This window comes from Morus notabilis, unplaced genomic scaffold (genome assembly GCF_000414095.1).
Source record: "Morus notabilis unplaced genomic scaffold, ASM41409v2 Scaffold35, whole genome shotgun sequence".
In the NCBI taxonomy this organism is placed as follows: Eukaryota; Viridiplantae; Streptophyta; class Magnoliopsida; order Rosales; family Moraceae; genus Morus; species Morus notabilis.
The window spans coordinates 18,701-88,957 of record NW_010361505.1 but is presented as its reverse complement, the minus strand read 5'-3'; the positions used below and the strand labels follow the sequence as shown (position 1 = coordinate 88,957).

General features: G+C 36.5%; 2 protein-coding genes and 2 non-coding genes across 4 annotated transcripts; 2 read left to right on the top strand and 2 right to left on the bottom strand.

Moving 5' to 3' along the window:
* The first annotated feature begins 4,450 nt into the window (after positions 1-4,450).
* Positions 4,451-5,139, top strand: LOC112091895. Its single transcript, XM_024166634.1, has 2 exons — positions 4,451-5,006; positions 5,111-5,139. The coding sequence occupies exons 1-2, from the start codon at positions 4,451-4,453 to the stop codon at positions 5,137-5,139; spliced, it is 585 nt and encodes a 194-aa protein (XP_024022402.1).
* A 19,392-nt stretch (positions 5,140-24,531) lies between these two features.
* LOC112091925 lies at positions 24,532-24,637 on the bottom strand. Its single transcript, XR_002902356.1, has one exon. It is a non-coding gene; the product is annotated as a small nucleolar RNA R71 (small nucleolar RNA).
* A 623-nt stretch (positions 24,638-25,260) lies between these two features.
* Positions 25,261-25,866, top strand: LOC112091893. The gene has a single exon (XM_024166633.1). It carries the CDS (start codon positions 25,261-25,263, stop codon positions 25,864-25,866), a length of 606 nt encoding a protein of 201 aa, XP_024022401.1.
* Positions 25,867-40,117: 14,251 nt separating this feature from the next.
* Positions 40,118-40,224, bottom strand: LOC112091926. Its single transcript, XR_002902357.1, has one exon. It is a non-coding gene; the product is annotated as a small nucleolar RNA R71 (small nucleolar RNA).
* Positions 40,225-70,257: the final 30,033 nt, after the last annotated feature.

Sequence of the window (70,257 nt, the reverse complement as noted above, 5' to 3'; positions counted from 1 at the left end):
AAAGGGCGGGACTTCATTGGGCTAACTAATGGAAATGGGGAGTAATTTGGATGGGCCTTGTTAAACTGTCAACTAGGCCCAAATGTAAATACGCCAATCTTGAATAAGCATGTGTTTGGTTGGTAGATTCGTATCATGATTTGAATCATAATTCGTGATTCGCTATATTTTTTCTCATAAAATATATACATAAATTGAGAATGATTCTGAATCATGATTCTGAATCTATAAACCAAACGTCCACTAAATGTTTTGAAGAGTAAAGAGAAATTATATATATATTAAAGGAAAAGAAAGCCCCATTGGCACTGTTCATCCTCTCACAGAACATTATTCATTGTACAGTAACTTTTTTTCCCCCGTTTTGCCCTTTGCTTTTTTTCTTTCTTCTCTTTTCTGAATGTGGGCATTTTTGTCTCTTTGCCACGTTGTTTTCTCGGCTTTGCCTTTTTCCTTTCTTCTTCGTTTCTTCCTTAGTGCATGGGCGCTTTTGTAATTTCACCTATTTAGGGCTTCATTACTTTGCTTCCCTATTGTTCTGCTTCGTTTTCTTCTCTGCGGCCGCTTCTTTCATTTCGTCATTTGCTTTTACTTACTCATTGCTTCGGCTGCTTCTTATTTTCTGATCTTCCTCATTGTTACCGTTTCTTATTTGATCTTTCTTTTGTTGATGTTTGCGGTGTAGATATTTTTAATTGTCTTTTACTCCTTTTCTCTTTCAATTAAGGAAATTTGGGTGAGATTTTTACTGTTCCCGCTCATGTTTCTGTTATTTCCATCGGGAATTTTGGTTGGGTTTTCTATTTTGCTCTTTTGATTCATCCTCTTCTTCATCTTTTTTTCCGTTGTTTCCATCGGGGATTTTGGTTGGGTCTTCTATTTCGCTCTTTTGATTCATCCTCTTCTTCATCTTTTTTTTGTTTTCTCCATTCAATTATTGTTGCAGGTTTGGTGTAATCTTTTTTTTTTTTTGTTAGATAAATTAGTCTTCTTCGGCTATGTTTTTAAAATTTTATTTAGTCATTGATAATTTGGAAGTTTTGTTATAATTTTTTTTTTTAAATATGTATAGGTTTGCTAATGATTGTTTGTTTTGTTCGTGGCTAATTTTTAGAGGCGAAGTGCAGATATTTTCATTCCTTTGTAGATTTTCATGTTCCCGAATTTTGGATCTGAGTTTTGGTTAGATTAATGTGCTTTGTATTTCTTTATATGCTGATTTGTGGTGCTAATTTGTAAGGCTTACAATACTGGTTTGTACTGTTAGATGGATGATTTGTTTCCTTCTTATTGTAGAAGCATTAAATGAGTCTCTGATTTTGTTTTTCGTTGATTTTTATCCTTTGAAATATGCAGACAACTTGAGGAAAAAAAGGAGGAAATTTTTTTTTCATGTTAGATTGTTATTTTCTCAAAACATGCAAAAGATTTTTTTTAAAAAAAGGACTGATAGATATTGATTTATTGATAATAACTTATGATATTTAGGATGCTGATTTGTATTCTTAGGTTAATGATTTTCGTCCTTCTTACAGCAGAGGCATTAAATGCGTTGTGATTTTCTTGTTTTTTTTTTTTTTTTGCTTAGTCTAGAAGGAAAAAATCTAGCCTTAGTATTGTCCTTTCCTTTTTTTTCTTCTTTATTTTAGTGTCTTTTTTTGTAAATACTTTCTCAGTTTTTTCACCGACTTTGCATTACTAGGTGTCATCTTATTATTCATCATCTTCCTCTTTTTATATGCGTAGAACGTTCATGAGTTCTCAAGAGACCCCAACTATTTCTATTGCACTTGTCATCTTTATATTTCTACTCTATTGCCTCTCATTTACTCCTTTACTGTGCCTTTGCCTATTTACTGCCTTATTGTCTTTGCTCTACCTCTTTTACTTCTCTTTGGTTGGCTGAGATTCGTTGTTTAACACTCTGTTGATCATATTTCAGGTACTATTGCTAATTAATACCCATATGTTTCATTGATGCTGAGTATATTGGTTTATTACTGTGTTGTCACTTTCTGTAATTTTTTATAATGCTCAGAAAAGTATCTTATTATTGTTAATAAATGTTAGCGATTTATGGTTGTCTTTTTCTGATTTTCACGAGCATATAATGCTTATGTATTGGTTTGCTATTTATTTATGACATATATGTATTTGTATCCAACATATGTACATATGATATCTTTTAACATGTATATATTTTGTTGATGCTAAGTATATTGATCTATTGTTCTATTCATGCTTTGTGTCATTTTTTATAATACTTAGAAAAGTTTCTTCTTATTTTTACTAAATGTTTCTGATTCATGGTTGTCTTTTTCTGATTTTCACCGGTATATAATTCTTGTGTATTGGTTTGTTACTCATTTATGTCATATGCCTATTTGTATCCAATATATACATATATATGTCATATCTTTTAATACCTATATCTTTTATTGATGATGACTATATTCATTTATTATTGTATTGTTGCTTAGTACATTGATTTATTATTATATTACAGGTTTATCTTACTTTCTATAATGCTTAGAAAAGCTTATCGAGTGAAAAAGATCGAGGTCAACTTGTTCATGTCTTGAAGTTTTGAAGAACGAATCTAGATCGTTATCTTAACAAAGTAAGTTAAGGTTGAGAAAGTGGGATCTAGGGTTCATAGTGCTATACCGATCGCTTGGAACCTTACCACATGTGCCCACACACACTCTGAGACGTGGAACTCGAGAATAGTGGAGAAGATTCATTGGTTGACGCTCCAAACATTCCAAAGTCCAAGAAACAAGGTATGTTTGATCATGCTTTTAATTTATTATTATATACATCATGAGTCTTCTTTCCTTGTTCGGCATTAAAATTTTAAAACTTCCGCTGCGCCGTAACTCTGATAACCGGATCTATTTTTCCAACAATTGGTATCAGGGCCAGCTCATGATCATGTATATAACATAAATTATTTGATCAAATGAATTTCTCTCTATGCATTAATGAAATATTTTAGAGAGTTGGCACTCTAGGTTTAATTGTGTGTATGTTAAATATATTGTGAATGGATGTATGGATGAATGAATGCTTTATATTATTTTTTTAATATATGATGCTTGTTCAATTTTGCCGGTCATGATTCCATAGAGGTTAGAATTTGTATCTAGATTTTTCAAATGTAATAGATGCGGTCTATTATCATCGCTAGGTCGTTCTTTCAATTCCTAGAATTTTTGTAAGCCGGAAACGGCATAGGAATTTTTTATTTGTAAATTCAGGCTACAATGGATTCAAGGAGATTGAAGATGAACGAAGGACGTGACATTGAAGAAGGATACAAGGCATGGATCTACAAAAGAAGGCCGATATATGTTTCGGTTATTTTTTGTAAATTTTACAAATTTTCTTTTCTCTAGGATGGAATCATGATCCACGGCTATTTACTTATTTTGCAAATCATGGATGATGCGATGCTAGATAAATATGATATACTATTTCGCAATGTATTGATAACATGCCATATAGACTAGGGAGTGCCACTCAATAAATATTGTTTATGCATGAAAAACAAAAACCCTAATTCAAAAGATTGAGTGGGAGAAGGTTTTACACACTAAGACCTACGGCCTCCATCGTTGGTCCAATAGTTACGCATGGTAGTGCCTACTACTCGGTTTCGACCCGAGAATTCCCTTCAGATGGGTATCTTACCTAGAGCGCACACTGATTTGGATTTCCGAAAGGATAACAATTTTGTGCATATTTTATATTTAGATCACCCCTCGGTGGCGGATGTAAAATATGGATTCAAAATTGGAAACACGGTTATACACTCACGCTACTTTATTTATTATCCCTCCCTCGAGGCACTGTTATTTAAAGTGGTGGCCAAATAAGTGATAGTTAATATATATTTAATAGGGTTAAGCTTCATGGACGAATATATATTAATTGGAAGGGATCCGTGTTCTTGGCTAGTTCTTCCACGACTACCCGTCGGTAGCTTGGAAAGCAGTTGCTAGGAATTATCACTGTAAGGTATGTGTTTTTTTTAAGGGCTTTACACATAAACATTTAGATTGCATTTAGATCTTTTTGTTTCATTACGAAACCCAATTTTTTTTGAAAATTAAAAAGGGATGTTTGCTCATACTTATTACATATTTTCTTATTATTATAGATCAAAATGTCAAGCCCATTATCTGTGATACTTACGCAAAACAAATTAACCGGCGAAAATTTTAATGACTGGAAAAGGAACTTGCTCATTGTCCTTAATTTTGAGAAACACAATTTCGTCCTAACCCAACCTCGACCGCCCATGCCTGCGATCGATGCTCCTGCTAGGGAATTTGTAGCGCTTGAGCGCTGGGACAATTCCAAACTTAGTGTTATGTGCTATATTCAGGCGAGCATGTCTAACGTGCTCTAGAAACAACATGAAGAGCACAAAACTGCTAGGCAAATCATGGACAACCTGGAGGAGATGTTTGGTGAACAAACTATCCAGGCTAAGACCGAAGCTATCAAAGGTCTCATGAACTGCAAGCAAAAGGTTGGAACGCCCATCAAGGAGCACATGATGAAAATCATGGCTTATTTATCTGAAGCTCAGATGAATGGGGCTGAGATTGACGCTGCTGCCCAATTGGTCATGGTTTTCCAAACCTTGTTCAAAGATTTCAATCTGTTTCAGGCATCCTACAACCTTAACTGGAAGGAGATGTCTATAACAAAATTGATGAAGGAGTTACAAGCCTTTGAGAACATTTTCAAGGGTTCTGGAAATAAGGTTGAGGCAAATGTGGCTGAACCTGGTTCACCTGCGCCTAATCCCATAAGGAAGAAGGCAAAGGGGAAGAACAAGGGGAACAAGCCTGCGGCGAAGGCACCTACTCCTAAGAAGTCTACCAAGACTAAGAAGCAGAAGGTGGATCCTAAGAAGGCTACATGTTTTTTCTGTGGGAAGAAGGGACACTTCAAAAAGGATTGCAGAGACTACCTGACTATGCAAAAGCAAAGAGGTAATTTCGATATCTTGTATCTTGAGGCTTGTTTAGTGGAAGAATCTAAGGATACTTGGATTATAGATTCTGGAGCCACTAACCATGTTTGTATTTCTCTGCAGGGGTTCAAGGTAACGAGAAGTCTGCGTGAGGAGAACTTCACGTTAAGAACCGGTGATGCGACGTTGGTGCGAGCTGAAGTAATGGGAGATGTGCATCTTTACTTCGACGAATTTAGATTTATTGTCTTGAGACATTGTTTTTATGTTCCTAGTTTCAAAAGGAACCTAATTTCGGTAGCTTGTTTAATTAAAGACTCCTATTCAGTTTCTTTTAATGATAAAGTTGTTATTAGGAAAAACAATTCTCTTATTTGTAATGGATGCATGTAAATCTTTATTTTATCAAACCTAAGATGCACTCACTACTTGATACAGAATTGGAGAGGAACTCTAAAAGACATAAGCCTTCTCACTCTAACAAATCATATCTTTGGCATTTACGACTAGGTCACATAGGCCTTAACAGAATTCAAAGGATGGTAAAGGAGGAATGCCTTGACTTGTATGAGGTTGAACCTTGGCCACAATGCGAATCCTGTTTGGAGGGTAAGATAACCAAAAGCCACTTTGCTGCCAAGGGTAGTCGTACCGAGGAACTTTTAGAACTTGTGCATACGGATGTTTGTGGTCCCATGAACAAAGAAGCACGTGGTGGGTATGAGTATTACGTCACATTTATTGACGATTACTCGAGGCATGGATATGTCTATTTGATTACCCGCAAAAGTGAAACCTTTGACAAGTTCAAAGAATTTCAGGCTAAAGCGGAGAAACAATTAGGCAAATCTATTAAGTCACTTCGATCGGATCGAGGTGGGGAATACCTATCGGATGAGTTCTTAGGACATTTGATAGAGAATGGGACACAATCCCAGTTGACTGCACCTGGTACTCCTCAACAGAATGGTGTAGCTGAGAGAAGGAATAGGACCTTATTGGATATGGTTCAGTCTATGTTGAGTTACTCCACATTACCTTTGTCATTTTGGGGGCACGCCATACAAACTGCATGCTATCTTCTGAATAACGCTCCCTCTAAATCGATTCCTAAAACTCCTTTCGAGTTATGGATGAGTAGGAAACCTAATTTGAATCATATTCGAATTTGGGGTTGTCCGGCACACGTCCTGGATAAGGAAGCGAAGAAGTTGGAGTCACGATCAGAAGTGTGCTTATTTGTTGGCTATCCAAAAGGGACAAAAGGTGGCCTGTTTTATAATCCGGAACAAAATAAAGTCTTCGTCTCCACACATGTGATATTCCTCGAGGAAAGTTACATGGAAGACTTTAAACCTCATAGCAAAGTGGTGCTTGAGGAAATGACTTCGGGTTTGGATGTTCCTAAAGTCACTGGAAACCCTGTGGAAAAACCACTAGAGAATCAACAACCGTTGGAGCTTCATCATAGTGGGAGGATTGTTAGGGAACCTGATAGGTATATGTTCAATGGTGAAGTCTTTGAGGCAGAATCCATAGAACATGTTAACGATCCGGCTACGTACAAGGAAGCTATGGAGGATGTTGATTCTAGTCTTTGGCAAAAGGCTATGAACACCGAGATGGAATCTATGGATTCCAACGGGGTCTGGAATCTTGTAGACTTACCTCAAGGCATAAAACCGATTGGGTGTAAGTGGGTATACAAGAGGAAGAGAGGAGCGGATGGGAAAGTGGAAACTTTCAAGGCAAGACATGTAGCAAAGGGCTATACGCAAAAGGAAGGAATCGATTATGAAGAAACCTTCTCGTCTGTAGCAATGTTAAAGTCAATCCGCATTCTCTTATCCATTGCGGCTGCTCTCAATTATGAGATCTGACAAATGGATGTCAAGACAGCTTTCTTGAATGGCTCTCTTGAGGAGGACATCTATATGATACAACCAGACAGGTTCAAGGCTAAAGGCCAAGAAGACAAGGTATGCAAGTTGCTTAAATCCATCTATGGATTAAAGCAAGCATCTCGTTCTTGGAATATTAGGTTTGATCAAGTGATCAAAACCTATGGATTCGAACAAAACATTGATAAACCATGTGTTTATAAATGTATCAAGAACGAGAAGGTGGTTTTCCTTGTGCTTTATGTGGATGATATCTTGCTTATCGGAAATGATGTAGCAACACTATCATCTGTCAAAGTTTGGTTGGCCAAACAATTTGACATGAAGGACTTAGGAGATGTTAGTTATGTTCTTGGAATTCAACTCTTTAGAGATAGAAAGAACAAAACGATAGCACTCTCCCAAGCTTCATACATTGACAAGGTACTTGAGAGGTTTTCTATGAAAGATTCCAAGAAAGGTGCTCAACCCTTCAGGATGGGAATCAAACTTTCTAGAGATGACTGTCCTAAGACATCGGAGGAAAGGAAGCATATGAAAGACGTACCTTATGCATCTGTGGTAGGTAGTCTTATGTACGCCATGTTATGCACTAGGCCTGACATTTGTTTTGCGGTTGGTATGGTAAGTCGATATCAGTCGAATCCGAGACCGAACCATTGGGCTGCGGTCAAGCATATACTCAAGTATCTACGGAGAATGAGGGATTATATGTTAGTGTATTCCGGTCAGGAACTTGTTCCTATAGGGTACACATATTCTAATTTTCAATCAAATCAGGATTCTAGAAAATTGACTTCAGGATCTGTCTTTACCCTTGGAGGTGGTGTCGTTGTGTGGAGGAGTGTTAAGCAATCATGCATTGCTAACTCGACCATGGAAGCCGAGTATGTGGCTGCTAGTGAGGCATCTAAGGAAGCGGTATGGCTCCGCAGGTTCCTTAATGACCTTGAGGTCGTTCCTGGTATGGATAAAGCTATGGTGCTCTACTGTAACAACAGTGCAGCAGTAGCTAATACCACGGATCCTAGGCATCATAAGAAGAGTAAGCACATTGACAGAAAATATCACATTATCAGAGGCTTTGTAGAGAGTGGAGATGTGACGGTTTGCAAAATCACATTAGAGGACAATCTTGCTGACCCGTTCACGAAAACTTTGGCGGCCAGAAGATTCGAAGAACACGTCGAAGGGATGGGGTTGCGCAATATGTCACATTTACTCGCTTAGGGAAAGTGGGAGATTGTTGGGATCTATATGTTCTCTAAGGATAGAAAATCGATTCTAGGGATTTTCTATAAATTGAAATCTTGATATTAATAAAAAAAGGTTATTCATGTTTAATAAGTAGTGTCCTATTTACTTTCATTTGTTGAATATATGATTAATTGAGCAAATATAAATACTCCTAGGTTGTTGGTAACATATCGGATTACTATTGTATACGAGGTATACATAGAATACATGGTGATTCGATAACAGTCTAAATAAAAGGTCCACAATGGATGGAATAAGATTTGGGGATCTTATTCGTGTTAAGATTGTAAAGGTTGTCTACTTCCATGGAGGGATGGTTTGTGTAACACCCTGAAGAATTAATTGAGATTAATTAAGGTAATTGGGATTATTAGTGTGCCTAATCTGATGTAATTAATTGAGTTTTGATTAATAAATGTTTCTGACGTGTGAGTTTAAATAGTTCTAAGGTATTTAAATTATTCTCAGTAATTTATTTTAACCCAGAAGTGTGTATGGGCGCATTTCTGGACTGTTGTTTTAAAATATTGTACACATGTCCTTTTCTTTTCCTTTTCCTTTTCTTTTCTTTTTCCTTTTTCCTTTCCTTTTTCCTTTTCCTTTCCTTTTTCCTTTCCTTTCCCGTGCACCTCTCACTCTCTCCCACTCTCCCGTGCTCTCTCTCTCTCTCTCATTTTTGTCCCAAATCAAACGTATCTTGAACCAAAGAAAGATTTAAAGAAGTTTTCAGCGTCAAAAGAAGGATTCGAGGTAAGATTACTGAAAGAACCTCTCTTGAATCTCAAGTTTTTGAATTTCAAAACTTATTTTTGGTTCAAATCGGATTTTGATGGTTTTTGAGTAAAACTAGAGTAGAAATTAGAGATCTTAGGTTCTTTGGACTTGTTTTAGGACCTAGAACCCAGATCAAGTGGTTTTCCTTTGAAATATCTCGATTTGGGACTGAGATTTGCAGGTTTTGGACTGGTTTCCGCGAGCTTCTCTCGCGTAGTTGATTCCACCGGTCGACCTGTGCGGTCGACCGGATTGCATTGGCCTGACCGGACGACCTGTCCAGTCGACCGGAGTGCACACCACTAGTCGATCGGTGGTAATGTACTGCTCTGTCACCGGTCAACCGGTGCACACGGGTTTGATGCTTTTTGGCCTGAAATTGTTGTTTTGACCCCTGTTTTCGGGGAGAACACAAATTAGCTTCATTTGGGGACTTGAGATGAATGGATTAGCATCTTTAATCCTTGTTTTGAGATTGAAAACCCTTGAAATGATAATTTGAAACATGAAAATGGATTAGGGCACACTAATAGGAAATCTTGGTTGGAAATTGAGATTTGGATTGCTTCAGGAATGAGAATTAATCCTAAAGTGTTGTCTTGCATCAGTGATCACTGAGGATTCAGACTGAAGGGACTTGAGGAAGCGAAAGCCGGAAAAGGCAATGCTAGTCCCAGGTTTGAAAGTGCGAGGTAGGATTTCTATCCTTTTTCCTTGTGAGCCTATTTTTAAAAGAAGATTTGGCCTTGAAAATGTTTTAAAGAAAGGGATTGGTTTGTGAAAGAAAAACACTTTGAAAACCATGGCTTGATTAGTCATGGAACCTCATGGCTTGCCCAGTCATGGGGCCCGCGGCTTGAGTAGTTCGTGGGGGCATGTTAACGATTTCAGAATGTTAATGAATGATTTCTTAATAAAGAGATCTTGTGAACCGGTAAGAGAGTCTATTGCTGTAAGCCTAGATAGGATGCGGAGAGTGCATCCTCGGGGGCAGAACCCGAAACTCAGTCCGGGTAGGCGAGGCACTTGGTTAGGTAAGTAATTTGTACTAATTACTTGCTGAAGCCTATAATACGGTTATTTTCAGTTTTTTTTCTTTTGAGAAAAAGGATGTGAGGTTCCGGCTGTTCTGTCGGGACTGAATGTCTAATTTTATTTTCTTATTCATTCATATATTTATCTACTCAATTATTTTGAAGTCATTTCAAATTATATCCTACTGGGCCTTTCGCTCACGTTTTATGTTTCAATTGTATTAAACCCCTCCCAGGAGACTCTAGGAGCGGTGTGGGATAACGGAAGATTGCTACTGTTGGATCAAGTGAGGATTGAGTTCATCCTCTTAGACAAATGTAAGGAATTTGAAAATTTCTGTAAAGTTATGTAATATTTGGATTAACTAAACTGTGGTTGATGTCTGTTGTAATGATTATTTACATGAGCATGTATGTACGATATTGTATGTCCTATGAGGTGGAGCCCTGTGTGTCAGAGGCTCTGAAATTCTGTAAGTTATTTATATTTTAATGCAGTTGAGTGGGGCTCATCTGGGAATCTGCTTTATTAACCCCTAATCGAGCTCCACGTCACCCACCATGTTTGGGGGGCGTGACAAGAGTGGTATCAGAGACCTAGGTTAAGAAACCCCAGGATTGTACATACATTTGTGACATCTGTGATCCACTGAATAGTCTAGTTTTATTTCAGTTAAAGGAAATGGCACTTCGTCGTAGACCAACTAATCAATCGACACAACGAAATTAAGGATTTCTGGATGCCATGTATGTTGCCTTTCAAGGCATGGCCATTAGAGCTCAAAACGAGCGGCCGGTTGGGGATACCAAGCAATGGTACTTCCGGGAATTTAGGCGTGCGCCTATCCCCTCGTTTAATAGTGAGGGAGGACCCAGGAGGCAGAGTTATGGTTAGACTCCATAGTCAAGCATTTGAGTACTATGGGAGTTCCAGATGAATACTTGGTGGACTTTGCGGTATACAAGATGGAGGGCTTAGTGAATACTTGGTGGAAACAGGTCAAGAAAAGAATAGATGTTACAGGACTGACCTGGGAGTAATTTTAGACACTGTTCAATGAATAGTATTTCCCTCAGAGATTATAGGGATGAAAAAGCACTGGAATTCATGTCTCTACTGCAAGGTGACATGTCTGTAAGGAAGTATGAGGCCAAGTTTAATGACTTATCCCAGTTTGCGCCATCTTTGGTGGAATCTGAACACCTTAGATGTCTTAAATTTGAAAAGGGCCTCAAGAATTATGTGAGGAGGTCATTGGTGGCTTTAAGGATTCAGAATTTCCGGGATTTGGTAGCTGCTGCTACAAAGGTGTAGCAGGATAACTTGGCCTATCACCAAAGTAAAGAGGCAACTGGTCGGGTTTCTATCTCTGGTAGACCTTCTGATTCAGGTGGGCCACAACGGAGTGGTAGGAGAAATCACAACCAGGGGCAGACGGTTGGAGAAATGACAAGCGGTGGCAGTAGTTCGTCCGGAAGTGACAGAAATGCTCCATACGGGCCTAGGTGTCACCATTGTGGGCAGGTGGGTCATATTAGGAGGAATTGTCCTAATCGGCCGCCGGCTCAACAAGCCCAAAGTGACGCTTCCTACAGTCAAGAAGGGCCACCACAGTACATGCCACCATATCAGCCACAACGGATGTCATACCCTCCTGTGCCGACTTATCAACCACCTCCGTATACATAATTCTGGCCTCAAGCGCTGAGACTGGTACAACCACCTCCACCACAACAGTATAGGCCTCCGACCCAACGGCCTAATGTTGGTGACAGGGGAAAAGGGAAAGTACAGGGACAAGCTTATACCTTGACAGGAGGCAGCTCTGGAGGTCAGACCAGCAATGCAGTAGTTGAGGGTATGATTCTAATATCTCATTCTTTTGCTCACGTGTTGTTTGATACAGGTGCCACACACTCGTTTATATCAAGTTCTTTTGTACGAACATTGAAACTGAAATCTGAGAATTTAGAAGTCCCGATGACTTTGAACTCTCCACTGGGATGTGTAGAGGTAATGAGTGTGTGTAAATCGTGTGAAATCACGATTGGCGGTGAGCGATTGAGAGCAGATTTGATTATCCTTCCGATGAGCCTGTTTGACGTGGTACTCGGAATGGATTGGCTGTCAAGGTATGGTGTGATTGTTGATTGCTACCGTAGAAAAGTAACTTTGGTGACGAATTCCGGAACAGTGATTTCTTATCAGGCGGATATGAACCCAGTCCTGGGGGAACGACTGTTGAAGTACAGCGTTGGGGGACGGAGGAACTTGGCATGTTTTTCTTCTCTTCTTACTTTAGAAGGTGAACCCAAAATAACTGGAGATAGTACGGGAATCCCTGTAGTGTATGAGTTTACAGATGTATTTCCTGATGAGCTACCTGGTTTACCGCCAGATCGGGAGATTGAATTCTGTATTGATATGGTCCTAGGAACGACACCTATTTCCATTCCTCCATATCGGATGGCTCCGGCGGAGATGAAGGAATTAAGCACGCAGCTTGAGGAGCTGGCAGAAAAGGGGTATATCCAGAATAGTATTTCCTCTTGGGGTGCACCGGTGCTATTTGTAAAGAAGCATGACGGATCTCTTCGGTTGTGCATTGACTACCATCAATTGAACAGGGTGACTGTGAAGAACAAATACCCACTGCCGAGGATCGATGAGTTATTCGATCAGTTGGGTGGATCACTGTTCTACTCTAAGATTGACTTGAGGTCTGGGTAGCATCAACTGAAAATAAAGGAGGGAGACATTCTGAAGACTGCTTTCAGAACTCGATATGGACACTTCGAGTTTCTTGTAATGCCTTTTGGGTTGACGGATGCCCCGGCTGCATTCATGGATCTAATGAATCATGTTTTTCGGCCGTACTTGGATCGGTTCGTGATCGTCTTCATTGACGACATACTGGTGTACTTGAAGACTTGGGAAGAACATGAGCGACACTTGAGAATTGTTCTTCAGACTCTTCGAGAACACCAGTTGTATGCTAAAAAGGAGAAGTGTAACTTCTGGCTGACAGAAGTGAAGTTCCTTGGGCATGTGATTTCTGGATAGGAAATTTCTGTAAATCCTTCCAAGATCGAGACTGTGCTATAGTGGGAAAGGCCAAAGAATGTAGCGGAGATTCATAGTTTCCTCGGACTTGTAGGGTACTATCGGCGTTTCGTGAAAGACTTCTCGAGTATTGCTGCACCGCTGACTCGGTTAACCAAGAAAGAAGTCAGATTCCAGTGGGATGCTGAGTGTGAAAATGCTTTTTAGGAATTGAAGGTCAGACTGACAAGTGCACCAGTCTTGACTATTCCTGATAGTGAGGAACCATATGAGGTGTATTCTAATGCCTCGGGGAGTGGGCTTGGATGTGTCTTAATGCAAGAAGGATGCGTGGTAGCGTATGCATCTCGCCAATTAAGACCACATGAACGAAATTACCCCACTCATGATTTGGAACTAGCAGCGGTAATATTTACTCTGAAGATATGGAGGTGTTATCTCTATGGAGCAAAGTTTAAGGTCTTTTCTGACCATAAAAGTCTAAAGTACTTGTTTACTCAGAAAGACTTGAATCTCAGGCAAAGGAGATGGGTAGAGTATATGGAAGATTACGACTTCACTCTACAATATCATCCTGGAAAAGCTAATGTGGTGGCTGATGCCCTTAGTAGGAAGACGACGGGGCCTCTGGCGTCATTAGTTTTGGAAGATTGGAAAAGGACTGAAGTGGTGAGTGAGTATGATCTTCAGTTCTACAAAGATCATAACCAGGCTATGGTGTATAATCTGACCTCTACACCGGATATTGTGCAATAGGTTAAGCATAATCAATGGCAGGATCCACACCTCCAAGGAATTTGGATTCGGATCCAGAATGGAAAGCAATTCGAGGATTGGAGAATCTGAAAGGATGGAGCTTTGTATTTCCACAATCGCCTTGCTGTTCCTAAGGCGGGTGAGGTAAAGAAGACGATTCTGAAGGGGCACACAAATCGAGGTATGCTATACATCCGGGAAGTACAAAGATGTACCAGGACCTGAAAAGATAGTATTGGTGGAGAGGCATGAAAAGGGACGTTCGTGAGTATATCTCAGAATGTGTGACTTGCCTCCGGATTAAAGCTGAGCATCAGAAGCCGACGGGAGAGTTGCAACCTCTTCCTGTTCCTGGATGGAAATGGGAGCACATCACTATGGATTTTCAGATGGGGCTACCGAGAACTGAGCTGAAGCACGATGCCATGGGCTCAGAATTAAGATTTAGCACAGCTTTTCATCCTTAGACTGATGGACAATCGGAACGTACCATCCAAATTTTAGAAGATATGCTTAGGGTATGTGTGATGGATTTTAAAGGCGCATAGAATAAGAAACTGTCATTGATTGAATTCTCGTATAACAACAGTTATCAAGCTTCAATTGGTATGCCACCATATGAAGCTTTGTATGGAAGAAAATGTAGATCTCCCATTCATTGGTATGAAACTAAGGAGAAGCAATTGCATAAGACGGAATTCATTCAGGGGGCGGTTGAATCCATCCAGAAAATCCATCAGAGAATGAAGACGGCACAGGACCGTCAGAAATGCTATGTTGATAAGCGTAGAAGACCCTTGGAGTTTAATGAAGAGGATTCAGTCTTCTTGAAGATCGCACCTATGAAAGGTGTTATGCATTTTGGCAAGAAAGGCAAATTGAGCCCAAGGTATATAGGACCTTTCCAGATTGTTAAACGAATGGGAAAAGTAGCCTATCGATTGGCGTTACCGCCAGAAATAGCTGCGGTACATGATGTATTCCACGTCTCTATGTTAAAGAAGTATGTACCCGATTCATCCCATGTTATAAAACATGAACCAATATAGATTCACGATGACATGACTTATGAGGAACAACCAGTGCAAATCCTTGCACGAGAAGAGAAGCGTCTTCGTAATCGAAGTATTCCACTTGTAAAGATACTGTGGAGGAATCAAAAAGTGGAAGAAGCAACATGGGAACGTGAAGATGAGATGAGAAGAAAATACCCCCATTTGTTCTGATTTTCGGGACGAAAATTTCTTAAGAAGGGGTGAATGTAATGACCGGAAAAAATTTAGGTCTAATCCGGACAGTCCAGTATTTGACCGAAATTCTTTCCGGAATAGTAAGTAGTAGAATTTTTTATGTAATCAAGAAAATGTTATGTAAAAACTTTATGTACGGGGTAAAATCTCCCGAAAGTGTAAAGTTATAATACGAATATTTTTACAGAGAAAATTCATAAATATCACTTATGAATAGTGAAATATCGGTCAAAGGTTAGAAATTTTAGCGGGTATATTTTAGTTAGAAAAAACTAAAATGTTTGGTTTGTGACCAAATGATCAGCTAGAAAAAGAATAGAAATATTAGAAGTAAGGAAAATAGCAAAAGTTCCTGAAACGGAATTTTCCCGAGTCAGTTAAAGCGGGAAACTGCCAAAAAAAATGAGTACCGCAAGGGTACGCGTTTTGGGCAATTCTGAATCAATTAAGATGAAAATTTCAGAAAAAGAAATTGACTAATGAGATACCCAAGAGAATTGGGTTGAACATGAGAAGTTTGACCCATGGTACTCGGCAGTCCAGAAAAGTAGTATAGAACCTGTACTGATTGTGAAATTATTAATACCGGAGAGAGACTCGTTTTGAGAAACGGAAGGTTAGGTCTCGACAAGAAAAATTTGAGGAGTATAGAACCCACTCATTTGCTAGCACGTATCTTGGATATAGTAAAGAATAAAAGTAGGCTGAACAAAGTTTTAATATATATATATACATATATATATATATTAAATTATCTTTAAGTTATAGTATATATATATATATATTAGATTATTCTTAAGTACGTTAGAAAAAGAGAAAAACCAAGTTATATATATATTAGATTATCTTTAGGTACGTTAAAAAAAAGAGAAGTAAGTAAAAAGAATTGTTGTTACCATGAGGTGGAGGTGGATATATACCTCACATGCAACAACACCACCTGTCATTATATACGCTTGGTTGGAAGATGACTCACATTGGTAACTTACCTTGTAAAACTACCTAAGTGTACTAAGGCTATTTCTCACGTTGAAGAACAACAAAAACTTGCTAATGCCAACGTGAAGCATAACAGAGAAAAGTTTTGGAAAAAAAACGTGAGAAAGTGACGAAGAAAAAAAAAGACAGAGAGTTGTTAGAGAGAGACGGAGAAAGGAAAATCAAGCATTTTCATTGAGATTTCTTCCGTTCAGTCCGGTAGAAACGTAACCCATCTCAGAGTTTTCGTGAGAATTCTATATTTTCTTGATTTAGATGAATAGTAACCCATCTCAGAAAAACTTCCGTTTAAGTGAAAATTGAAATTGAGGTTTTGTAGAGTATCGTAATAAGAGTTTAACGGTGTAAGTGTTAAGATGATTGAATAAAGTTTTGGTGGATTTCTATCGAAAATCCGTGAGCCTAGATTAAGAAAGAACATATGTTTTGTTCAATTTTATGTTGGAATTTGTGTTCAGGAATGTAAATCTTGACTCCAGGTACCGAAATCAGAAGTAGAACGAGTTATTAAAAGACTCGGGAAACGAGAAAAATAAGGCGAAACTCTGCCAAAATTTAGTTCGAGTAATTTGAACTAAAACTGGATTTCAAGAGGAGTATGGGACTAAAGTGTGAAAAGAAATATGTTTCGATAATCGGTGATGGTTAGAAACCGAACACAACGAGAATTCACAGTTTTGGACCAAAATTGAAAATTAGGCCCATGACTGAGTAATTTGCACGATTTTAGTGCAAATTCTTGAGATAGGAAATGGTTTGAGGTTGATACCAAACATAAGGATTGTAGACTTTTTCGAAGTAAATTTCAATGTAATTATTGATCTTAGATTCTGAATCTAACGATCGAAAAATTTATGCAATAGGACCGATTAACGGTTGAAGTTGGAAAGCGTCAAGGGAGACAAATGACGCATTGTTAGCAAAACTTTGGTAAGTACAATAGTTTTTCTATGGCTATATCACGAACAAGCTTACTTTTTTATGTTGCACAAAAATTGTGCATATAGTAGAATTTTGAATGTTAGATACTATGTTAGGTAAGTATCTACAAGACTTATGTAATCGTAGAACTTTATTCTGCAAAAAGTATGTATCGATGTTAAGTCAAGATCAAACTAAGAGAAATGAAAGGTTAAACTTTAACGAAAAGTTAATCTCATGATAAAATGCTCAATAATGCACAAATTCATAAGATTTAACTAAAGTTACCGTTTCAATGAGAAAATTGATAAACGGTAAGAGACTAAAAGTCTTGTTTGTACCAGCCTTCAAAGGAAAGGTTATTATGAGACTATGAAAGATATGAAACCGTGACTAAGTTAGATTGGTTAGCTACCCCACTCCTAAATGGTTATGCGCGCTATGGTACAACAGGACAGGGCCCCTAAGAAGTAAAAGACAAGAAAATGAAACACGGAAACCATTCCATATAACGATATGTTATCCGTAAACAAGAATGAAAAGAATGAGAAACACAGAACGAAAGTCGTTTAGAATTCTGTACTAGGCTATATGACATGAATGCATATATGGGTATGCATAATTATTGCATCTGTTATGACCTATTGATACTTACGGAGCAAAAGCTCATTAAGTTTGTTCGTGTTGTAGGAAGCACAAGTAAGGCATCGACTCCCTAAAACTTGATGCTGGGCATGCAGAGAGGGTGTAGCAGCGGAATGTGGGCAAGTGGGTTGTGGATGCATCACGTGTTTTGGAAACGCTGCTAAACATTATGTGTAAAATAAAATAGTGTTTTATGTATTTTGATGACTAATATAACAGAATGTTGTCAGAATGCTACAACATTTTGACAATGACTAATGTACAAAATGCTGTTAGAATGCTACAGCATTTTACGAATAGTTGAAAACAGAAGGCTAGCTAAATGCTACAGGATTTAGACGTACATGGTAAGAATGAAAAAAAAAATTGACCTGAATTTTAACAGGTTATAATTTGCCTGAAACGGAATTTTTTGGCACGTAAGATACACGTCATAGTTTTTTGTTATAAAAAAAGTGGTCTAGATCCCCAATTTCTGTTTTATTGTAGTCTCTTTTATCAAATTTTCTCTTTTTTTCTTCCCCGTTTGTTTCCGGCCTGGGCCTTTTGGTCATTCTACGGGCTTATGCATTTTTCTTTCTCGATCTCTCTCGATTTCTTTCTTCTTGGCTTCTTCGGTGCTTTTTTTCCCCTCCCAGTCTGATCCTACTCTCTCGGTTGGTTTTGGTCGTAATGCTGCATTTCTTCCTTTGTGGTTTAAGTGTTTTTGTTCATTTTGTATCATTTGGGCGCAAAGATTTGGGAGTTTCATTGCTTTTTTCTTCATTTGCCCCTTTTGTCTGATTTGGCTGGAAATTTGGGGTTTTTATCGGCTTCTTCAAGGCTCTTCCGCTACTTTCATTTGTGATTTATGTTGAAATTTTTTTGTGCTCTTAGTGGGGAGCTCTCTGATTTTTTTTTCGTTGCTTCTCTGTCGGTTTGATTAACGGTTTTGGTTAGGGTTTTTATGTCCTTTTGTTGGAGTGCATTTTTTTCTTTCAATTTTTTTTAATGGCTGCTTTGTATAAATTTTTTCATGCTCAGCAATATCTGTTGCAATTTTCTGTTGACTAACAAAAGGTGTTTTGTTGATCCACGTGCTTTATCTTCGGCTTTGATGGATTTTTGTGTGCAGACAGTTTATGTAGGTCGGTGCATTTTTCCTTGGCTCATTTTCTACTGGGTATGAATAATCCTCGATGGTTTTTTGTTTTAATTATTAAAATGATGATCTGTGCTCCCTATAGTGCTGATTTGTCTTCCTACCTTGATGATTTGTACCCATTTTGCTGCAGAGGTATTAAATGAATTGCCAGTTTCTTTCTTTATCCATTATCTAGAATTCGTACCAATTTTAGGGGAAAAGATTGTTTTTCCCTGCTTTTTTCTTCTCTCTTTCTCTTCTGTTCAGTCCTTTTTTTTTTCTTTTTTCGTTTGGTCGGCTCTTCTCTCATACTAAATACGGTATTGGTTTTATAGTTTAATTAAGAGATTTTGATGCCCTATTTTTTGTAAATCCAGTATGTGTTGTTACGTGTTATGTTATTACAGGCCATTTAATGTTCATGTCTGCTTCTTTATTACTTATTTATGAATGATGCTGCTCTGTATTGATTTATCATATATGTTTGTGGCCCTTTCTCTTGCACTTGGCGTTCCTTTTCCTTTGTTTCATCTCTGATCATTCACTGATCAGTTTTGTTTCGCCTATGATCATTTACTCCTTCATTCTATTCCCGATCATTTACTGCTTTGTTGACAACCTATCTTTCCCTTTCGTTGGCTGATGTCTCATAGTTAAGATAGTATTTGAAGCGCTTCAGGTACTATTAACAACTTCTGCTGATAACTTTTTTATGTCTTTGCTGATATTGGATATATTCGTTTCCTGTAGCATTATTAATATGTCCCATTTTTCTTTCATTGTTTTTGTTTATGTATAGTTCTGTTATTTAAGCAATGGTTGTTACTGATGTAGAGGTCTCGTAAAAAAATCTTTTTATTCTTGATAAATGTTGTTGATATCTGTCTATTCTTTCTCTTTTTTTTTTTATCATGTTCCATGACTTATTGCTGCTCCAGTGTTGATTTGCAGTTAGTTATGTCTTAATAACATGCTTATATACATATCTTCATTTCATACGTTTTACCTTCCGTTGTTTTTTTTTTCCCCTTTTTACATGGCAATGATGAAGATAATCAACCTTTACACATTGACTTTAATATGGTTTGTTCAGAGATTACTGTGAATAAATTTTCCTCATTTGGATTCTATTTTTGTCTACGTTTCTTGGCTTATAGTTGTTAACTCTCTGTTTTTTATTTCTTTTGCTTATTCTCATGTTTTTTCCTTCTTCGGATTAGTATTTAACTTCAAAAGTTGTTTACACATATACTAGCTCCCTTTTTCCGATATTGGGTTTTCATTTTTATACCAGTTTTTATTTACGTATCCTATTTTTCTGTGATTTCAAGTTACTTTCTAACCATCATATTTGTATTTTCACTTTTTGAGTTGGGATTCATTTATCTATATAATATATACTTTTTTGTCCCTGTAATATCTTTTTTATCTTTTAATCCTCAGTGATTTAGTCAGAGTTGTCTACTGTTGATCAATCTCCATTTCATTGCATATAATGCAGTGCAATGACAGTTTTAGTTTTTTTCTCTCCTTTTTTTTTTCTTTTTTCCCTCCCTTTTTTCTGTTCCCGAGCAAATAGCTTTAGGTCCTCTTAAATTTTTCAGCCTCTCTGATTTGGTTTTTGTTTTCTGCCCGCTTTGTATATGTAATGAAATCTCTGCCTTTTCCTTTTTCTTTTGATTCATCAGGTAGTCTTTGGACAACATCATATTTTATTCCGGTTGGTCATTTTCCGTGGAATACAAGTTATAATTTGTACGATGGATATGATATCTTGCTAATCTTCCTATTTTTGTGCAGTTGCCCATAGTAGGCAGCCACAAAACGGTTTATTCATCACACGTTGGTGAAAATATCAAATACTTGAGCCATGATTGCCAAATAAAAACATTGCGATATTCATATTGTAATTTTTTTCTTCCTGTTTTCTCCATTTATTCATTTGTCCATTCATCTGTTTGCTTATTTATTTGTATTCCTTTACATTTCCTATCATTTAGTACTTCATATTGTTACATTCATGTTTCATTAGTCTTTCTTACCTTTTTTTTTCCTTCATTTTTTTCTCCCTAGGCCTATTTGTTTATTCATTTGCTTATTTATCTATCTATATTTCTTCAGAATCCTTACGTTTACTACTTTATATCTTCACTATTGCATCCTTTACTGCCCTTCACACTTATTTGATGGATATTTCACGTTTCATATTTAAGAAATAAAAATATCTATTCTCCACATGCTTTTAAAATACAAATACAACATTATACCGTAATCAAATTGAATATTCTCTTATGTCTATAAGCATGATTGTTCATTGACAAGGTATATCACATGTTAGAAATGAGAATTAAAACAATGGCCAACAACCAAGAAAAAATATTATGGCATCCGTATTTTGACACCTCCTCGTGGGATCGACCGTCCTAATTGTGCTACAATTGACCGCTTTTTTTGTACACGTTTGGGCGTATCAGCCACATGCCCCTACACCTCTTTGTACCTGGGCGTGTGGCCTCTTGTGGTCCCATCATAGTGTATTTCAAAATGGATTTAATTAAATAATCATATTATTTATTTTGAGTAATATTAAATCCTAATAATTCACCTTGTCTCGGAAATATTACAAGGATGATTTGGGGACTCATGGACCTATAATTCTGAGCTCCAATAAAATTTATAATTATTAAACTCTTTAATTAATTAATTAATCCTATTAATTTCAAAAGGTACTCCACTAAAAACTTGGAATTACACTCAAAATTATAGACAGAATTTACTTCTAAGAACTTAGTGTCCATTTGATATAGTCACTACATATAGATCAATTCTCCATGAATAATTCATAATTAGAGTCGGGTAATCTTTATCCTTGAGTGCCACTGATTCTTTAATGAATAATATATTCATAAAATACATTCATGAATACGAGCTCGTTACTTATTCAAGTATTGAATTAATTCTCAAGTGAATTATTTATCTACTTCTTCAAGGAAGAAGGAATGGATTCCATATCGTGTATTAGCATTCCCGCCTATTCATTTCGTCATGTTTCCAAAATACAAGGGATAAGATTTAGAATATCAAAATCCATACCGAGTAAGTCCAAAAATACAAATCCATAAATAAGAGTCTACTAATAACTCAGGATTAAGATCATTCTACACATGACCATCTGTAGACTCAAATTTAATTTTCTATACTTAACGGAAATTATCAGAATATCAAATTATGTATGTGTGCCAAATCTAAATAATATAATTATACAGAATACACTCATTAAATATCTCTCTATATTAATGATGCAGTTAACACAATTTCATTCTTAATGGAAATGACGTGTATTAGTAATGTTTTAATTAAAGATTCCGTAACTTTAATTAAATTCATTATGAACATTATTCGATTATTATTTTTAAATATTATCCTCTTGTATATAACACTTACATAAAATATTTAAGGTCACATAAATATTCACAGAATTTTCAATGATATTCATAAAGTATTCAAGAATATAGGAAGGAAGAAGAGTAGGAGGAGAAATTCACACACACCACGGATACTCATACCCAGAAATCAACCCAACTCTTAGAACCAGCTAGATTATCCTCATCTATTACTATTCCCAACTCTTGTAAAAAATTCCTTGCCTCCAAAATAGAAAACCTAGTAGAATATTCTTACATTCGTGAAACTGTCATAGTAGAAGAGTCAATTCCTCCTTTGTTAAGTCCATACAATATTTTTGAAATACATTGTCGTACTATTAGACAACTTATCATTAATACCAGACCTGCCATTAGAGAATACATACAGTCATGCAAGTTAGATAAGTGTCTTATTCCCATTACCACCCAAGAACAATATGTTGACCTGGAAATACCACAAGAGCTCATCTCCCGATGGATTGTTGATACATTGGATTTATGCTTATCTTTTGATACATCTAATTGAGTGTTTTGTTGGTTTTAGAGTAGTTGTAGTAGTTAATTTACATAATTTTAGTTGGTTTTGCATATTGGCATCATTCGGAGTTTGTAGGTGAGTGTTGGAGTAATTTTTGGAGCTAACTTGAGATTGGAGAGCCTCGGCCTTGAAAGATGGCGTCTAGGCCTTAAAATGATTCATTTGCAGTACAAAAACCCGAGAGAAGAGAGCCTAGGCTTTGGCTCTACTTCGAAGCATCGCGTGGATAGGCTATTTTTCAGGTAAGGGCCACAGCGCCCAAATAGTAGGGCCACGGCACTACTTCGAATCTTTGCCAATATGAGTGTTGTGGAGTTCTAAAGTTTATGATAATGCCATTACGATTCAAAACACTATAAATAGGATTTTTAGGGTTATTTTCTACATCTTTTTAACTAAGAAAAAGAGAGAAGACGGCTCTACGAAGGAGAAGAGGATTCGTTTGAGAACGAAGTTCAACTTCAAATTTGCCAAATCATTTTACTCTTTCCTGAATTTCTTATGTTAAATTTTATTGTCATTATGTTTTCTTTTTCAATGATGTTCTAAATTTCTAGACTAGGGCTACAAGTGTAACCAAGACATGAATATTTGAATTCCATTATTTTCTTTCAATGAAGTTTATTCACTGAGAGTTTTTCATTCATGTATGTGTTTATTATTTTTAATACTTTCAATAAATTGATCACTTATTGAATTGAATTGAAAACCTAAATTGAAACCCAGAAGGAGATTTTTAGGAATAGTTTCTAATAAAAGGAACTGTAAGGTGCATAGGACATTGATAGATAGCATTATGACTTGCGAGAGCAATTTTAGAAAAACTAAAGAACTTAATGAATTTTTATGATATCTTGATTCACATCTAGTGATGTGAATTTACATGTTAGAAATATTTTTAATAGCATCCTCAAAAGGGCTATTAGATAAATTAGGGTTTTTTCATTCTACTACATGAATGGGAGGCGATGTTAGCGAATAATTAGAATTAAATAGGAATTGTCTTAGTGAAACTTGTATGCTCTAGTGTTTCCTTTGCATTGATCTCTTTTCATAATTATTTTGCGTATAATTAGTGTTATTTTATTTTACTTTCTTTTCAGTTTTGATCTATCTCAGAGATTTTATTTGTCTAGATAAAGTTAAAAATATTAATTTCAGTAATTGTTAAGCTAGTCTCCGTGGGAACGATATCTTATTCACTCATTATATTATTTGTGTGATTCGTACACTTGCGAAAAATCACATCAAGTTTTTGGCGCAGTTGCGAGGGACTAGCATTAACAATATTGATACTAAGTATTTTTAATTTTAATTTAAACTCTTACGTTATTTTATTTTCTTGCAATTTGTCAGGTGTCTTATAGTGCATGCTATGATCTAAAAGTCTTGCAGTCTTTGATCTTGAGATTGAGCGGACTTTCAGAAGATGTAATCAGGAAAAGAAGAAAGAAAAGCTTGTGATTGTTGATATGGCAGAAAGAGAACCTGACATAAAGGCTGTGGGGGATTATTCTACCCCCGATGTTATAGGGATACCATCAAGCATTGCTACTCTGGCTATTCAAGCCAACAACTTTGAATTGAAGCCGGTGATCATATCCATGATTCAAAACTCTTGTCCGTTGGGTTTGCCTAGTAAAGATCCTAATGCTCATATTGCACGTTTCTTGCAGTTGTGTGATACTATGAAGTTTAAGGAGTCTCAGATGATGCTATAAGATTAAGACTGTTTAGCTTCTCTCAGAGACAACGCTTGGAGTTGGCTTTACTCTCATCCCCCAAATCACTTCACCACTTGGAATGATCTTGCTCAGAAGTTCTTGGCTAAGTACTTTCCTCCATCCAAGACCATTCAGATGAGAAATGAGATTACTAATTTTGTACAACATGATAGGGATACTTTATCAGAAGCTTGGGAGAGATTTCAAGAGTTGTGCAGGAGATGTCCTCATCAGGAGGTGCAAAGATGGATGCAAATTCAGTATTTCTACAACGGTCTAGATATGAGCAATGCAAAATTGGTGGATGTTGCTACAGGAGGTGCATTAATGAGAAAGACTGTTGATGTGGCTTTTAATCTTCTAGATGAGATGGCTGCAAATGATTACAAGTATTTGAAAGAGCGAACTATGGTGAGAAAAACTACAGGGGTAGTTGAGGTTGATGCTTTGACGGCTCTAACGAGCCAAGTGGCTGCTTTGGTGAAGAAACTGGATACTAGAGAGGTGAATTCGGTGCATATTCCAACTCCTTGTTGTGAATATTGTGGAGCCAATCATGAAAATGGGAGTTGTTTGTCTGTGGTAGAGCAAGCTAACTACATGGGGAACTTCAATATGTAGCAATCGAACCCCAATTCAAACACCAGGAATCATCCAAAATTTTCTTATAAGAACACTCAGAATGTCTTGAACCCACCTCTAGGGTTTATGTAAGAAGAAAAGAAGAGTTTGTTGGAAGATATATTTTCTCAATTCATATTGACTACTAAGCAACACATAGATGATACTAAGCAATACATGACTAAGACAGACACCTTGTTGAGTACTTCAAGTGGCAGCTATCCGAAACTTCGAAGTGCAAATGGGCCAATTGGCAAGTTCTAGTTCATCAAGGCAACTAGGTTCTCTTCCAAGTGATACCATTCCTAATCCTAAAAAGCAGTGTAAGGCTATTTTTACAAGGAGTGGTTTGCAGCTACAAGATCCACCGGTGAGGTCGAGTATAGAAAAGAAGCAAATGATTGACGATGAAGATGCAAGTGGGAATGTAAGGGAGGAGATTGAAAAGCAGGAGTTGCCGGTCGAAAAGCACAAGCCAGGAATTCCATTCCCCCAACAGTTAAAGAAAAAGAATCGGGTTCACCAATTTGCTAAGTTTTTAGAGGTATTCAAAAAGATTCACATCAACATTCCATTTGCGGAGGCCTTAGCTCAAATGCCAACTTACGTGAAGTTTATGAAGGACATCCTCTCTGACAAGAGGAAGTTGGAGAATTTTGAAACAGTTGCCTTGACTGAGGAGTATAGTGCCATCATGCAAAGGAAGTTGCCACCAAAGTTAAAAGATCTAGGTAGTTTTACCATTCCTTGCACTATTGGTAATTCGTATTTTGGAAAGGCACTATGTGACCTTAGAGCAAGTATAAACCTCATGCCATTGCCGGTCTTGTTGGGATTGGTGTCCTAGAAGCATGAGATGTGATAAGATATTTATTATTTATTTAATAAAAGAACTTATTCATTATTTTATGTGCATATATTTAGGAATATTTTATGAATATCAATAAAAATTTCATGATTATTTATGTGACCTTAAACATTGTATATAAGTGTTATATGCGAGAGGATAATGTTTAAGGATAATAATCAAAATGGTGTCGCAGTGAATATTAGTTAAAGTTTGGAGTCTTTAATTAAAACATTATTAATACACGTCATTCTCATTTAGAATGGAACGGTGTTATCCACACTGTTAATATGGCGAGATATTGAATGAGTGTATTTCGCATAATGAGATTATGTGGAACAAGGACACATACACAATATGAATTTCTAATAATTTATGTTAAGTATAGAAATTCTAATTAAGTCTACCGATGGTCATATATAGAATGATCTTAATCCTGAGTTCTTAGCAGATTCTTATTTATGGATTTATGTCTTTTGATTTACTCAGTACGGATTCTGAGATCCTGAATCCTATTCCTTCTATTTTAGAGACATGATTAAGTAGGTAGTCGGGAATGTTATTATACGAGTTGGAATCCATTCCTTCTTGAGATAGACGTAGATAAATAATTCTCTTAAGGGTTGATTCGATACTTGGACCAGTAAGAGCTCCAATTCATGAATGTGTTTTATGAATCACTGTCCATTAGAAAATCAATGGTACTCAAGGATAAAGATGTAATTAAAGAGCTTAACGGATTTCACCTAGCTCTAATTATGAATTACGTATGGAGGATTGATCTATATGCAATGACTACATCACATGAACACTTCACGGTTTAGAAGTAATTTATATCTATAATTACGAGAGTGCAATTTTAAGTTTACAGTGGAGTAACTATTGGAATTAATAAGATTAATTAATTAATTAAAGTGTTTAATTAATTATTAATTTTATTAGAGCTCAAAATTATAGGTCCATAAGTTTGTAATTTTATTTCCACAAGACACTAAAGGGCAAAATAGGAATTTTTGAATTATAGAATTCTAAAATCAAACACTCAAGGATAATTAATTGAGAATTAATTACAATTTAAATAATGTGATTATTTAAATTTAAATTTAAATTTTGGATCACTTATGTGAAGGTGTTCACATAGTGTGAACACAGCTAGAATTATCCATTTAAACTTATTTGATAAGTTTTTCAATTTAGAATTCAATTAATTTAAGTTTGACTTAAAATTTGAATTTGAATTTGAGTCAAAATTGGACAGTAGGATAAAAGATGATTTTCTCTTCCTTCCCTATTTGATATTGGCGCCTACCACAGGGATAAAATCCGCTATCTTAGCCGGCCATTAGTGGATAAAGGAGAGGGAGAATTTGTTCCCAATTCAAATAGGAGATAATTGATAAGCTTTATATTGGAGATAAAGATGAGACTTTTTCTAGGAGTCTAACTACTATTTTATAAATAAGGAGATAGTAGAAAATTGTGAGACAATTTTTAGAAACAATTTTTGAAAATAAAAAAATTGACACAATTTTGAGACAAATTTTTAACACAATTTTTGCTCTTATTTATTTTAGAATGGCCGGTTTTCACAAGGGTTGTGAGAGGAAGAATTTTCTCTAAAAATTCCACGTCGCGCATGCGTTGGTGTTCATGGAAATTCTTCAGTTTTTTGTTAACCTGTTTTGTTTCAGGTGTGCCCACACACACGTCTTCATAGATTTAAAGAATTGACGAGAAATGCTCAGGTTTTCTAAACAACGCATTAAGGCGAGGATTGTTCGAGGTCAAAGAACTCAAGTTATCATCCTAATCGGTCGCTAGGTATAATTCCTATTCGAGTTCTTAATTAATAAATTAATGTGATTAATTTATTGGTGCATAATTAATATAATCTATAAAGTATCTCAAAGGTTTTATGAAAATTTTTGTTATACACGATCCGCTACCCCCACGCTTCCACATCTGAATTCGATTCAGTAACCAACAATTGGTATGAGAGTGGTCTATGGACGATATTAATTTATGCTCTGGTTATTTGATAATCAAAATTAATATGTTAAATATGTTATATTTAATTATGTATGTATGTGATCGGTAGGCACTAGCATTTATGGATGTTTTTATTTAATTCATGTTGATGAATGTATGAATGATGAATTTGGTCGTTAATTATATGGTTCCATGGATCGCATTAAATTCGTTCAAATTAAATTATTTATAATTTTATTCAGGATTAGAATTATTGTAATTCTAGGATTTGGATGGATTAGGGTTTTAATTTTGAGTCAAAAGAACCCTGGAAAAATCACCCCACACAACCCTAGACAGCCAGCAAAGAATATGCCCAAACAATCCTAGCAGGGCGCGCCCAACACTCGCCTAGAGAGCCCCGTGCGCGCACCCAGAGCGCGTGCCCAGACAGTCTGCGCGTGCACCCAACACGCGCGCCCAGATAGCCGACGCGCGCACCGAGTGCGCGCGTCAAGACCATCCAGCGCTCGGCTAGCGCGCGCCCAAACTAGACCAAAGCGCGCCAGGAGTAGTCAACAGACTCCGAACGAGCCCGAGGGTTTCTAAAACCCTTGTTTTGTGTGTCGAAGGACCTGGAAGAGTTACGGACCCCGAAGAAGGTGAAATCTGACCCGAAGATGAAGAACGAAGCCAATGAATGAAAAATTCAAGAATCGAAGACCCGTTGATGTAATGGAAGAAAATAATTATTGTAATTATTTATTTATTCAATTTGGTTGTAATTTATATTTTCTATGGTACCCGGTCAAATTCCATCTCAATAGTCGATTGCATATATTTATATTTTACGTTGATAATTATATATTACAGTCCATGCATATAACATGTCATATAGATATAGTGTGCCTACTCATATATTTTATAACATGTCATGCATACATGTGCATTTATTATTATTTATTTTAAAAGAGTTTTAAAAGGATAAAGTAAAATAATAACCATGCACTAAATCAATTTAATACGATTAAATTGATTTAAGTTGTAAAATTGATTTGCAACATAATGTTGCATTTGAAATTGAATTTAAGAGTTAAATTTTGGAATTTCACATATTTGAAAAATAAATTATTTATTTATCAGGATTTGAAAACCATTAGATGTTTGTCAAATAAAATACATATTTGTAAAATAATGAGTGGGAGAGGGTTGTATGACAGTATGACCCACTGGTCTCTACCGTTAGCGCAACACCGTGAGATCTAGAGAGGGGCTTTGCCGTGGCATTGATTCGCCCTCCCAAAGGAAAGTGTTCTTGCTGGATCAATAACAAGGTTGGCTTCCTAGAGATAAGATTTCAGGATGTATTTTTGGATTGACTACCCAAAGATAGCAATCCGTAGTTAAGTCTATAGGATCTGAAACGGTTGGTTACACTTATGAAGATGTAATCAAAGTTTGTTGGTTATATTTTGACTAAAATAACGGTAGTTAATAAATATGAAAATATGAGATATTTTGACTATATTTATTAACTGAGAGGAGTCTCGGTTCAGTTTACAAATAATTTGACTACCTAAAGGTACACTTCATTTGTGGTAAATTAGATTATCGTTGGCAATTAAAATTAAAACATGACTTATGTATTTTTCATGTGCGTCATGCATCATATTTAATTGTGCCTAAAAATTACATGTTTTGATATTCTTGCACATAAATTGATTAGATTAATATTCTACTTATTTCCAACAATATGTCAAATCTTATAATCTCACTACACAAAACTGAAACACTAACTAGATATAAACTATGTGAAGTGGTAAAGTAACGTAAACAACCTACATTCATGTGATGAATATAGGTTTGTCCCAAATGGAGGATTGTCCTGTTCCTAATGAAACCACTGTAGCTAACTGTTAGCTAGGGTTGTGGGTGGTAATTCACAAGAAGCATGAAGGCATGGAGACATCTTATGAGATAATGTAGTCATCAGATACCGTATATGGAAATCCATAAAAGAAAGGCTTGGCTAAATACTGTAAGGGTCCTGACCAATAGACAAAAGGAAAGTCATTTCCACCGAAATAAAGGAAAAGAATCAAGCAAATACGATTTGCTAGTTCTGAAAACATGTTTAGTAAAGCGTGATTCCTATTCCTAGATAGTTGATTTGGGAGTAATTAATCATGTTTTGTTTTCTTTATTAAGTCTTAGCTCTTACAAGGAATTTGTTTCCCAAAACAAAGAAAGGAACTCAAGCAAATATGATTTTCTAGTTCTAAAAACTTATTTAGTAAAAAAGTGATTCCTTATCCTGGATAGTAGATTCGGAAATAACTAATCATGTTTGTTTTCTTTATTAAGTTTTAACTTTTAAGTGGAAATTGTTTCCACCTAAACAAAGAAGTAGAATCAAAGTAAATAAGATTTACTAATTCTAGAAACATCTTTAGTAAGAGAGTGATTCCTCGTCTTGGATAGTTGATTCGAGAGCAACTAATCTTGTTTGGTTTTCTTCACAAAATATTAGTCCATAAAAAGAACTTGCCATTAGGGACTACACGATGGTGGGAATACCGTGAAGGTATTGGCAAAAGCAGTGGGAGAAGCTAGACTTCAGTTCTGGAACAATGTTTATTTGATTTCCCTCCAGTTCTAGAATTATCCATTTAAACTTATTTGATAAGTTGTTCAATTTAGAATTCAATTAATTTAAGTTTGACTTAAAATTGGAATTTGAATTTGAGTCAAAATTGGACTGTAGGATAAAGGATAATTTTCTCTTCCTTCCCTATCTGATATTGGTGCCGACCACAGGGATAAAATTCCCTATCTTGGCTGGCCATTAGTGGATAAAGGAAAGGGAGAATTTGTTCCAAATTCAAATGGGAGATAATTGGGTAAGCTTTATCTTGGAGATAAAGATGAGACTTCTTCTAGGAGTCTAACTACTATTCTATAAATAAGGATATAGTAGAAAATTGTGAGACATAATTTTTAGAAACAATTTTTGACCTAATTTTTGAAAAACTTTTGACACAATTTGTGAGACAATTTTTTAATACAATTTTTGCTCTTATTTTTTTTTTATAATGGCCGGTTTTTCACAAGGGTTGTGAGAGGAAAAATTTTCTCCAAAAATTCCACGTCGTGAATGTGTTGGTGTTTGTGAAAATTCTTGAGTTTTTTTGTTAACCCGTTTTGTTTCAGGTGTGCCCACACTCACGTCTTTGTAGATTCAAGGAATTGACGAGGAAGGCTCGGGTTTTCTAAACAAAGCATTGGAGCGGGGATTGTTCGAGGTCAAAGAACTCAAGTTATCATCCTAATCGGTCGCTAGGTATAATTCCTATTCGAGTTCTTAATTAATAAATTAATGTGATTAATTTATTCGTGCATAAATTAATATAATCTTTAGAGTATCTCAAAGATTTTATGATAATTTTTGTTATACACGATTCGCTACCCCCACGCTTCCGCATCCGAATTTGATTCGGTAACCAACAGGTCTTTCGGAGATTGGGCTTAGGAGAACCAAAGGCCACAATTGTGCTACTCCAAATGGCCGACCGTCTCATCAAGTACTCACGGGGCATTTTAGAAGATGTGTAAGTAAAAGTGGACAAATTGATATTCCCGGCTGATTTCATAGTACTAGATATGGAAGAAGACCAAGATATTCCTTTAATCTTAGGATGACCATTCTTAGCTACTGGAAATGTTGTGATTAATGTTTCGAAATGGGACTTGAGTCTAGAAGTGGGAAATGAGAAAGTAACTTTCAATGTGTTCAGTCCATCTTCTAGGGGTGCCATCTTCTTGTTTCTTTCTATTTGTTCATTCATTTCGTGTTTCTTTCTTTTCCAAAAAAAATAAAAGTAAAAGTGACGACACCAAGGCTGATGATGAGATTGGTTTTGCTTGCTTCTAGCTTGGGAGAATTGAATGAATATTGTATTTTGTGTGTGTGCTTGATCCTTTTTGTTAATTTTTTCTTTGCCTAGGACTCTGTGACTACTGGTTTCTCAAACTGAATTTTCAAAAAAAAAAAAAATTATGCAGAAGCGTGGTATTAATTGAATCACATAAATTAAAAATTTAATGCGATCATTATTTCATGTTAATTTAACTAGTAAGAAATTAAAGAGGAGAAGAAGAATTTACTATCGTTCGATTAGTACGTAAATCTTGAACTCCTTCGACACCGTCTTGAGCTCTTAAATTCTAAGAATACCACAGTTCTTTCTCAACGTATCTCTGGATTAATGTGAACTCGAACGTGTGGGCATTCTAATGGGTTTCTCAACACATGAGATGGATGAATAAGAAAGTCACCTATAGTTATCACTCACTTTTCTCAAAAGTATGTGACAACACTCAAAAGAGATTTTCTTTGATTTTTCTTTTCTCTCCTTTTTTCTTTCTTTTCACTTTCTTTCGTCTTGTCCCATATGCAAAAAATATATAATCTTCCTCTTATGTTGCATGCTTTCCTATGCAAACTTAGAGTGGGGAAACTTGCTTCCCCACTTACTCCTTTTCTTTTTTTTAGGGGAAACGTGCGCTGTGCACGTTTCCCTCAATTGTTTTCTTTATTATTTACAAAGCATTTGGTTGGTGTATTTATGCCATGATTAAAATCATGGTTTGTGGTTCGCTACAATATTTTCTCTCACAAAAAACACACGTAAATCGAGAATAGTTCTGAATCATGATTCTGAATCCATGAATTAAACGTCTACATATTATGGCCAAATCCTATTGGCCAATAAAATAAAATAAAAATCTTTTCTTATATTGAGAAACGTGGAGAGCTTTTAGGAGTGAGAAAAAAAATTCTCTGAGTGATTAGATTCATCCACATTAATTTAAAACAATTTTAAATTAATTTCAATATTAATTAATCAAATTAATTAATATTTGTGTATTTAGAATTCTCAATTCTAAATTAATAATCATAACCCAATATGATATGTATAGTTCGCATTAATCTTATAGAGCCCTTGAGAGAAACTATGAACATTATAATTTTAAGCTCCAATAATTTTGACAACTAATTAACACCTTAATTAATATATCAAAATTATTAACTCCAAATTACTCCACTATAAATTTGGAATTGCACTCTTAAAATTATAAAACAATTATGTTCACAGAATTTGTGTTGTCCATCAATATAGTCACTAGATACGAATTAATCCTCCATAAACGGTTTATAATTAAAGCTAAGAATTTTCCGTTGACCTCTTTAATTATATCTTTCTCCATGAGTATCATTGATCCTCTAATAAATAATATATTTTATGATCCAATCATAAAATTGAGCACTCTTATTATTTAAGTCCCGATCAACACTTATGAGAACCGTCCATCTACTTCATTATGAAGGAATGGATTTCATCTTGTAAATCATTATTCCCAGTTATTTCTTTTACTATGCTCCCAATATACCAAGACTTTGACACTATTGATATGTGTCATTACTCAATATGTCAAAGAATATAATATCATAAATAGGAGTCTATTAATTACTCAGAATTAAGATTAATTCATATATGTCATCATTGATTTATATTGAATGCTATATTTAATAACGAAATTTATTATAGATTCATAATTAATCGCATTCCGTTCATATCTAATCATATTACATAAAGTACTTTCATTTTAATAATCTCATTATTAACAATCTAGGATAAGATTGTTTCATTTAGAATGTAATGAACCGCACTTGTAATTTTAAATTAAACATCCCAATTTTAATTTATAATTACGGACAAGTTTAGATTATTTTACTTCAAACATTATCCTCTGCATATAACATTTATATACAATGTTTAAAGTTACATCTAAAATAATTTAGAAATTTTTTATATTTACAAAACATTATATGCATGCAAAATAATATTGAAAAAATTCCTCATTTCATTAATAATTAGCAAAATATTTACATCTTATTTAATTTATGGGCATATACCCCAACAGTGACATTCTGAGCACTAGCTTGAAATTGTTTAATCATTTTGCTTACTTGGAGAAACATTATGTGACCTAAGGAAACTCTTTGATCTCACAAGAATTCTAGAACCGGTTTGATTGTCACTTGAGGTGAAATCCTAGGACGAACCATATTAGGGAAGGGATTTAGGCCACGTTTGGATCATTTGATTCAAGCCAATCCTTGCGTAATACATATCCCTAGTACCCCTTTTAAGCTTATTTAGACCTTTTTCTTTGTCCCCTGCAATTGGACCTAGCTTCAAACAATATTCTCTCATTTGACCCTTCACTTATGTGCATATGATCATTATACAAGATTATTTGGAGCTACAATAAGTTTTGGGAGGAAGGGAGGAGCGTGGAAAAAGAAAACAACTGAGGGCTGGCAACTTAGACACCCCACGTTGTGCATTCAAGTAAAGAAATAAGTTTGGGGGTGTGTGAAAAAAATGAAGGTTGACAACTTAGACACCCCACACCATGCGTTCAAGTAAAGAAATAAGATTGTGGGTGTGTAAAAAAAAATTTATGATGAATAAAGTGGTTTACAAATGGAGGTTCGAAAGCAAGTTTGGGGGAATTAAGGAGAATTGAAGAAGCTCATGGAAAGAACATGGAATGATTGTGTGCACGTGAGTGACTTGAGCCAAAAGTAGTATCCATCATCCTACCCTGAACCCAAGCCTCACATTACAAGCCGAATAAATCCTAATGATCTTTGGTATTGTGTTCGTTCTACATTAGTAGAGAGTGACGTGAAAGACCGGCCTATGGAGTTCTAAACATTCTTAAAACTAAGAGTTGGGCTGCATAAACTTATCTGAGTGCGGATGTTTGACAGCCAAAAGTTTTACACACACACACACATGAAGCTTTAACTAAGGTAGAAATTGGCATTAGGATTGAAATTCTACATGGAATATGATTTCTGAAGCTTCTTCTGGGCTACTAACTATGTGGAATCTCTGAGGCAAGATTGTTAAATAATCAACAAGTTTTCACATGTACTTCGATTTCTTATTAGTTTCTTTTCTTTACTTTCCTTTTGCTTGAGGACTAGCAAAATCGCAAGGTTAGGGGTATTTGATACATTGGATTTATGTTTATCTTTTGATACGTCTAATTGAGTGTTTTGTTGATTTTAGAGTAGATTTAGTAGTTAATTTATGTTATTTTAGCTGGTTTTACAGGTTGGCATCATTTGGAGTTTGTAGGTGAGTGTTGTTGTACATTTTGGAGCTAAATTGAGATTGGAGAGCCTCGGCCTTGAAAGATGGCACCTAGGCCTTGGAATGGTTCATTTGAAGTACAAACCCAGGATAAGAGAGCCAAGGCTTTGTTCAGTGGATCCATGGTGCTAGTTTACGCAATGAAGTAGTTTTTCACCTAGAGCCGCGGCGCCCAAATAGTAGGGCCGCAACGCTACTTTGAATTTTTGCCAATTTGACTAAAAAAAGAAGGAGACAAGACGACTCTATGAAGGAGAAGAGGATTCATTGGAGAATGAAGTTCAACTTCAAATTCGCCAAATAGTTTTACTCTTTCCTAAATTTCTTATGTTAAATTTTATTATCATTATGTTTTCTTTTTCAATGATGTTCTAAATTTCTAGACTATGTGATAAGTTGATTTTTCATCAATTTATCCCCGTCATATATTATAGTTTTTGAGCAAATTTCAGTTAATTTGTCACTAGTTTTATGTTTATGTTAATCTATTTTGTAGGATTTACAAAGTGGAGAAAATCGAGTGAAAAAGATAAAGAAGTCCATGAAAATCTCCATTTGTGTGGGCTGCAGCGCACTGGGAGCAAGCTATAGCCTGAGACTTCCAGAGAGCATTCCAAGAAAGAATTCTAGAGAGCATTCCAGAGAGCATTTCGCTTCAGGCTGCAGCGCCCCAAAGGACGCTGTAGCGCGCCCGCCAGCCTGCCATCGCGCGCTTAGGCGCAGTTCAAGGCGTGCTTAGGCACGCATCCCAGAATCTTCCAGGGAATTGAGACGCGCGCTGCAATGCACATCCATGGGCTTAGGTGCGCATCTGGAAACCCTAGTCCTCGTTGACGCGCGCTGCAGCGCACATCCATGGGCTGCAGCGCGCCTATCTCAAATTTGGAGAGTTGTGCACATTCGGGAGGTGATATAAAAGGAAAAGAAAGTTACTGGAAGAGGGTTGGACACGGAGAGTGGAGAATTGAACCAGAGACACGGCTGGAGCCGTAGGTTTGAAGAAAAGCAGCTGTAACCAAGGATTTCTGAGATTTTCAAGGGGATTCAAGGTAGTTTGAAGGCTTTGGAGGAGATTATCCAACAGGAGTTCTTCATTTCTTTCTCCCTTTGTATTTCTTGGAAGTGTTTGTTTAATTTTCTGCTTAAACTATGGATCTTTGGTATTTTGTAATTGTGGATTTAATTTTGAATATGTATAGCTAATTTCCTCACGCTAGGGGGGTTTGATCTAATTTAATGAAAGTTATATTTTGAAAGTCTGTTTGCTTGTTGAATGTTTTATATTCCAATCTTTTGTGTCTCTTGTGCTTAATTTCTAATTTAATTACACATTAGATTTGAGGCCCTAGATGTATGAAATTAGGCTCGGGAGAGTTAATTTTATACGTTGAGAATTAAGAGACGCAACCTAAGGAGATATTGAGTTGGGAGGCTAGTATAACCTTAAGAGATCAAATATGGGCTTAACTTAATGAATGCATAATTGGTAAAATTAATAGGGATATTAGTTTAATTAATTTAGCATATTATTCCACTAGCACTCGAGAGAGGGAGTGAGATTATCTTAGTACCCATGATCTAGGATTGGATATAATACATTGACAAGTGACGGATTTAGATAAATATAGCATAATTAGGTGAAGTCGAATCCCCCCTAGCCCATTTTAAATATAGAGATCCCTTCGATCCAAATCACCTTCGCATCCATTGTTTGCAATTTTTTAGTCTAGTTTAGTTGTTTAATTTAGTTTCAATCCCTTAATTTCATATTGTCTAGATAAAATCGGTTTAGATAAAGAGTGATACTTAGTTCTTCCTAATTAACAATCCTAGTGGACGATACTCGATCCTCGGATCATTATTACTTTGTGATTCGTACACTTGCGAGCACACATTAAATTTTAAGCAAAAGTATTTTCGCGATCAAGTTTTTGACGCTGTTGCCGGGGATTGGCAATTTAGGATTTAAGCTAATATTGCTGTGAAATAGATTGATTTTAATTTAGACCTTTATCTTTATTTTATTGACTTAACTTTTGTTAATTTAATTTCTTTCATCTATTCTTTTGGTTGCAGTGTATGCGCCGAGTCCGCAGCTTGGAGACTGTTCCTTTAGACCCAGAAATTGAGAGAACTATTTTGAGACTAAGAAGGGAACATCATAATAGAAACCGAGTCATGGTAGAGGGTAACTGTTGGGATCTATATGTGCCCTAAGGATAGAAATTCGATTCTAGGGATTTTCTATGAATTGACATCTTGATATTAATAAAAGAGGTTATTCATGTTTAATAAGTGGTGTCCTATTTACTTTCATTTGTTGAATGTATGTTTAATTGAGCAAACATAAATACTCCTAGGCTATTGGTAACATATCAGATTACTGTTGTATACGGGGTATACATAACAGTCTAAAAAAAAGGTCCACAATCGATGGAATGAGACTTGGGGATCTTATTCATGTTAAGATTGTAAAGGTTGTCTACTTCCTTGGAGGGATGGTTTGTCTTGACCATTGGATCGGTTCCGAGTAGAAACCTTGATGTATACCAGTATTGAGGTATGACATTAGACTGGACCTAAAGTGTTAATTGATTCGGTTTAATAATTCCGCTTATAAGAATCAATGACGCTTTGATTATCATCCTTCATTAATCTTAATCTTGAAATGGATACTTGAGTTCGCATCCATGACTTATGCACTTTGATCCACTATAGGTGAGACATTGATAATTGATGGTCAATATACTTGTGTGTTGGGTGTATAGCTTATGGAGGGAGAAATCAAGATTCATAGATACGGAATCCATAGCCATCTTACTGATGGTAAATGTTATCTACTTGAAGGCATTATTCGGGGATTGAAAGACAATGTAACAAGGCCTTGGCCATCGGTTTACTTTGTGTCCTCCGGTGGTTTATCGATTGTATGGTTTTACAATTGATGGTTCTTTCAATGGAGAATAATGGAACTTTAAGTTAAAACGATTGAAAAGGTATAACGGTATAAGTCCTTAATTCAATCATGGATAACATATGGGGATTAAGCAAGTGATGAATGATCATGAAAAAAGCACTACGTAAGAGAGCTTTCGTAATACGGTATGTAAATGGGAGTTCAGCTTCAGACTTTTAGTGGTATAGTCCTGAAGTTGATAATTGTTGAATAATTGATCGGGGATTAATTTTTCATAATTATAGGAGCCTCTTTACATATTTCCATCGGGTCCCTCTACTAGCTCATATAGTTCAACGAAGCGTCTCGGGATTCATTCCTAAAGAGATCAGTAAGCTAAATGGAAATTAAGTAGTGTCTGATAAAGACATGGTACTCTCTTGCATGCAATTCTGAAAGGATTGGACATGTGAAATTAATGTGGACAAACATAATGATTTGTCGACATATGATTGGTTATGGATAAAATAATTATTTGTTAATTATTTTGGTTAATTGAATTTTGGAAATAAGATTGTGTTTGAATTATTTAATTTTGGAAAAACGAAATTTATTCTCTCCTATTTAAAGTGGATGAATTTTATTGGATGGAGGGAAATAGATTTTGTTTCAAAATAGTTTAAAATATATTCCTAATATTAATTATTAATTAGTTTAAACAATGGAGCTTATTTGATAGATTTTCTTTATTTAAAAAGATGGTTCACGTTTTTTTTTAGGGAAAGAAAATCTAGAATATTCCATTTGATTAAATTAATTAATATGGATAATGTTTGTGGAAAATATTTATTTAAAATCTAAACAAGAGAATCTTATTTAAATTCAAATTTTAAAAGGAGTTTGAATCAAGATAGGATTTGGACTTTTGGAAGGTCAAAGGATCTTGATTTAAATTGAAACCTACAACCTTATCTCATGATGATAAGGGACAAAAATTTGAAACTCCACAACATATGTGGACGAATTTTTTGGAGTCCTTTTCCTAAGGAAATTCGTGGATTAGATTCATATAACCTAGCCCGAAAAAGTTTGTGATCTTTTGGTTCAAAAAGATTTTCTAGAAAAATAATTATTAATTATTTTTCGGGTAGAAATTTTTTTTTGAAATAGGATCCAGATATTATATTAGGGCTGGTGCTTCATAAAAAAAAATAATAAGAGATTAACACATCACACAAGGTGATACACGAATTTTGAGAGAGAGAGAGAGAGAAAAACGTTTTGGTCTTCTTCAGGCTAAAGGAAAAACGTTTCTGGGATTCTCTGGAGTTAAGTATTCGTTCATGGTGTGAGGAAAATAAGATAGAAATTTCCATTGAATCAAAACTAAGAGGAAAGGTTTTATCAAGTGAAAGATCGAGGTCAACTTGTTCCTGTCTTGAAGTTTTGAAGAACGAATCTAGATCGCTATCTTAACAAAGTAAGTTAAGGTTGAGAAAGCGGGATCTAGGGTTCGTAGTGCTATACCGATCGCTTAGAACCGTACCACGTGTGCCCACACACACTTTGAGACGTGGAACTCGAGAATAGTGGAGAAGATTCGTTGGTTGACGCTCTAAACATTCCGAAGTCCAAGAAACAAGGTATGTTTGATCATGCATTTAATTTATTGTTATATACATCATGAGTCTTCTTTCCTTGTTCGGCATTAAAATTTTAAAACTTCCGCTGCGCCGTAACTCTGATAACCGAATCCATTTTTCCAACAGTAACAACAACAACCAACAGAGGGCTTTGAGGGATTACTTCAGACCGGTAGTGAATGAGAATTATTCTAGCATCAGGAGGCAGCCGATCAACGCGAACAACATTGAGCTAAAGCCTACATTGATAAATATGGTTCAATAGAATCAGTAAGTTGTTCAGCAGAATCAATACGGGGGGCTATCGTCTGAAGACCCCAATGTGCATCTAGCAATGTTTCTGGAGATATGTGACACCATCAAGATGAATGGTGTGGAGCAGGACATTATCAGAATGCGCCTGTTCCCGTTCTTACTTAGGGACAAGGCGAGGGGTTGGCTCCAATCAGTTCAAGCTAGTAGTATTGGCACGTGGGAAGAGTTGGCACAGAAGTTTCTAACCATGTTTTTCCCTCCATCTGAGGAGTGAGATTGTGCAATTCAGACAGATGGACTTTGAGCCTCTCTATGAGGCCTGGGAGCATTTCAAGGAGTTGCTCAGAAAATGCCTGCAACATGGATACAAGGACTGGTTCCAAATTCAGATCTTCTACAACGGTCTGAATGGACAAACTAGGACAATTATAGATGTGGCATCAGGTGGGACGACGTTGTCTAAGACCTATGAGGAGGCCAAATTATTGTTGGAAGAGATGACCTCCAACAATGCCCAATGGCCAAGTGAGCGGTCAAGTGTGAAGAGGGCTGTAGGAATGCATGAGATTAATCTGTTGGTCACTCTTTCAGCACAAATATTAGCTTTGACCAACAAGATCTCAGAGTTGACCACAAAGGAAGCCACATCGAGTAAGGAGACGGCTATGGCAAGTACATCTTACATAGGTGAAGGTGGTGTTGCAGAACAAGTGCAGTATATGAACAACAGGAATTTCAACTACCGAAGTAATAACATGCCGAGCAACCTACCTACTCAGTACCACCCAGGTCTCCGGAACCACGAGAACTTTTCTTATGGCAACAATAAGAATGTATTGCAACCTCCTCCAGGGTATAGTCAGCCATTATCTCAGAGTAAGCCGTCGATAGAAGACCTGTTGAGCACGTTCATTGTAGAAACCAGGGGGCAGTTCAACAAAGATGAGGCTAGACTTGATAATATCGAGACTCATTACACAAACATAAGTGCTACTATGAAGACTATGGAGACATAGATTGGCCAACTCGCTGACTCAATAAAGAGCCTATCATCTGGGAACTTTCCTAGTGACACTGTGAAAAACCCCAAGGAGCAATGTAACGCAGTCACCTTGAGAAGTGGGAAAGAAGTTGAGGCTCCTAAGCCCTAAGAGGATAAAACTAAGGAAGAAGAGGTAGAATCAGAGCAACCAAAGGAGAGTGCCAGGCCTAAGTCAATCTCTTTTCCGGATAATCCTCCTCTCATCACTCCTACCTTTCTGTATCCGCAAACATTCAAGAAGAAGAAGATGGATGCTCAATTTTTGAAGTTTTTAGAGATTTTCAAGAAGATCCATATCAACATTCCGTTTGTGGATGCACTTGAACAAATGCCTAATTATGTCAAGTTTTTAAAAGATGTCATGGCAAAGAAGCGGATGTTGGAGGATTATGAGACCGTCAAGCTAATGGAAGAGTGTAGTGCTATCCTTCAAAGGAAGTTGCCTTAAAAGTTGAAGGATCCTGGGAGTTTCACTATTCCGTGTACTATTGGAGATTCTCACTTTGAGAAGGCCTTGTGTGATCTTAGAGCTAGCATCAACCTCATGCCTCTATCGGTTTTCCAGAAACTAGGGCTTGGAGAGGTCACCCCTACAACCATCTCCCTGCAAATGGCGAATAGGTCCATTACCTACCCATGGGGAGTCATTGAAGATGTATTGGTAAAGGTGGATAAGTTCATCTTCCCGGTTGATTTTGTAGTTTTGGATATGGAACAGGATAAGGAAATCCCCATTATCCTTGGGAGGCCTTTCCTAGCTACCAGAAGGGCTTTAATAGATGTGCACAGTGGGAACTTGACTCTAAGGGTCAATGAGGAGAAAGCCATATTCAACATCTTAAATCCCAAGAGGTCTCCACAAGAAAAGCCGACTTGCAACCAAGTGGAGGAAGTGAAATCTTGTATTAAGTTCACTCACGAAGTTGTGCCGAAAGATTCTTTGGGGAATGGCCCCACCAATTCCCTAACAAAAAAAAAATCAAGCAATGAACATTGTCCCAAGAAAGATGATGCGGGGGAGTATGTTGTTAAGGGGGTCAAAGCCATTGCCACCCCAATGAACAATGAAAATGTGGTGGCCAAGAAGAAAGCCAAGAAGAAGCACGACCAGCGAACCTCGTGACAAGATCTCACTCCGGGCCAACGCGTCTTTCTTTTCAACTCTTAGTTGAAGCTCTCCCCTGAAAAAGTGGAGTTAAGATGGTCTGGACCATTTAAGATCAAGCGAGTGTCTGCATTCGGTACCATTGAGCTAGAACCAGGAGGATGAAGTCGTGTTACTGTCCAGCAAGGGACGTTAAAGCAAGCACTTCTTGGGAGGCAACCCAAGTTTCTACCCCTTTATTTATTTATTTAGATTAATTTTGTTTGATTTGTTGAATTTTGAGTTATTTTGTTGATAATTGTGTGTTATTAGGTTCGTCTAGTATAATTTTTTTTACGACAAGTGTTGGTAAAAATGTTTGTGGTTGATTGTAGGTCATTAGAGGTTACAAAATTTCCAGAGGCTAGATTTTTATCAGGTTAGATTTCCAGAGGCTCGGGAGAGGGAGTGTATCAGGTTGGAACGTGACCAGCGCGATCCCAGTGCACATTCCAGATTGAAGATGCGCGCCTAAGCGCGCACAAGCTTGCGCTGCAGTGCGCATCACCCTAAAAAAAAAAAAACTGAAGTCGAACGCCTAAGCGCGCACATACTCGCGCTGCAGCGCGCATCCCTAGAAATGGATTCCCAGATCCACTTGTTCATGGAAACTCTCCCAAGCCCTAGCCCCATTTCTGCCTCCCTCTTAAAAATCCTCAGCCTCCACCTGAAATTTCTCTCCCAAATCCCCCTAAACCCTCACTTTTCATTAGAAATCAGCCATTATTTCTTCCTTCAAGCGAACTTATTCAAGATTTGTGGTGTTTCTCGCTTGCAATCCTCTTAGATCTTCAAAGAACTCAAGTAAGTCATGAATTTCTTGCGTTTATTTTCAAGAATTTTTGCATTATCTGGGCCTTGAATTGTCTAGAGAGTTTGAGCATTTGTGAAAAACTTACATTTTTTAGCAAGAGGAACGTGAATTTTTGAGGGGAAACTCTACCGAATTTTTTTTGCTTCAGTGGATTATTGGTTGTCAGAATTGTGAGTTTGGGTAGCTTTCGTTTAGTGAAAATTCAGAATTTTGAGTGAACTTTTGGGGTGTTTGCTGTGCAAATCTTGTGTTGCTAAAAGTGAAAAAAAATGCCGTGCAAGAGGGCTGCTAACCGGATCAAGCTCGGTGCGAGCTCCAGCAACCGCCCACCCGCCCCTGCCCCGGTAGAACCCCCTGCCCTAGCAGTGCCTCCTCCCAATTATGACATCACTTGATTTATGTCCAAAGAAGCTGAAAAACAATATGAAAGGCATAATAAGAGTCGGGCCTACATTCGAGAAAGGGGATTCGAAACAAGAAATGATGAATTACCGCCGGAAATCATGAACGTTATTCGGGATAGGGGCTGGAAAAAATTCTGTTCTGAGCCTGCAGCGGGTTCCACTACTCTCGTTCATGAATTTTTCGCGAACGCGAGAAAGTGCACCAACAACAAGACCAAGGTGAGAGGGCATGTGATTAAATTTGATGCCAAGATAATTAACAATCACTTTAGCATCCCCGCCCCCAGTTCTAATCAGCAACAAGACTCTTCGGACAGAGATTCGCAGAAAATTCTAGAAGCCCTTTGCGACGGGCCTGCGAGGTGGACAGTAAAGCAAAACACTGAATCCGCCTTTGAGGCTCGATATTTGGCGAACTACACCAAGGTGTAGTTCCATTTTGTCTGTACTAGGCTTATTCCTTCGACTCACATCTCGGAGGTTACAAAAGAAAGGGCCTTGGTCCTACTGGCAATTACGAGGGGAGAGCCCTTGAATGTGGGGGCCATCATCAACAATGGTATTCACCATGCCCTGCGGTGAAACATCGTTGGCCTCCCATACCCATCGTTGCTGACAGAGCTTTTTCTGGCCGCTGGAGTGGCCATCCTGGATGCACATCTTGAGAAGCCCATTCGGGCTTTTGATCTCAACAGCATCATCCGGATTGCTTCCGGCCGGGCAGCCTCAGAGCAAGATGGAGGAGCAGGATCATCGCAGCTCCCGCAGCCAAAGGGGAAGCGGACAACCCCTACGTCTCGTGAGGACTTCGCTAGCCGGGTTGATCGGCATGAGGAAGAGATTGTCGATCTATAGAGTCAGTCCGCCTTGACTAGAAAGCTGATCATTGAGCTGGCGGAACACCACACCACTTGCTTGGCATCGCTGGAGCAGGCACTGACCCAAACTTGCATTGGTGCGGGTTTTGGCATCGGTAGCTATTCGCGTGTCCCTCCTTTCCCTGAGCACATCTAGAGGACTTACAGGCCGGGCTTCCAGCAGCAACCATAGTCTAGCAATCAGCAGCAGCAGCCCGACATGGATGAGGACCACCCTTAGGAGGTGAGAGTCATATCTCGCCTCCAAGGTATTCTTCATTTACACTTTCATTGTTGGCGTATATTTTAATAACATTGAGGACAATGTAATCTGTAAGTGTGGGGGGAACTTCTAGATGCTATCAATACTTGCTATTTTGATTATGTTTTTGTTTGTTTATTTTGTTTGTTTAATTTAGGTTTTATGTTTATCATTTTATTTATTCATTTGGAAAAAAAAGAAAAAAGAATTTTTAGTGAGTTGTTTTTCTGCTCCTGATGATCAATGAACCAATGATGACATTATCTCCTAATTTCCCTGATTTTTTGTGCAATGTGTCATTTGTGAATTCTGTGTGCTTGACAATTGGTGAACATGAAACTCTCTAGTTCTCACAAGAAAAGACCTTATCACTAATCATTTAGGGACCTAGATTAAAATTATTCATTTAATCAAGTCCATGGTACATTAGGGATTCTAGAACTCAACTTAGGGAAACTCGAGGTGAAATCTTAGGCTAGCTAGTTAGCGGAGAAATGATTTAGGCATTTTCTTGGATCATTTGAGCCTTAAATAGCTAACCTATGGAAAACTTACCACTAGTCTCCCCATTGAGCCTATGTGACCCCATTTTCTTTCATTACCCACATAAATTAACCTAGCCATTTTATGAATCTCCTTCACTTAACCTATCATTTATGGGCATGTTTGCATCATTGCATGAATTTGAAGATATAATTGTTGAGAGCAATCATGAAAGTGTTGAGCATTTCATTTGTGGTTTAGGAATAAAAAAAAAAGAAGAAGAAAGAAAGAGAAAAAAGAGAAAAAAAAGAGAAAAAGAAAATAAATTCATATGAATTTCTTGTTTTTGTGTTTTGAGTTTATTCATGAATAAAGTTTTGTGGGAATAGTGGTAAATAGAGAATTGAGCAAAGTTAGAGTTGATGTGTGGGTTTCCAATCATTCATGCAGGATCCATTGGATGCACTTCATGCCTAGGGTGATCTTAAGCCTAAAATTTCTCATCTCATCCACCTTTAGCCCTAGCCGAACATTACAAGCTTGCAAAGTCCTTTTGATCTTCAAAAAAACTAGTTTAGCCTACATTAGTGGAGAGCGGAACTAAGTTAGGCCTATGGAATCCTAAGCTTTAAGTACTTAAACATGGATTTCTAAGTTGAATAAGAGAATCCGGGTACCGGATGGTTGAGTGTGAGGCAGGAGACTTGAGTGTTTTTATGTGCATCCAACATGTTGAAATTCTAGAGCATCACAAGGGATCGCCTTGCATAATAGCTCAAGATTTTAGGAGATGTTGAGGACCAAAGATTGATTATCGGGATATGTAGAGCACTCACTCTTTATTTTTGCTTTGTTTTGTTTTGTTTGATTTATTTCGTTCGTTTTGCGTCAGGTTTAAATTTGTTAGCATTGCCTTTTGTGTTTTAGTTATTTTCGTTCTTTTGTTTACATTATTTTGCTCGGGACTAGCAAAAGCTTAAGTGTAGGGGTATTTGATAAGTTGATTTTTCATCAATTTATCCCCGTCATATATTATAGTTTTTGAGCAAATTTCAGTTAATTTGTCACTAGTTTTATGTTTATGTTAATCTGTTTTGTAGGATTTACAAAGTGGAGAAAATCGAGTGAAAAAGATAAAGAAGTCATGAAAATCTCCATTTGTGTGGGCTGCAGGGCACTGGGAGCAAGCTACAGCCTGAGATTTCCAGAGAGCATTCCAAGAAAGAATTCCAGAGAGCATTCCGCTTTAGGCTGCAGTGCCCCAAAGGACGCTGCAGCGCGCCCACCAGCCTGCCATCGTGCGCTTAGGCGCAGTTCAAGGTACGCTTAGGCGCGCATCCCAGAATCTGCCAGGGAATTGAGACGCGCGCTGCAGCGCACATCCATGGGCATAGGCGCGCATCTGGAAACCCTAGTCCTCTTTAACGCGCGCTGCAGTGTACATCCATGGGCTGCAGCGCGCCTATCTCAAATTTGGAGACTTGTGCACATTCAGGAGGTGATATAAAAGGAAAAGAAAGTTGTAGGATTTAGTACTTCGCGATTCGTACACTTGCGAGCACACATTAAATTTTAAGCAAAAGTATTTTCGCGATCACTAGGGCTACAAGTGTAGCCAAGACATGAATATTTGATTTCTATTATTTTCTTTCAATGATGTTTATTCACTGAGAGTTTTCCATTCATGTATGTGTTTCTTTTATTGTCTTAATGCTTTCAATAAATTGATCACTCATTGAATTGAATTGAAACCCCAGAAAGTGATTTTTAGGAATAGTTTCTAATAAAAGGACTTGCGACAGCAATTTTAGGAAAACCAAAGAACTTAATGAATTTCTAGGATGGCGGGATTCACATCTAGCGATAGTGAATTTACATGTTAGAAATATTTTTAATAGCATCCCGAGAAGGACTATTAGATAAATTAGGGTTTTTTCGTTATACTACATGAATAAGAGGCGATGTTAGCAAATAATTGAAATTAAATAGGAATTGTCTTGGTGAAACTTGTATTCACTAGTGTTTTCTTTACATTGATCTCTTTTCATAATTATTTTACGTATAATTTGTGTTATTTTATTTTGCTTTCTTTTTAGTTTTGATCTATCTTAGATATTTTATTTGTCTAGATAAAGTTAAAAAAATCAATTTCAGTAATTGTTAAGCTAGTCTCTGTGAGAACGATATCTTATTCACTAATTATGTTACTTGTACGATTCATACACTTGCAAAAAATCACATCAATTGCTGAAGGCCACACTCATATCCATTTCAGAGCAATCAGGCTTATCATAACCCTTCATGGTAGAAAAGGATTACCTGTCAATGTTCTTTTGTCATTCCTAGATACTAGGTACAAAAAGTATGAACATGCAGTAATAGTAACTACACTGTCCATACTTCATGTTGGTAGTATCCTATTAACCTTTTTCCCAAATTTCAATATTCCACTAAAAGACCCACACTTGTCTAAGTGTCTTAAAGTTCAACTTCAAATCACTGGTGCAGAACATATTTCATCCTCATACATAGTCACACTCCATCACCAGCTCATTTACAGACTAGAGAATCATGCACATGACCTCCCACTACCAGGTCATACACCAAACACTCTGCCCATCACAGTAGAAAGAGAAAATGAGATACCTACCATTGTGCAGATTCCAAAGCAACTCTCCTGAGAGGAACTGACAAAACTTATGCCTTTGGAGTAGTTTACCAATTTAAGAAACTACACCAGAATCATAAGCCCATCCACACAGTTGAAATGCCCTCTAGAATTAAACATGTTTAATTATGCTAATTGTGTATATTAGTGTGCCTAAAATTGATTTTTTATGATTAATCTTGTGATTAAAGATTAAATTTTTGAGTTATTTTAAGGACTTATAAATTACTTTCAGTTTTTCAATTTTCACCTCAAAAGTTTTTAAAAATACTCTTAATTTTAATGTATTTTCGTTTAATTTTCTTTTCTTTTCCTTTTTTCTTTCTTTTCCTTTTCTTTTCTTTCTTTTCTTTTTCTTTTTTTTCCCTTTGCTTCCCGTGGGCTGCTTAGACCACAAACTCTCTCTCTCTCTTTTCCTTTCTTTCTTTTCTCTCTCATCTGGTTCCTCTCACGCCGCCCATCTCCATCTCTTTCTTCCTTCACGCCGGCCACTTTCTCCGGGATCTCTCTCCCACCGGTTGTCTCTCTCTCTCTCCCTTTCTGGCCGTTTCTCCCTCTCTCTTGGCTGGCTGGCTGAGAGCCTCAGAAAAAAAAAACAAACAAAAATGGGAGAAACTGAGAGAGACAAAGCTCCATCAACTGATTTAAGGTAAAACCCTTTGAAACTCACTCTTTGATTCGAATTTTAAGCTTGAGAAAGTTTGATTTTGGTTAGATTTGAATAATTTTGAGTTAGGGTTTGGATTTGAATAATTGTTGTTGAAATTGATTGAAATTTAGGGGTTTCAGTTATTAGACTTGTTTAGTTGATTGGAAACTGATTTTGATGGATTCTGGAGAATTATTTTGAAATTGAACTTGATTTGAAGGTGTGGCATTTTTCCTATTTATGTCGGCATGCTGCCGAAATTTCTTTAAAAAGTTATTTTTAAGCTGAAATTAAATAGGAAACTAAACTCATGGATTGGATTTCAATCTTTAAAGAACCCTCAAACTGATTATAAAATCGTTTGTGAAATTGGATTTGAGTCAAGGCACACTAATAGGAAACAATTAAACATGATTGAGCTTAATTCATTTTAGGAATGAGAAATATTTCCTAAGATATTGCTTTTGTGATAAAGCTAGTGGAGAAGGTCAAGTATTAAAGCTTTAAGGAATGCGGAGGCTAGGAGAACGGAAGGCTAGCCTAGGTTTGACATTCGAGAGGTAGGATATTCTTGTCCATATCCTTGTTAGTCTCATTTTAAATGATTTTGGCCAATGAAAATGTTTTAGAACAAAACATGTTTAAAGAAAATGATTTCAAAGGAATAGCATGAGAATGCTATTAAGTTTTTCAATGATTTTGGAAATGAGATTTTAAAGAGTATCATTTCTTAAAATGAAATACTTTAAGGAATGATACAACGCATGGTGGCCTCAGAGATCGGGATGTGGGAATCATATGCTTGGGGGCAGGTCTTGAAACCCGTACGGATCCACTTCTTGTTCAGTAGAATTATGGCTCTGTACTTTTCACTAGACAGACATTTTACCACTCCTTGTTCAGTGGTATGATGAGCTGCACACTTTCATTATACAGATATTTTCTACTATGTGAGTATTTTGTTTTCTAAAAAGGATGATCAGTTCCGGGTGTATGTCTTCGGACCATGAGTACCTTTATTTAAAATGTTTTATAAAATCCTACTGGGCCTTTCGCTCACTTTTATTATGTTTTCAATGTTTTAAACCCCTCCTCCAGAGTTAGCGGTTTAGATTTGCAGCGTGACAAGTGGATGCCAATGGATTGAAGATGCGAGATTCGAAGCGGTACGTTTGTTTCGGATTTATGGCTTTAAATTATGAGATGTACTGTATTTCTGTATGCAAACTGTATTGGTCGACATTGTCCCTGAGTTGTACTATTTTTCTTTGACTTAATGGACTGTTTTAAATATTATTTGTGAAAGAAAGTCTCCGGAGCAAACTATATTGATATTTATGTAATTATTTTGTGATTTAGTTAAACAGTCCAGTTTAATTAAGATAAATTTAAAAAAAAAATCACGGCCCTATCCTTGGGCTCATGATAGTTTTTGGTATCAGAGTACGGCTTTGAATTCTATGGGAAATCGAGCCTGTGTGAGTTTTTACTGAGTTTTGTTATTCTTTTAACAGTTTTGTGTCGGGACGTGTCGTACAATATTAGTTAATACATGATACAGTTGCACTTGAGAATTTGACGTTAGAGTCCGTTTCAATTTTCCTAGAGCACTTTGATGGATGGAATTCATATTTCTATTATCGATGTTTATCGATATGAAGATCGAGGGTAAAGTTGACTTTGAAGTTTTCGGGAAGTATTGATTTCGACCCGATGGTTATTGATTTTTTTTTCTTTCCATAAGTGCTCTTGACTCTTGTCAGTTTCAAATATAAAATCAGTATTTAAAATGTTTTATAAAATCCTACTGGGCCTTTCTAGATTCCAAATCAATTATTGATGTTCTTCTGTTCGATCATTTCCAGAATTGGGTGTCTCTATTCCAGTGGGTGGGAGTCTATGTTGTTGATTGACTTCTAGTTGGAATTGATAATATTCTGGATATGAGATTCCAAGATGACAAAGTCTTTCTGTGTCCCATTCTATAATTCTGAAATTCATAAAGACTTGCATGAGGTGAGTGGACATATTTTATTGAAATTGGAATTTTGTTTCTTTCTCATTGATAAAATGGTTGATTGTGACAACTGATATCATGATGCTGCCAGCAGAGTCGCAAGGTGAATGTTCCTTTCCATCGTTTGACATGTAGGAATCCACAGAAAATGCGTAGAAAGTCTTAGTTCATAGGTTCCCGGACGAATATCTTAATGAATTTTCATATTCGCCTCTTTTCCGCCATGTGAGTGACATTCTTGCTCTTGACTCGTATTCTAAGTGGTGTTTTAAATGGAAGAACTTCTTTAGCAGTTGAGGTTGAGTTCCCATAGGCTGAAGATATTAAGGTTCGACCCTCCTTAGGAGATGTCTTGTCAATTTCATGTGGAATTAGAACGGGTAGTTCTAATAATAAGTATGAACAATAGTTTGGACGTTTTCCAAATCGGTGTCAAACCGTGGGCTTTGCATTAAATCAACCTTGAAGTCATTTAGTCCACGTGATGGATTTCATGCAACTATAAGAATTTCCCTAGACAGGCCGTTCTGATTTTCTGTAACTGGTTTTTGAGGGCCTTGTCGATTTCTAAACCTTATGTGTCACATACCAAATCAAAGATCTACGTGTTTACTTTCTTATGGAGTTCATTTTGGAATTTGTGGAGACTTAGATAACAATTTATACATACTCCTGTCAAGATCGACGAATCTGTCATTTTATTGGATTTGTGAAGAATATGGATTCGAGTTAGAATCTGATTTATGACGGAACGATTGGAAGTTTGAAGCCTTTGTGGTTGTTTAACATTAAGTATGAGTTTGAAATTTCTCTCTTAAATGTTATTACTTTGGACTTTAATCATACTTTTCCCACTTGATCCACATGATTTTGGGGAGGATTCTAGGAGCAGCCCAAGGAGAAGCTCAGAACTTGATTATTCTCAATAAGGTTTAATATTAGCTATGTTAAAACCATAAAATAGACTTTTCAAGCTTTGATAGGAGATTTGGATCACCCAAAAAGGAGTTTTGTAGCTTAAGTTATGAATTTTTCAATTTGTTGGAAATAGTGTCAAGGAACCTAACTTGGACAGGTTCGATACTGTTGAATTCTGAGAATCCTGGGAGATGAATTTGAATAAATGGGTTACATAATTGGAAACTAGACATCCTAAGCTTCGTATAGCCGTAAGAATCACCTTAAATGGACAACCGTAGCTCAAGTTATGCATTTTTGAAGTTAAGCTTGATTTGTAGAAAGTCTGCAGAAAAACAGCCACGTTTTGATCTGGTATAATGTATTTTTAGAGTCCTTAACCTATCCGAAACTAAGCTTATGATAGCTCTTTGAAAATTCCTAGATGTCTACTTCAATTAGATGCTGATTTTGTAGTTTTCGGAGCTGTGTAGAATATTTTATGATTATTCCTGTAACAGCCGTCAAAGCTGTATTTTCTAAGAATTGATAAAATAAAGAACTGAGACCCTTACTTTTTGGAATAGGATTGCTGCACCTAAACCACCATCGCTACCATTTAGAACATGTTATTAGTAATGTGTGGGAGTTAGAATCACGTCATTTGGAGTTTTGTAACCCGAGTTGTGCGCATTGGAAGTTTCATGTCAAAAACTTCTCAAAAGTTGTCGAAACCAGGAAATGATAGAATTTTGATTTCTTAGAAGCTGTTTTTGAGGTACTTAGAGAGCTCAGATTTAAGCATATAATAACTCGTTTCGAAGCTCTAGGTCTTTACTTTATTCAAAAATTAGAATTACACCCGTTAGATCTATGTGGAATAGTTTATGATCATTTCTGTCAGAAAGGTCAAAATTGCATTCTTGGCATAACGCAGAAAGTGTGAATTTGAACCCCAACCTCTAGAATCGGGATCGCTGCACTTAAGACACTAATCATACCATCTAGTGTGCATCATTAGTGAGTTGTAGCATTTGGAATCACTCTGCTTGGAGTAATGAAGGCTAAGATGTGCGTAGTTGAAGTTTCGCTTAGAAACTTTTCAAAATGCCTTGAAAAGTTGAAGTTTCAGAATTTCAATTTCTTGTAAGATGTGTTCGAAATGCTTAAAATATTTGAAATAGGGCATGTGATAGCTCATTGGAAAGACCTAAATGTCTATTTTCATTCAAAACCAATTTTCTATCCTTTAGTGGCACGTAATATGGTTTACACGTGTTTCCGTAACGGACGTTAAATCAGCTCATGTATGAGATTAAAGGACTGATCAAGTTGAAGGAATCTGTTTAGATAATCCAAGTTTGATTAAATGAAGAGCTATGCTGATAGAAGGTGACTTTGTCTTATTAAGAGTTTCATTGTTCAAAGGAATCACTCATTTTGGTGTGAAAGGGAAACCTACGCCAAGAAACATTGGACCATTCCAAATCGTGCAACGAGTCGGTGTTGTTGCTTATCGCCTCGCCTTACCTCGTGAGTTATCTCACGTGCACAATGTGTTCCATGCTCTATGCTTCGTGAGTGTGAACCCGATCCGGAAGCTATTGTACAATGGTACGATATGTCGATCCAGTATGACACGACTTACGAGAAAGCAATAGTTTAGATTCTCGATTGGAAGATGAAGAGTTTACGTCGTCGTGAGATTCCGCTAGTGAAGGTGTTGTGGCAACACCATGGCATTGAGGAAGCTACATGAGAATTAGAAACAACGATGCAAGAATGATATCCATGCATGTTCATATCTAAGGGAAGCTCAAATTTCGAGGACGAAATTCCTTAAGGAGGGTAGAGCTGTAACACCCTCTAGAATTAAACATGTTTAATTATGCTAATTGTGTATATTAGTGTGCCTAAAATTGATTTTTTCTGATTAATCTTGTGATTAAAGATTAAGTTTTCGAGTTATTTTAAGGACTTATAAATTACTTTCAGTTTTTCAATTTTCACCTCAAAAGTTTTTAAAAATACACTTCATTTTAATGTATTTTCTTTTAATTTTCTTTTTCTTTCCTTTTTTCTTTCTTTTCTTTTTCTTTTCTTTCTTTTCTTTTTCTTTTTTTCCCTTTGCTTCCCGTGGGCTGCTTAGACCACAAACTCTCTCTCTCTCTTTTCCTTTCTTTCTTTTCTCTCTCCTCTGGTTCCTCTCACGCCACCCATCTCCCTCTCTTTCTTCCTTCACGCCAGCCACTTTCTCTGGGATCTCTCTCCCGCCGGTTGTCTCTCTCTCTCTCCCTTTCCGGCCGTTTCTCCCTCTCTCTGTTCTCTCTCTTGGCTAGCTGGCTGAGAGCCTAAAAAAAAATGAAAATGGGAGAAACTGAGGGAGACAAAGCTCCATCAACTGATTTAAGGTAAAACCCTTTGAAACCCACTCTTTGATTCGAATTTTAAGCTTGAGAAAGTTTGATTTTGGTTAGATTTGAATAATTTTGAGTTAGGGTTTGGATTTGAACAATTGTTGTTGAAATTGATTGAAATTTAGGGGTTTTCAGTTATTAGACTTGTTCAGTTGATTGGAATATGATTTTGACGGATTCTGGAGAATTATTTTGAAATTGAACTTGATTTGCAGGTTTGGCATTTTTCCTATTTATGCCGGCATGCTACCGAAATTTCTTTAAAAAGTTGTTTTTAAGCTGAAATTAAATAGGAAACTAAACTCATGGATTGGATTTCAATCTTTAAAGATCCCTCAAACTGATTATAAAATCGTTTGTGAAATTGGATTTGAGTCAAGGCACACTAATAGGAAACATTTAAACATAATTGAGCTTAATTCGTTTTCGGAATGAGAAATATTTCCTAAGATATTGCTTGTGTGATAAAGCTAGTGGAGAGTGGAGAAGGTCAAGTATTAAAGCTTGAAGGAAAGCGGAGGCTAGGAGAACGGAAGGCGAGCCTAGGTTTGACATCCGAGAGGTAGGATATTCGGGTCCATATCCTTGTTAGCCTCATTTTAAATGATTTTGGCCAATGAAAATGTTTTAGAACAAAACATGTTTAAAGAAAATGATTTCAAAGGAATAGCATGAGAATGCTATTAAGTTTTCCAATGATTTTGGAAATGAGATTTTAAAGAGTATCATTTCTTAAAATGAAATACTTTAAGGAATGATACAACGCATGGTGGCCTCAGAGATCGGGATTTGGGAATCGCATCCTTAGCGGTAGGTCCTGAAACCCGTACGGATCCACTTCTTGTTCAGTGGAATTATGGCTCTGCAGTTTTCACTAGATAGACATTTTACCGCTCCTTGTTCAGTGGTATGATGAGCTGCACACTTTCATTATACAGATATTTTCTACTATGTGAGTATTTCCTTTTCTAAAAAGGATGATCGGTTCCGGGTGTATGTCTTCGGACTGTGAGTACCTTTATTTAAAATGTTTTATAACATTATATCCTACTGGGCCTTCCGCTCACTTTTATTATGTTTTCAATGTTTTAAACCCCTCTTCCAGAGTTAGCAGTTTAGATTTGCAGCGTGACAAGTGGATGCCAATGGATTGAAGATGCGAGTTTCGAAGCGGTACGTTTGTTTCGGATTTACGGTTTTAAATTCTAAGATGTACTGTATTTCTGTATGCAAACTGTATTGGTCGACATTGTCCCTAAGTTGTACTATTTTTCTTGGACTTAATGGACTGTTTTAAATATTATTTGTGAAAGAAAGTCTCTGGAGGAAACTATATTGATATTTATGTAATTATTTTGTGATTTAGTTCAACACTCCAATTTAATTAAGTTAAATTTTGAAAAAAAATCACGGCCCTATCCTTGGGCTCATGACAACAGTTGATCCAACCTTCGTTCGATTTGAAGATAGAAAGGTAAAAGCTATCTTTAACCTTCTGATGAAAGTTCTAGCACAACACCATCCTTGATGATTAGACCAATATATGCAGAAGAAGATATCCCTGTCAACAGCTTTGAAGCAGATGGATCGAAAATCTTTACTGACAAGATCAATGGTCACTTCATATGGGATACTGATCCCTCTATGTGTGACCTAGGCTGTGACTATTGGATGGACCTTGACGATGTTAAGTGATAACTCTATTAAAAGTAGAGTTATTTCACTATTTTTGTGCATTTAAAGTGGCTAGTTTTTTAGATTCACATATTTTATATTATTTTACTTTATTTTAAATTTTAATGAATACTTTTCATTTTAGATTTATTTTATTTTATTTTAGTCTATTTAGTTTAGTTTTAGTAATTTTTATTTTAGTTTCCCTTCCAAAATAATTAGGTTTCTCATTTGTGTAATTGAATTTGGTGTTTGGTCAGTTAAAATGTTATTTTGGAGCAAACTGGGGGAAAAAATATGAAGAAAAAGTTCAAAAATTTGAATTGGGAATCAGTTGTATAATTTTCACACGCTCATGAGTGGAAAGGATCCTAAATTCTCCATCTCAGCCGTCAAATTAAGAAACGGAGGGTCAAGATGCGTGTGTGATATTCACTCTCCTTTCTGTAAGTTTTAGGCAGATAAATTATTGCTCCAGCCATTCTCCCCACGCCACTTGGCAAGCTTGTCTCCCACTATCTCCTTGCTCCTAATCCAGCGCTGCCACTTATCTTGGTTTCTTCTCTCCTTTGTGCGTGTAATTAAAGGCAATTTCAGCTTGGTGATAGCAACTCTTCTTAGTCCTCAGCCGAGCAGCAACAGAGAACAAGAAGGGAAGAGAGAAATGAAGAAAAAGAAAAAAAATTATTTTTAGAGCTGTAGGATTTTATTTTTAGGAGTTATTTTTAGTTTTAGATTTAGGTAATTTTATTTTGTAAACACCATTGAAGAGGGCATTTTGGGGCTTCAAAAAAGAAGGAATATGAAGATTTGGGAAGTAGATTTTGGAGTTTGTGACATCTCCATTTGGCGATTTCTTTCCCATCTTTATTCTCTTTATTTTTGTAATCTCAAAAAATGCTTAATTATTGGTGTTGTTTATTTTTATTTGTGATTATGGTTTGATTTTTCTTGTTCTAGGGTTTCAATATTGCTTAATTTGTGTTGCTTTGATTTTTCATTTATTCAAATGAATTGTGTTGTCTAAATTATGTTAGATAATTACTCTATGCGATTTAATGCCTCTAGTTGATTGATCACCAATTAGTTGATTAGGAAGCCATAGATTGCTACTGGAAGGTGGATTTGCGTGCTAAGCCAATCATAATTAATTGATAATTATAGGAATATAGTTTACTAATTGATGTAGGATATTTCCGATTAACTACCGGGAGGGGCTTTTGGAGAGTTTAAGAGATTTCAGCTTTTATTAAACTAGACAACGCAATTGATATGATTAATGGATGCTCAGTGACATAATTAGGTGAAATTGAATCCCTGGAGCATTTTATTAGTTTTCTTTAGTTATTTTGTTTAATTTTCTTCATTTTAGATTTAGTTATTTTTTTTCTTTCTCAGTAATTAGTTGTTCGAATAATCTTAGAGCTAATTCAATTTCGATAATTAACACAAATTAAGCACAATCTCTATGGGAACGATATCTGTACTCCAGTACACTTATTACTTGTACAATCCGTGCACTTGTAGAATTACGCAACATTAAGGAAGATGATCGTCCAAGCAGCAGAAAGAGAAAGAAAGGAACTTACAAGCCCTAGTCTCAGACAACTAGAATACAGTACCATCCTGATGATCCAGATAGTCCTTAGGTTTTCAAGAAGAAACTTGAGGATTCATCCACATCAGGTGCTACACCATGTACGATGTTCTCAGCATATGATCGAGATTTCCCTGCTCTCAAAAGGTAGATGGACCAGACAACCAAGGTGGTCTCACGACCATATAACCAACCACAGAGATACAGCCAGATGGAAGAACAAAGCCTTCGTCCCAAGCAGAAGAAGTGTTGAACTGGCAAACTCAAAACGCAAAGCATAAGACCAGGTATTACAAAAGATTGAAACAAAGGTTTATAAGGTCATAGCCCAGACCAATCTTACTGACAAAAAGCTTGACAGCCTCAGTGATGATGTACGAAGGCTCTACAACAGCCTCTAGTCAAGAATCAAGCAATTAGACTCTGACCTAAGAAACCTCATCAACCAGGGATACGTTGGTCCAGAATTTGACTGGAAGGAAGTATTAATCCAGAGGTTAAAAGCTGAGCTTAGACAGATCGATGAAGATTTGGATAGAAGAGAAAGGAGAATGTTTGATCCTCCTTCCTATCCACTTCCTCCGTTCGGACCTTCACTTTTCCCTTCACACTCATATTCATCTCATCCTGACTATTCATAGATCTTCAAGATGACACATGAGATCTTCAGAGACCAAATCTGGTCAAAGCCAACTGCTTCAGCAAGGCCAAATTCTTCAAAACCAAAAACCACTAAAATGAGTCTATCGTTAGAAGAAGATGAGCCTGTTCCACAGAAGGCCAAACTAGCTATAGAAGGGAAGGGGAAAGAGCCAGAATACACCCCTACTCACATGGCACTCTCCTCAAGAATAGAAACAGCCCAGAAACAGTCTCAGTATCAGATTTAGAGCCATCTAAGACAGTGGATAGCTCATCTAAAACAACAAACAACTCAAAAGATTCTGAAGGACCAGAAGAAACCATGGACATCACACGATTATTGATGGCTACCTCCACAGGGTCTAATGATCAACAGGCCCATAAAGAAATGGGAGCATCTTCTCCCATAGTAGAAGAACCCCTAATACACAACAGCGATCAGAGAATGCCTTTTCTAAGCCAATAGCTGGGCTCTGGTTCACTTTTGATAAAGCATCTCCAGAATAATAGAGAGACATATAAACAGAATAATAGAGAGACAGAGTTCGGAGCATGGATTGATCTGTAGATGACAAAGCCTGGAGCAGAGTTATAGGCTGTCGTCAGAGAATTTGCCTCCAAATTCACTGGTACCATCAGAGATTGGTTTCAGAGTCTCGGAGGATACAGGCAACTCCAGTTTATCAAGATGGACACTGCAGCAGGAATTCTTAGACTTATATACCAAGAGTTCATCAGGGACTACAATTTGATTGATAAACAGATGCGCCAGGAATACTTTGAAATGAAATGTTATTCTTTAAAAAGAAAAGACATTGAGTTTCATTATCAAAGAATGTCTCGGCAGTACTACTTGCTCAATGAATTTAATGATCCCAATCTCCGCCAAGTATACTTTTCCTCACTTCTTCAAGAATTACAGCCAGAACAACAGTCTCTACTTGCAACCAAGAGAGAATTAAAGGATATCTCCATTGGAGAAATCCATAAACTAGCACTGGCGGCTCTCAACAAGCTCTGTGAGACACAGGAACTATTTTCCTCCATGATGAAAGAAAGATCCAAGTTAAAAAAGGCATGCAAAAAGCCTTACTTCCATATCAAATGTAAGGAAAATAGGTGTTCCTGTGGCTCTCCAAGGCATTCCCACTGTGATCCTTCAAGACGTTCTCGCAGGCCCATAAGGTCCAATAGGATAGAAGGAAGGACATTTAGATTCTTCAGTAGGAAAATACGTGGCAGTCCAAAATCGGATCGCTATTTTAGCTACGGAGAAAAAGTACATTATTAAAAAACCGTCCTAAGAAATCTGTCAAGTCAACCAGAATCATTCAACAACTGCAAGCCAGTTTAACAAGCCGTGACAAAAAAGATGTTGATCTGGAATCCCTGTTCTCAGAATAAGAAGAACCAGATGTTGAGATAGTCTTCGCCATCCCATAATCAGCTTACGAAGACTTAAGCCCTAATAACATGAAAGAAGAAAGAGTAGACTATCATATTCTAGTCTACAACATGGAACAAGTTTCCATTATTGTTTCAACTCCTCCTTTACCAAATGTTGAGGTCCAGATCTCTACTTTAAAATATGATAATTGATAACTCTAAGAAATTAGAGTTATCCACTGGTTTTATAGCCTAAAATTGTGTGTCCATGAGTGATTGTTCTCGTTTATTGTATGTTTTAAGTTAGATTTGTAGAGTTGCATGTACTTTGGCCTAATTCTGTATTGTTGCACCTCTTGAAGTGAAAGTTGGTAATTTGGAAGTAAAATAGGTGAAAAACTGGCTAATGCTATGTGAGTTCCTTGCAGGAAATTGCTAGGCTAAAATGCTGCAGCATTCTGGGCGGCATTCTGGGATTAACTGGCAGCTGATTGACGTCAGTGCACTAGCTAGACAAAGCAGACAAAAGGAATCCGTGTGAGCTGGCTGAGGAGGTGTCAATTTGGTCCACTGTGCGCATCAGCAGTGACACCTTAGCCATTGTGTTACCCTAGAAGGGAATGTTTCTCTCAGGACAAGTTGGCAGCCGCCAGGGGGAGAAAAAGAGGAAGAAAGAGAATCGGGCATTAATATAAAAAGAAGACAGTTGCTGTTTTAAAAACAGAGAGCACACAGGAGAGTACTAAGACACCAGAAAACACAAAAAGGCACTATTCAGAGAGGAAAAAGCTTCGGAGGAAAGCTGAAGAAAGAAGAACATCAAGTAATATTCAGCCTAGAAGGAAAATACAGAGACGTGAGAGCTGGAAGTTGAAGGACATTGTTGGCCGGCCACAGAGGAATCCAAGATCCAGCTGAACTTGTTCTTCTTCTGTTAGCTTAACTCTCTTTTGTCATTTAGCTACTAATTCTAGATATGGATTATACTGGAGCTTTGGATCTTGTAACTATCATTATGAACTAAGTTGCTGTAGCTAGGTTTGCTAATGGAACCAATATTGTAAGAATGACAAGTTGTTTTTGAAATGCTATTAATCTACTATTCTTTTTCATTCATGTGAGCTAATGTCTATTTCTATTCTTGATTGGCCATCAACTTTAGGATACAAGATTGAGATTAATACTGGAAGGGTTAGTTTTAATCGGATTAGCATGAATGATGCTTGTTCAATGAACTTGCTGAGTTGTTGATTAGTGGATGGGATAGGAATATATTATTCACCTTGCATAACTTAATGAAACCTGAGCTTAACTCTGCAGTCCTAGAGCTGGATTCACATAGGAATGTGTCAAAAATAGCTTAAAGGACCGCAGTCATAATCAATTCGGAAGAACTTTATGCATCAACGAGTTTCTGTTAACAGGATAGTAGAATGCTACAGCATTCTTGGTAACATTCTAGTCAGACTTACAGTAGAGGGGAAGTTAGCAGGCCTAGCTCATTTTCACTACTGAATTACATTCCATCACTACATTCTTGTTGCTCTTAGTCACTTTAAACCGCATTTAGTTGCATTCATTTTATTTACATCATTTTAGTGAATTTTTACCACATTCATCATTTACTTGTTTTGTTGATTATACAACTCCCGACACATATTTTGGTGATTCATTCCTCGTGGGATCGATATCCGTACTTGTGTACACTTTATTACTTGTTAGCGACACGTGCACTTGCGAGCATAAATATGATAATCCAGTAAACTTGGTCGCCTATATGGATGCGAACGATGATGAATCCAAAAGTCCTTCCTCGTGATTTTTAGATACCACACATTGAATATTTCAAGGCTACTGAAGTATTCAAGACATAACTGATTGCCAAATTAAAAATTAGTATTAAGTTCTTACCTGTATGTATCATATGGACAAGAATCCTTAGAAGCTCGCTACTAGACAAAGATCTTCTTGTTGGAATAGACATATACTGCCAAGCAAAGAATCTTCAAATCCTTCTTACATGATTGAAGTATAAAAAGCAATTCAAGTCTTACTCAACCATTTTGAAGATGTTCTCCATTAAAGAAGCTCCAACTGACTATGAAGAGATCAAGAATAAACTAATGAAGTGTTGTGCTGAGAGTCATGATCAGTTTCAGCATCCCAATCATTTATGGAAGAATCAAAAGTTCTTCATACAGTTGCCCTTCAAGAAGAATGAAGATATCAACCCAACTAAGGCTACTCACCCATGAATGACTCCATTAGATCTAGCCTTACCCTGAGAAGAATGTGTACAGCTTCTAAATCAATGATTAATCGAGCCCACAAAGTCAGATTGGGCTTGCCAGGCCTTCTATGTAGAAAAAAGATTAGAATAGGTCCGTGGAAAGAAAAGGTTAGTAATTGACTACAAAACTTTGAACCTGTTTCTAAAAGATGATAAATTCCCTATTACAAGAATCAACTCCCTATTCACTCATCTAAAGAAAGCTTAGGTCTTCTCAAAGTTAACCTCGAAGGAGAATTTTGGCAACTGGAAATTGATCCAAAAGATAGGCCTAAAACAGCCTTCTGCATTCTAGACGCACAGTACCAATGGCGAGTCTTGCCATTTGGACTTAAGATGGCCCCAACATTATTCAACCAACAATGGCCCAAATCTTTGAGTCCATCTTGTACAGTGCCTTGATCTACATAGATGACATCTTGTTATTCTCAAAAGAAGTAGAGGCCCATAAAGTCTTACTGGCCTAATTCCATTAAATTGTGGATCAACATGGCATCATGCTATCTGAAAAGAAAAGCCAGATAGGAGAAACCCAAGTGGAATCCCTAGGGATGCAGATATTCCAAGGAAAGTTTCAGCTTGGCCCACACATAGCTTGAGAATTATTGACGTTTCCAGATAAGAACTTCACTGTAAAGCAGATTCAATAGTTCCTGAGAATAATCAATTATCTCAAAGACTTTATTCCATGCGTAACTGAACATACTAGCCATCTGTCAAAAATGCTGAAGAAGAATCCTCCTCAGTGGGGAACAGAACAGATAGCCGCTGTTATAACATTAAAGAAAGTGGCCCAGTCACCTCCACCTCTGAAGATTCCAAGCATAGCGAAAAGAATCCTGCAAACAGGCGCAAGTGACCATTATTGGGGAACCATCATCATTGAAGAAGATAAGGACAAGAAACACTACTGTGGACATGCTAGTGGCCAGTTTAAAGAATCAGAAAAGTACTATCACACCATCTACAAAGAGATTCTTACGGTAAAGTATGGAATTCAAAATTTTGATTTCCATCTTAAAGGTTATAATTTGGAGGTCTGTGTGGATAATTCATCATTTTCTAAGGTCCTTGATTTCAAAAATAAAACTCTTCCTGATCCGTAATTACTCAGACTTAAAGATTCGTTTGCAAGATATGACTTTTCTGTCAAGCATATAAAAGGCCATCACAACCTCATCCCTGATTTCCTAACTCGACCAAAGCCAGTACAAGTCATCACCCCCTGTAAAACCTTTCCACTCATCCTCATGACTACTAGTATCAGTACACCACTATATGTTCCAGTGAAACCCAACCATCATTTCTCTCCTGGTTTAGATAATTCAACCAGACCTGACCAGATCCAGTTCTACGCTAGAAACCATCTTTTTTATTATCTAACCTGATCTCTCTCAACTGTCCATTCATGCAGCTCTACACACAGCTCACAGATCCGAGCAATGAAGGATCAACTTTGTGGTAGCTTTTAGAAATGTTCTCTCCACTTATGTGGTGGGAAATGAAGTCTCAAGACTCCTCAAAAAATACAGAGTCTGAACCTTCTTTTCAGCAGAAGTCCCACCAGTGCACACCATCTTCTTTCTACAATGGCCATACCTGATCAGCTCAGAAACTCAGACACTACACACACAGAACATTGCATATACTTGGTATGCCGGTTTCAACTACCCCAAATCACTTGAAGAGATCATAGACCACCTCATCAAATGTTTGTGCAGAGAAAATGGATACAAGCCAAAGTCTACTTCACAAAAATGTGTTAGTTCTGCAATAGCTCCACCGTTCGAGGTCTATAGTCCACAAAACATCTTCATAGTAAGCAATCTTGGCTCATTCAAAGACATAGTAACCTCCAAAGCACCTCCATCATTCCAGAACTCACAAGATCCAAAAGATTATGACCCAACACTATTCCAGGATTCCCAGAACCCAGACTATGACTCATAACCCAACAAACAACAGAGACCCTGGTACTATCATGGATATGGCTCAGTGGACTCTGACTTATCAAATTGGTTCAATCTTAACTTATCTCCTGATCAGAATAGTCGATGAGATCTTATCCTCCAGCTAGCATGTACCTAGTCAAAAGCAACTTTATAAAAGTTGCTTTGTGAAAAGTAGTTCGTATCTTATAATTATAATATGCTTAGTTGTCCCTGCTTAGGTGTCTAGATAAAAAGTAGTTCTTACCTTATAATTATGACATGCTTAGGTGTCCCTGCTTAGGTGTCTAGATAAGGTTCTTAATTAAAACATTATTAATACATGTCATTCTCATTTAGAATGGAACGGTACTATCCGCACTGTTAATATGGTGAGATATTGAATGAGTGTATTTCGCATAATGAGATTGTGTGGAACATGGACACAGACACAATATGAATTTCTAATAATTTTTGTTAAAGCATAAAAATTCTAATTGAGTCTACCGATGGTCATAAATAGAATGATCTTAATCCTGAGTTCTTACAAACTCCTATTTATGGATTTATGTCTTTTGATTTACTCGGTACGGATTCTGAGACCCTGAATTCTATTCCTTGTATTTTGGAGACATGATGAAATAGGTAGCTGGGAATGTTATTATACGAGATGGAATCCATTCCTTCTTGAGAAAGAAGTAGATAAATAATTCTCTTGAGTGTTGATTCGGTACTTGGATTAGTAAGAGCGCTCTGGTTCATGAATGTGTTTTATGAATCACTATCCATTAGAGAATTAATGGTACTCAAGGATGCATATATAATTAGAGAGGTTAACGGATTCTACCTGACTCTAATTATGAATTATTTATGTAGGATTGATCTATATGCAATGACTATATCAAATGGACACTTCACCGTTTAGAAGTAATTAATGTCTATAATTTCGAGAGTTCAATTCCAAGTTTATAGTGGAGCAACTATTGGAATTAATAGAATTAATTAATTAATTAAAGTGTTTAATTAATTATTAATTTTATTAGAGCTCGGGATTATAGGTCCATTAGTCCCCGCGTCGTCCTTGTAATTTTACCAGACACAAAAGGCAAAATGGGAATTTTTAGAATTACGAATTCTAAAATTAAATACTCGAAAAATAATTAATTGAGAATTAATTATTATTTAAATAATGTGATTATTTAAATTTGAATTTGAATTGTGAACATAATTTAAATTTATCCTTTTGAACTTATTTGATAAGTTGTTCAATTTGGAATTCAAATTAATTTAAGTTTGACTTAAATTTGAATTTGAATTTGAATTAAAATTGGAGTACAGGATAAATGATGAATTCTCTTCCTTCCCTATCCAGATTTGGCACCACACACAGGGTTAGAAAACCCTAGGGGTGGCCGGCCACTTAAGAGAAAAAGGAGAGGAGATTCTTTTGTTCAAAATTCAAATAGGAGATTGAGATTTGATTCTGTTTTGAAGTTTGACTTCTACTCTTTAAATATGAGAATGATAGAAAATTGTGAACACAATTTTTGAAACATTTTTTTTTTCTGCCCTAACTTAAGTGTGGCCGAATTTCTCAAAAGGGAAAAGAGAAGGAAAATTTTTCTCCCAAAAAATTCCACATCGTGCATGCGTTGGTGTTTATGGAAAATTTGAGTGTTTAATCAAACCTGTTTTATCTCACGTGTGCCCACACACATACGTGGAATCAAGGAATTGACGTGGAAGACTTTGGTTTTCTAAACACAAAGCTTGGAGGAAGGACTGTTCGTGGACAAAGAACTCAAGTTATTATCCGAGTCGGCTTTCAGGTATTTTTCCTGATTGAGTTCTTGATATATATAAATTAATGTGATTAATTTATTCATGCATAAATTAATATAATCTATAGAGTATCTCAAAAGTTTTTTTAAAATTTTTGTTATACACGATCCGCCTCCCCGCCACGCTTCCATATCCGAATTCGATTCGGCTACCAATAGAAAATGCTTTGAAACTCTTCTTTGGTTCAAGATCCGTTTGATTTGGGACAAAACGGGAGTGAGAGAGAAAGAGAGAGAGCGAGAGAGTGAGAGTGAAGAGAGAGAGAGTGCACGACAAAGGAAAGAGAAAAGGAAAGAAAGAAAAGAAAAAGAAAAAGAAAAGAAAAGGGAAAAGAAAAAGAAAGGACATGTGTACAATATTTTAAAACAACAGTCCAGAAATGCGCCCATACACACTTCTGGGTTAAAATAAATTACTAAGAATGATTTAAATACCTTAAAACTATTTAAACTCACACGTATCAGAAACATTTATTAATCAAAACTCAATTAATTAATTCAGATTAGGCACACTAATAATTTCAATTACCTTAATTAATCCCAATTAATTCTTCAGGGTGTTACAAAGGAATAGAATTTAGGGTCTCAGAATCCGTACCGAGTAAATCAAAAGACACAAATCCATAAACAGGAATTTTTTAAGAACTCAGGATTAAGATCATTCTATATATGACCATCGGTAGACTCAATTAGAATTTCTTATGCTTAACGGAAGTTATTAGAAATTCATATTGTGTTTGTGTCCCTATTCCACACAATCTCATTATCCGAAATACACTCATTCAATATCTCACCATATTAACAGTGGGGATAGCACCATTCCTTTCTAAATGGGAATGACATGTATTAATAATGTTTTAATTAAAGATTTCAAACTTTAATTAAATTCATTATGAACAACATTTTTTATTATTATCCTTAAACATTATCCTCTCATATATAACACTTATATACAATGTTTAAGGTTACATAAATAATCACAGAATTTTCATTTGATATTCATAAAATATTTATAAATATATGCACATAAAATGATGAATAAACTCTTTATTAATTAAATAATAAATATCCTATTACATCTCATGCTTCTAGGACACTATTCCCAACACGCTCTTCTTCGCTCATGTTCCTAGTTTCTTTGCTCTAACTGTGCACGTAAATTTCTATGTTTATGCTCTTAAGCCTCCAGTCTGGCTCGTAAGTTAGCTATGGTGGCAGCTAAATCCGCTCCTACTTCTTGAACTAAACGTTCTCTACATGGACAAACCATGTTTCCGTGTGTCTACATAAGAGGAATAATGGCAAACATGGTTAAATTTCCAGATATGTGTGTATGTATAAATCTAAATAAATCTTAGCATCATTTCATAACATAAAGTTGTTTTAAAATAATACAACTTTTATTAAATGTAGTAGCATTATGGTAGCATTTTAACCACACTTATCATTTGAAAAAAAAATGCATTCCTTAGGTAACCGCATTTTTTTCTTGTATTTGATTCATTTGTATACCTGCATACATATACATACACATATCCGCTCAAACATACATATACATTCATCATTAATTACTTAGATAAGACAAGTATGATTATCCTCCTCCGAATCTTCTTCCTCACTTGTATTTACAGTGTTTTGGGGATCCACGTTTGCTTGTCCCTATTGTTGGGGTGATGATGTTGTTGCAACTTCTATTCCAGAATACACCTCCACCGATCTATTTCTACATAGGTATTCTCTCTGCCTACGTTCAAACTCCATTCGACACTCACTAATGTGTCGTTCTTGTTCCTCTCGTTCTATAGCCAATGTTTCTTCTAATTGCGTTACTTCCTCTACAAACTGGGTGAGGGTATATGTAACTTCCCATCATGGAAATTCCATAGTTCGCAACTCTTCTGTTAACCCCCTCTAAAATATGAAACATGCATCATGTTCTTTTAACTTAATAGTGCGATCAGTCATAATCTCACTAAAGAACCGTGCAACATAAATTGCCACAGTGTCATAAGCTTGCATCTTAAATTTATCCACCTTATGTATATACTTCTCGATTCTCTTAAATTCTGTCTCCCCAATATGTGGTTGAGCCTGTGAGGTAGAGGCAACCTCTGGTGCTCTCCTTACGGGTGCCTCTCTTGGCGGAAATTAAGCTAGCAGTAAACTACAAAAATTACCCCATGGCACCTCATGCACATTTCTTGTTTCCACCGCACCTCTCCAAAACTATCTAGCGTCAAACTCTAATAGGCCGGCTACTAGAATCACCCAATCACTCTCATCAATATCACAGGCTACCATCAAATATTCAATTCGGTTTAGCCAGTCTTGTAATTTGGTTGGGTGAGCCTGACCATCATACATAGGTGGATTACACTGATAAAGTGTAAAAGTAGCTCTTACGGCGACCTTAGATCCTATTGGGTCTCTAATCATAGCTACTTGCACTTCCCTATCAATCGGGGGTGGCTCAGCTACTCTATTAGGTTGTAGGGGTTGCAGAGGTACCTCTATAGGAATAGGTTCCGCTTCTTGTATTGAAGGTAGACTATGCAGACGTTTTCCCCTTCCTGGACCCCGAATACTACTTCTATACAACCCTCGTGGTACCGTTTGAGTTCGTCTTGTTCAAACCATATCGTATATCATATAAAACCAAATTCACACACTGAATTCTGAATTCGAAAGAAATAATAACTTACTTGGACATTGTAAAGTTAGATGCTCAGCAGAATGTGTGTGGGTGACAGAACCTTCGCTCTGATACCAACTGTGATGACCCTAACTTTTGATCATCATCATATGTTCATACTTAACATTACTTAACCTCTACTACTTTCTAATTATAACCTCCTAAAAATTTAGGCTAATTTTTTTTTACCATTCATACGTGTAAATGTTGTAGCATTTTGCCAGTATTCTGTTTTCAACCATTCATACGTCTAAATGTTGTAGCATTTTGCTAGCTATGTTCAACCATTCATACGTCTAAATGTTGTAGCATTTTGCTAGCATTCTGTTACATTAATCATACCTTGTGACTAGAGGCTGCTATGCCTAGCCTCACTGTCTCGTAAACTCAACTTTTGTTACATAAGTCATCTATATTCATAAAACACTATTTACTTTTTACGCATAAAGTTCAACAGTGTTTCCAAAACACGTGATGGATCCATAACCCACTTGCCCACACTTTGCTGCTACATCCTCTCTGCATGCCCAACAACAAGTTTTAGGGAGCCGGTGCCTTATCTGAGCTTCCTACAACACGAACAAATTTAATGAGCTTTTGCTCAACAAGTAACAGTAGGTCATAATAGATGCAATAATTATGCATACCCATATATGCATTCATGTCATAAATACTAAGATACTCTATACTATTAAAACTAGTATTGATTAGGTTCTTCTTCGTTCATTACATACTTTGTTCAGCTTTTGTCTCACTTTAGTCATTCACATTGTATTATCACGTTCAGAACAACTTTCATATTGTCATAAATACTAAGATACTCTATACTATTAAAACTAGTATTGATTAGGTTCTTCTTCGTTCATTACATACTTTGTTCAGCTTTTGTCTCACTTTAGTCATTCACATTGTATTATCACGTTCAGAACAACTTTCATATTATGTTTCTCATTCTTCTTATTCTTCTTTATAGATACCGTACCTTTGTACGGAACGGTTTCTGTTTTTTATTTTCTTGTCTTTTACTTCTTATGGGCCCTGTCATGTTGTACCATAGCTTGCATAACCAGTGAGGAGTGGGGTAGCTAACCAATCCAACTCAGTCACAGTTTTATTACTTTCATAGTCTCATAATAACCTTTTCTTCGAAGGCTGGTACAAACAGGATGTTTGGTTTCTTACTGTTTATCAATTTTCTCATTATAACGGTAACTTTAGTTAAATCTTATGAATTTGTGCATTTTTGAGCAATTTATCATGAGATTAACTTTTCGTTAAAGTTTAACTTTTTCTCTTAACTTGACCTCGACTTAACATCGATACATACTTTCCGCAGAATAAAGTTCTATGGCTTCTTAAGTCTTGTAGATACTTGCATAACATTGTATCCAACATTCAGGAGTCATCTTTCACATTCTAACATACATTTAGTCTACAATATGCTCGGATTGAGCAACATAGAGAAATAAATTTACACGTGTTGTAGACAAGAAAAACTACTAATACTTACCAGAGTTTCGATAACGATGCGTCCTTTGTCTCACTTGATGCTTTTCGAATTTGATCGTTAATCGATCCTATTGCATAAATTTCTGATCATTAGATTCAAAATCTAAGATCAATAATTACATTGAAATTTACTTCGGAAAGGTCTACAATCCTTATGTTTGGTATTCAATCCCAAAATATTTCCTATCTCCAGAATTTGCACTAAAACCGTGCTCTGTACTCAGTCTGGCCCTAATTTTTCAATTTTGGTCCAAAATTGTGAATTCTCATTGTTTTCAGTTTCTATACATCACCGATTATCAAATCGACTTACTTTTCATATCTTAATTCCTTATTCCTCATGAAAATTGGTTTTAACTCAAAGTCTCAAACTAAATTTCGGTAGAGTTTTGCCTATTTCTGCATGTTTTCCGAGCTAACCTTAGCTTGTTTTGTCTGTTATTTCTACCATCAAACACCATTCACATGCTTTCTCTTTCAATTACATCACAATTCTAGGGGTTTGTAATGCCCTCTAGAATTAAACATGTTTAATTATGTTAATTGTGTATATTAGTGTGCCTAAAATTGATTTTTTCTGATTAATCTTGTGATTAAAGATTAAGTTTTCGAGTTATTTTAAGCAGTTATAAATTACTTTCAGTTTTTCAATTTTCACCTCAAAAGTTTTTAAAAATACACTTAATTTTAATGTATTTTTATTTATTTATTTATTTATTTTTCCTATTTATTTATTTTTCTTTCTTTTCTTTTTCTTTTTTCCCCTTCCTTTTTCCTCCCGGGGCTGCCCAGACACAGCCCAGCCCCCCTCTCTCTTTCTTTTTCTTTTTCTTCTTCCTTCTCTGGTTCTCCCACGCCACCAACCAGCGCCTCTCTCTCTCTCCCGCCGGTTCTCTCTCTCTCCCTTACTCTCTCTGGGTTTCTCTCTTTCTCTCTCTCTCGGCAGTTTGGCCGAGAGACACAAAAAAAAGGAAGAAAATGAACGAAAATGGGAGAAACTGAGGGAGACAAAGCTCCATCAACTGATTTAAGGTAAAACCCTTTGAAACCCACTCTTTGATTCAAATGAGCTTTAGAAAGTTTGATTTTGGTTAGATTTAAATAATTTTGAGTTAGGGTTTGGATTTGAACAATTGTTGTTGAAATTGATTGAAATTTAGGGGTTTTCAGTTATTGGACTTGTTTAG

Coding starts and splice junctions, on each gene's coding strand:
- LOC112091895 (XM_024166634.1), top strand. CDS start 4,451: ATGGACAACCTGGAGGAGATGTTTGGTGAACAAACTATCCAGGCTAAG. Junction 5,007..5,110: donor GACTATGCAAAAGCAAAGAG/GTAATTTCGATA, acceptor ATTTCTCTGCAG/GGGTTCAAGGTAACGAGAAG.
- LOC112091893 (XM_024166633.1), top strand. CDS start 25,261: ATGGGCCAATTGGCAAGTTCTAGTTCATCAAGGCAACTAGGTTCTCTT.